The sequence below is a fragment of the Cannabis sativa genome, chromosome 8 (assembly GCF_029168945.1).
Source record: "Cannabis sativa cultivar Pink pepper isolate KNU-18-1 chromosome 8, ASM2916894v1, whole genome shotgun sequence".
Lineage (NCBI taxonomy): Eukaryota > Viridiplantae > Streptophyta > Magnoliopsida > Rosales > Cannabaceae > Cannabis > Cannabis sativa.
In genome coordinates, this window is record NC_083608.1 from 37,782,278 (window position 1) to 37,854,200 (window position 71,923).

The 71,923-nt window shown below is 31.7% G+C and overlaps 7 protein-coding genes and 1 long non-coding RNA gene across 9 annotated transcripts in view; 5 read left to right on the forward strand and 3 right to left on the reverse strand.

Annotated features, from left to right (window-relative positions):
- Positions 1-14,977: 14,977 nt before the first annotated feature.
- On the reverse strand, positions 14,978-15,511 carry LOC133030594 (uncharacterized). The gene has a single exon (XM_061103387.1). The coding sequence runs from the start codon at positions 15,509-15,511 to the stop codon at positions 14,978-14,980; it is 534 nt and encodes a 177-aa protein (XP_060959370.1).
- Positions 15,512-28,200: 12,689 nt separating this feature from the next.
- On the forward strand, positions 28,201-33,612 carry LOC115701041 (phosphoenolpyruvate carboxylase, housekeeping isozyme). Its single transcript, XM_030628724.2, has 10 exons — positions 28,201-28,765; positions 29,246-29,637; positions 29,776-29,860; positions 29,996-30,218; positions 30,382-30,485; positions 30,601-30,688; positions 30,865-31,019; positions 31,396-32,394; positions 32,492-32,878; positions 32,994-33,612. The coding sequence occupies exons 1-10, from the start codon at positions 28,598-28,600 to the stop codon at positions 33,291-33,293; spliced, it is 2,901 nt and encodes a 966-aa protein (XP_030484584.1). The 5' UTR covers positions 28,201-28,597; the 3' UTR covers positions 33,294-33,612.
- Positions 33,613-35,957: 2,345 nt separating this feature from the next.
- Positions 35,958-36,940, forward strand: LOC115701079 (heavy metal-associated isoprenylated plant protein 28). Its single transcript, XM_030628776.2, has 2 exons — positions 35,958-36,226; positions 36,329-36,940. Exons 1-2 carry the CDS (start codon positions 36,221-36,223, stop codon positions 36,764-36,766), a joined length of 444 nt encoding a protein of 147 aa, XP_030484636.1. The 5' UTR covers positions 35,958-36,220; the 3' UTR covers positions 36,767-36,940.
- A 6,925-nt stretch (positions 36,941-43,865) lies between these two features.
- Positions 43,866-48,505, reverse strand: LOC133030595 (uncharacterized). The gene is made up of 9 exons (XM_061103388.1): positions 48,363-48,505; positions 47,379-47,429; positions 47,171-47,244; positions 46,971-47,081; positions 46,663-46,731; positions 44,762-44,931; positions 44,617-44,683; positions 44,432-44,574; positions 43,866-43,952 (listed from the first exon to the last, which is right to left on the reverse strand). Exons 1-9 carry the CDS (start codon positions 48,503-48,505, stop codon positions 43,866-43,868), a joined length of 915 nt encoding a protein of 304 aa, XP_060959371.1.
- Positions 48,506-49,861: 1,356 nt separating this feature from the next.
- LOC115701070 (14-3-3-like protein B) lies at positions 49,862-52,763 on the forward strand. 2 transcript variants are annotated; one of them, XM_030628763.2, is made up of 6 exons: positions 49,862-50,139; positions 50,949-51,255; positions 51,373-51,460; positions 51,753-51,862; positions 51,949-52,097; positions 52,474-52,763. In XM_030628763.2, the coding sequence occupies exons 1-6, from the start codon at positions 50,067-50,069 to the stop codon at positions 52,482-52,484; spliced, it is 738 nt and encodes a 245-aa protein (XP_030484623.2). In that variant the 5' UTR covers positions 49,862-50,066; the 3' UTR covers positions 52,485-52,763. The 2 variants fall into 2 exon arrangements, with proteins under 2 accessions (XP_030484623.2, XP_030484622.2); XM_030628762.2 differs by having other exon boundaries at positions 49,863-50,139; positions 52,477-52,763.
- A 5,674-nt stretch (positions 52,764-58,437) lies between these two features.
- On the forward strand, positions 58,438-60,028 carry LOC133030296 (uncharacterized). The gene is made up of 2 exons (XR_009684146.1): positions 58,438-58,716; positions 59,797-60,028. It is a non-coding gene; the product is annotated as an uncharacterized LOC133030296 (long non-coding RNA).
- Positions 60,029-66,431: 6,403 nt separating this feature from the next.
- Positions 66,432-70,164, forward strand: LOC115701078 (ubiquitin-conjugating enzyme E2 36). Its single transcript, XM_030628775.2, has 8 exons — positions 66,432-66,630; positions 66,766-66,793; positions 67,625-67,711; positions 68,279-68,337; positions 69,080-69,121; positions 69,218-69,291; positions 69,476-69,573; positions 69,931-70,164. Exons 1-8 carry the CDS (start codon positions 66,595-66,597, stop codon positions 69,966-69,968), a joined length of 462 nt encoding a protein of 153 aa, XP_030484635.1. The 5' UTR covers positions 66,432-66,594; the 3' UTR covers positions 69,969-70,164.
- A 562-nt stretch (positions 70,165-70,726) lies between these two features.
- LOC115701075 (uncharacterized) overlaps positions 70,727-71,923 on the reverse strand; it is a 1,255-nt gene continuing 58 nt past the window's right edge. The window contains exons 1-3 of the mRNA XM_030628773.2: positions 71,632-71,923; positions 71,514-71,558; positions 70,727-71,400 (exon numbers count right to left, since the gene is read on the reverse strand). The exon at positions 71,632-71,923 is cut by the window's right edge and continues 58 nt beyond it. Coding sequence (XP_030484633.2) covers positions 70,942-71,400; positions 71,514-71,558; positions 71,632-71,748 — 621 coding nt within the window. The 5' untranslated portion in view covers positions 71,749-71,923 and the 3' untranslated portion in view covers positions 70,727-70,941. The remainder of the gene's footprint in view (positions 71,401-71,513; positions 71,559-71,631) is intronic.

Sequence of the window (71,923 nt, forward strand, 5' to 3'; positions counted from 1 at the left end):
ACTTATATAATAGCCAGTCATCAATTGGAAGCGGGCTTATGTAATTATCACAAAATTTAATTGGCGTTTGAAGAAATTATGTTTTTGTTTTTGGAAAATTTATACAAAATACCTAAAATTGTACGTTTTTTATATTTTCATGGATTCTTTTTACTTTTTTACGGACGTGTGTTTTTCAGAGGGAAAACAATGTTGTTTTCATGTTGCTCTAATATTATATTATATTTTCGCAATATGAAAACGTGTAAACGACGTCTTTTCCAAAACAATCTAAAAATAACGACGTGTAAGAAAAAAAAAATCCGTAAAAAATAGTATTTCTTAAAAACATAAACTTTTTGTTGTTTTTGAGGATTTTTGAAATATTTTTTTAAAATATATATAATTGGATCTTTTTTCTTAAAAAATATTAAATATAGTATAGTAAACAATAAATTTGGCCTTTTCTTTAAGAAAATAATTGTATTTTTTTAATAAATAATAGTAAAAAAATACAAATATAATATTTTTAAAGATCACATTAGGGGAGCTTTTTGGGCTAGGGTCTCGAGCGTGAGCCCTAGCTACCCCAAGGGTTGACCTATTGGAATTTATGCCCTAAAAGCAAGTAATTAATGGACATTATATTATAGAATATATGAAATGTAATTATAAAATTAACGAATACATTGATAATAAAAGTATAATTAATAAATATCTGAAAATCCTTTATTAATGTGGAGATGATATAATCTTGTAAGGTCGTACAAGAGAATTAAGATTATACAATATGAATAAAAAAAACCTGTAGTGTATTAAAGTAAATGGGTCTTTAATATGAAACTACTAATTATGGTTTACTATACACTATACTCTAGTGTGTGTGATTTTGATTCAGATCACATTGTAGATAGACATGTAGTAAATGTGTTGTGTATAATTTGATTATACATGACTGGACTAATATGCAATAACATCTTTCATTAAAATATTGTTTACCATGAAATACTTATTCATATCATAATGATGATCATTGGTAGATCTGTTTGAATCCTGAGTATTCATGAACTCCTGTTTGTGTTCATTAGGTTCTATTTCACTCGTTAAAGTTTCTCAGAGAAGATGATTCTTACAACTTCTATTTTAGGAATCTAGTAACATGAGTGACTAGGAACATGATATACAAAAATGAAAATTCAAGTTTTCCTAATGGAACAAATATTAGTTCCCTTATAGTGTTAATTCTGGGAGTGCTAACAGTTGGATCCATATCTATAATAAGTTATAGATTAACCGTTGCTATTGAATTAATGGTACATAAAGAATTCAAGAGATAATTAGAAGGGTAAAATAATACTTTTGACAAACTCTAATTATGAACTAATAAAGGATAAACTACTTATTTGATTATATCAATGGACTGCTATAAAGAATTCTATAAATATAATTATATATTTTCAAAGAGTACAAATTCATATTTATAGTGGAGTAATAATAAAATTAATAAACCAGATTATTTTATTAATGAGACTCAATAGTAATCAAGTGTTTATTGGAGCTTCAAAATATAGATTCATAGTCCTTAGATCACCTATATACAACACTGTATAGGAAAAGATATACTTTGTAAGATGAATTGAGAAATAATTAATTTCTAAGAGAAATAATTCTTGGGGCAAAATAGTAATTATATATAAATTATTATTTTGTATAATTATGTCAATTATGAATTGAATAATTAAATTGAATTTAACTATTTAGTTTGATAAAATTATATTGATTAGTTAAATATAATATTATTATCAAATAATATTATGATAGAGAACTTTACTATTTTAGTAGAAAATCATAATTATTCAATTCAAGTTAAATAAGAGATTAATGAGAATTAATTAATTATTATTTATTGTAAATAATAAATTTTATCTAAAAGACAAAATTAAGAAATTAATTTTGGACTCTAAAATATGGTTTACATGTGTAGGATGACATATAAGACTCAATGAATTTTGTTTTGATTATTTTATTAATTAAATAAATCAAAATAAAATAAAAATTATCTTTAATTATTTGAATTAAATATTTATTTGATAAGATATTTATAATTGAAGATAATATAAAATAGTAAAGAATTAATTGAATTTAGATATTTAGTTACTGTTATAACATTTGAATTTATTTTTCAAATTAAATACAATATTTTTTTTATTTTATAGGATTAAATATCTAATTATAAAATACTACATATATATAAGATATATTAGTAATACAGAATAACAACTAACTGAACAACAAATTAGAGAAATATAGTTGAGAAAATACAAAGAGTTTGTTTCTCTCTAAATTTTTGAAATCATCTCTCTATAATTTCAAAACTCTCTCTCTCTCTCTCTCTCTCTCTCCCCCCCCCCCTAGGGATAGAGATTTTCATCCTCATCTCATAATCACATTGTCTCATGAGTTGAGTACACACTGTGATACAAATTCTTCTTCTACTCATGTCTACAAGCCCACTCTTATCTTGAGTGTTGAGGCTAGTCTGGAAGACTGTAGTTTGAAGTCTTCATCGCTGTTCATAGCAAAGGATTGGATGATTGGTATTTGTTAAGAGAAGAATCGAGGATCCTCTGACAGGCTACAAGAGGTATTATTTCCTTTTCATGTAGTTTAGATTTAAGCTCTATTAAGCTTAATTGGAAGTTGAATCTTTTTTATTAGCAATAAAGAATCTCCATTGAAGCCCTAAAGTTGGATAAGACAAGGCGTTAAATTGGCCTCAACTAATCCAATTGCTTGGAAAGAGGTTTTGAAAAGAATGTTGGCCAAGCTTCTATTGTCCACTAAGAAACCGGATAGCCTTTTGTTAGACATTTATGCCTCAATCACTAATGGATCATTGTGAGGGAAGTGTACGTACTTTGCTTCTTCTTCCGTGAAAGTGATTGGGAGATTCATCATTCACGGACGCTGGGCATGAGTTTGTACAAGAGCACATATTTCTCCTTCTTGACCCAGCTCATTGAGGTGTATCTCTTTTGAGAATTTCTTGTACTTTCGGAAGTATGTGGGCCTCCATATATGGATGCAACATGACCATTTATCGCTGGTGGAGTAACTCCTGGTGGATACGGATTACCTGGTCTGGGATCCGGAATGGGCTTAGGCACCTCGGCATTTGATACTCCCTAAGGGTTCTACATGCCAAGAGTTTAAGTTCAAGGGGCTTGTATTCCCAGAGCATGAGGATAACCTACTCCCTGAGGAATATTTTATGGTTCCTTACTGTTTGAGAGCAAACAGTTGCCAATGTCCGACTCCCTATCCGGGATAAATGATTTGGATCCGTACCCAATTGGATAAATGACCATTTCTGACCAATCCTTCTATTTTTTCATTCACGTAATCACATTCATTCGTAGTGTGCCCAACATCACCATGGGGTATTCACATCTTTTGTTATGTTCCAGTTTGTGCCTTCCCCTTTTGTACATAGGCGATGGCTTCTTGTAGTGAACCACATTGCAAGTAGCCCTATAAAACATTCTCTCGAGTATCTACCAAATTGGTATACTCAAAATATCTTGGTTCATGTCTTCTCCCTTTCTTTGGAGCTTCACTATGACTTGGATTTTTACCATTCCTTTTATTCTTGGAATGACTCGCATTCGATTCTAGAACTTTTGTTTGCTGACTTATTTTTCTGGGGGTGTCACTACATCCGGTTTGTGCCACTCCAAAGGAAAAAAAAACTGGTCTATGTGGTCGTATGTCCTTAGACAACGGGTTCGTACACTGTTGGAGTTGTGAATAAACTTTCGAGAGGGGTAATAGTTGAAGCAGAGAATTGAGGAGCTTGAGTTGAACTGCTGACAGTTGTTGATGGCTTTAGAAGAACTCTATAAGCATGAACATAAGTTTCCTCTAAGTTTATGAAACCTTGGGTCTTGGATAAGAAATCAGACAATTTGTTGGACCTCTTTCTTTGTAATTCTCCCTACAACAAGGATCTGGTAGATATCCCAGAAGTTAAGGCCATCAACTTCACATCATTATTGACTTTTGTTTTAGCCACTGTGACCATCATCCTGTAAATATACTTCTTGAGACTTTCTCTCCATTGCTGCTTAATATTAGCCAAGGAACTAACTTCCATATCATAATCCTTTGTGGCTACGAACTTCTTTTTGAACATGGTTTGTAGATCTTTTAGTTACGAATAGATCTAGGAGATAATTTTTTTCACCAATCTTTGGTAGACTTTGACAAAGTTAATGAAAAATAGAGTCACTTTACATCATCACTTGCATTCGCCACTTGCATCAATCGAATATATTTAGATAGGTGGGCATGGGGTCCTTCCTACCTTCACACAGTTCCATTTGAGGCATTCGAAAGTGCTCCGACAAGTGTGCCTTTATTATTCTTTTTACATGTGATTCTAGATCTTCTTCTTTCGAATCAAAGGCCCCACTTTGCTTTCGAGCAAGGCGTTCCGTGAAGTTGATCAATTTAGCTATTTGGTCTTCTAGACGCTTAGTGTTGTCATCTTGGAATTCACGCTTACAAACTCTATCATTGATATGATTTTTGAGATTATTTTTGTGAGGCCTTGCTTTCTCCCCTCTATCTTGATCTTTCTTTGCATTTAAGCGTTCCCAAAGGTCCACTATTGACATGTTGTCTTCTAGAATCAAGTGAACTTCATCTACTTCCATTGCTCTGGTTCATAAAATCACTAAGGAATTTTTTCCATCCCTAAATAGTAGGCCTTTGTGTCCGAGCACCAAGCCTATCATCCCACGCAACTCTGCCTCGCGAATCAATCGTGCGGCCTTACTCTGAAGCATGGGGGACCTTCTTTTTCCATGGAGATTGGTTGTGTGTGCTCATGTTGTTCCATGGAGTAGTTGGAGCAGCCTTTTGTCTAGGTCCACCCATGACACCCTTTCCTTTGTCCCTCGCGAGATCAGAAGTTTCAGGATCTATAGGATTTGTTTTCTTGGTAGTATTATTTTCCCAAGGAGCATGCTCATCAAGAATATTTTCATCTGGAGCCACATTCCCTGATTCAATACTGGCCTCTAATCTGGCTAAAGTTTCTTGCATTTGACGCGAGAAGTTTTCCTCTTCAGCCAATTTCTTTTTGGTTTCAGCAAGTTCTTTGGCCATTTGAATAACTTCAGGATCTAGCTCATAGTAATGCCCTTCCTCTTCTTTATTGTCACCATCATCTTCAGAATCATCATCTTGATCTTTTGGGTCGCCTTCTTTGTTGATTGATTCTTATCAACATGTTTCTCATTATGTTGAGTTTCCTTAGTAGGACAGCTAATTATTCTGATGTATCTCCTACAACACCTAATTTTTGCATGTGTAGTAGGAGGGTTCATGTCATCCATGAGAGTGTCCCCATCACGAGCACCAGATTTGTTGACAATGGTTCTTGTGGCTACCATTGTTGTAGTTCACAACTTTGGTATCAACTCTTTTTTTAGCTCTCAAGCACCAAAATATTTACCGAGATTTTTGAAAATCAATTATAATTATATTAAAGCTAAAGAAATAAAGAAATACATATATATATTTATATAAAAAAAAAAAAGAAAGAATGAGATAAGAGTTTTTACGTGGTTCAAGGATTAACGACCTCTAGTCCATGAGTCAATATTATTTGGCTAGAAAAGTTACATAAATATTTGCCAAGTTTATGAACCCTAGAATTTGCCTTAGCTCTCAAGTATTGAGATTCTAATTATTTGCATGAATGTGTTTTCTTATATTTATAGACCTAGAATTCTTATTTGTAAACCTTGCTCACTAATAGTAAATATAAATAACTTATTGAATTCATGTCCATTTGGTGAAGCCCGGCCCATGAGGCATTGATCTTCTGCTGACGTGGATGCCACGTCATGTTGATAGTTGTCAAGACATGTCCTACTTTTATGGACAATAAAGACACATAAATACTTGATTGATAATTACTTCATTTTCTTATTTATAATATCTGATTCTCGGACATGATCTTGGAAATAAAATCCTGATATTGTGCAAGATAATAATAAATGAGTGAGATGCTATGCTCAACATCCGAAGACTCGTTAATTATTTTTTCGAAAGCACTGCCTGATGTTATCCTAAGGCCTGGTGTGCTGGATGTTTATCTCGCCTAGATGAGTCATCTTTCCGTCATCTGGATGACTTGACTTCACTAATGGATCTGATCCATTATCTTGGTTAGGCCTATGTTTGGGTCTGTAGTGGTTGAACTAAACAATCTTGGAATTACACATGTCCTCCTTCCGAAAACACAAATATAGTAACAACTTGCAGTAACAGATTGAAAACTTATTACTGTAGATCACAGACTTGTTGTAATAGAACAAAAATAGAAATAAATTAAGCAGAATTTAAAACTTGACAATAGAGATTATATGTGGTATAAATATTCTTTCAAACACTACAAGTCCACAGGACCACGCTCAGAGAATGAAATCAATTAGTAAAGTCACAAAAAATTACAAATACAATTGACAAGTTTAGACTCCCTCTAAAGCTTTGATGCAATCCTTTGTAATTTTTTTTTATTAATCTGACTGCTGAACACATCAAATAGTGAACTTCGTTGTGAGTGTGCTTACTTCTTCTCTAAGTAAGTCTTTGACAAGTCTTCTCCTGAAGACTTCTTCTCTTATTCAACGAAGACTATTCACCCTATTCTAAGAATAATGAAAGAACAAAAATACAGAGGCTAAAACCTAGTAGAATACTCTACGTTTTCTGGCAAGAAACACTCTTCACATAAATATGAAAATATAAAATAATAAGAATTAAAGAGCTACAAATATTTGGCTGCTCTCTAGGTCCTATTTATAAAATATAGAAATCCTAGAGACAGTAGTCACAATATGTTTTTACAACTGCAAGATACGTTCCTAAAATAAATCTTGATTTGCAACGACAAAATCGTAATCTGCAATGACCGCTCCAACAAAATCAACAAACTCTCCACATATAACCAAAGCTATAATTTTAGCTCCAATACATGCCATAAAAATACCACAAAATTTGATATGTACATAGTAAAGCTGAAGATATCAATCAATTATGCAAAACATACTAAATAAATACAAATTAGACATAATTATAAATTGACACAATAAACATAATATTTAATTTTCTTAAATATACAAATTAAATTAAATAATATTTTGACAACTAATTTGACAAAAAAAAATGACTTAAGATAATCTAATTCAATCCAATCTAATCTCGCGTAACAAACGAGATCTATATAAATATATAAATATATGTATATATTATAAGAAAAAGGAAGCCACAAAGAAAAAGGATTGTTTGTTTGAATGGTTACATAATTAGTAAAAAAAATTACATAGGATTTGGATAATCAAATCTCATAGCTTGATTAACACATGAGGGTATAACCCTAATCCAAATGGAACTAGCTTTAAAAGACAAAGCATAATTGGCTAAATTGTGAGCTACAGTATTAGCCTCCCCATATACAAAGTACAATTCACCCACTTGACTATGATCTAACAACCTTCGAACATGGAGTATCAATCCATCTTCCTCATGGCAAGCTTCCTCCGTTTGCTTTATAAGATTAATGGCTTGCTGGCAATCTGATTCCACAGTGAACTTCAGAAGCCCTCTCTGAATCCCAATCTCTAATCCATATAATTCAGCTGTAAGTGGTCGCAACTCTTGTTATTCGACTGTTGCCGCAGCATAATATCCATGTGCAACCCTCACAGCAACCCCTATACCAAATTGTCCCTTGCCTTTAACAATCCCAGCGTCTACATTAATTTTACATTCATGTTGTCTTGTGCTGCATGGCTCATTAGATTGTTTTCTTCTTCCATTATCCGTTTGAAAGTCGACCAAAAATTTCTCACACCAATCAAGAAGATTCTCAATCCGTGGCCTTTTTCCTCTATACCTTGTGTAATTTCTAATCGACCATAAATGTCATGTAATGATCAGAAAACGTTAATAAAATAAAATAATAAATAATTAAAACCTCTGTAAAAGAAAAAGTGTGATGTTGTGTTGTTGGTCCAATGGGATGTGATAATTTTTTACCATTTTGGGCATATGCGAAGGTTTATTGGGAGTCACATATATGGTCAAGTCAATGCAATGGTGTTATTTACGCTCTCACCGCCCACTTATAAAATAAGTGGTCATCGATCCAACGTATCAGATAAGTACGACTACTCCATTTTTTTTTCCGTATTATTAATTTATTAATCCATTTATATAAGTTTTTCAATATTACTTATTTATTATTTATTTTTAGGGATGGATGATGCTATATTAATGTTGTTCATTTATGCCTTTTAGCGCAGATCAGATACTGTCCAACGATTGTTTGGTTGTATAAATATTTATTTTCTTACTGTATTAATTCGATCGATCGAGCTTTGTCATTGCACGAAATAAAAAGAAAAACTCCATGCATAGGTATAAATAAGGAGAGGCCATTGCTATCTAAGTTATGCTTCTCAAAATATTTATAATTATTATTATGTTAAATTTAATATATATTCTGATATATATTTATATGTGGGTTAATATTATTTTATATTTGTGTTTTGCAAAATTTAATAATTGAACCATGTATTTTGTTAAATGATAAAATATATCATATATTTTCTAAAATAGTATAAAGAAGTCATGAGTTAAATTTTCAACAATTTTTTTTAAATATTACTAACTTGAAAATAATTCATAACAATAACAAATGTAAAAAATGTAACTTGTTTTGTCATAACACTTTTACATCAAGTTATTATTAAGTTTTATTTTGACAAAATAATCAATTCAGAGTACTATTTAGTCTTATTTTAGAAAATATATGGTCCAATTTATCATTTAACAAAATAAAGGCCTAAAAAAGTAACTTTTACAAAATACAAGATCTAAAATAGTATTTACCTATTTATATTGTCCATAAAAGTCAATACCACATATATAATTTCACATAAAATATCATTTAATATAATACTATATAATACAAGATCGACCCTATAGTTGTATTGGGTCATAGAAAAACTAATTTTTTTGGGCCCATATTATAAGAATAGATTGTAATTTTAAAAAATTATTAAAAGAGATATGTGTATTTTTTATAAGAATTTTTTCTTCATTTAGGCCCTTATAGGCTGGGTGGGTCCTAGGCATGGGTCTAGCTCTAGGCTCGATACTAATAATACAATACAGCATAATACGACGTACCAAATGAACTCATATTACACTACTAAAGAGGTGTTTGCTAGAAGCCCAACTTTATTTTCTCAAGAAAAAAGAAATCCCACATTTCTTTTTCTTTTATTTCAAACTAATAAAGAGGTCCCGCATTGCGTGCAATTATTTATAGACATTTTAAATTAAAAAAAAGTGAAGGATTTAGATTTTATATTTTTTAAAAAAAATTCTATAATTGATCCTAATAAATATGACCATTTTCAAAATGGGAAAACAAGAGCTTTGCAAAAAAAAAAAAAAAAAATCACTAACAATATCAAGATTATTAAAATACTTAAAGTTCATATAGTCAATATTTTTATAACTTAATGTTATTTTTTTAGTTTTATGTTGTGTTATTTTTATTTTATTTAATATTAGTATTTTTCTTATTGTTATTTTATACTTTCAAATATGTTAGTGTTATAAATCAGTTATTATTTTTGTGATAAATTTTAATTTGAAAAATAAAATGTAATATTGTTTTTTAAAATAAAATAAAATAAGAATTAAATGTAAAAAAAAAAAAAAAAATCTAGATTCAAAATCTATCACTAGTAATAATATAAAATTTAATGCATACTAATTTAGTCAATAATTTAGTGTGTTATGAAACTGAAATGATATAAAAGTTTCAGGCTAATTATCTATGTGAATGTCATTATCATAAAACAATTTTCCGTTGTGTCGACTATGGACATGTACATCTATCAAACCGAAAAATAAGTAGAGGCCAAAACTTATCTATCTCTATGGAATAATTGAACGATGTCGTGTAGGAGAACTCAGATATGAGATCCCCTTTTAATTGTCATTATAGCTCCATCTAGTTTTTTTCATCAATTTGTCCCTAAGAAAACCAGAAAGCTATATTTATAATTAATACCAAAAATAAATAAAAAAATGAAAATATAAAAACCGTCCTTTGAAATTTCCGAAGGCCAAAAGTTGTACTTTCACAGAAAGTTTCTTTTTTTCTTTATTTTCTTTTCAAAATATGATACAAAAGTTCTTGGTTTATCCTATTTCTTTTGTGAGGCTGGGCTACATCTTTTTTTCTTTATCCAAAAATGAAAATTACTCTTTTCCTGTCCTCACGTTTTTTTGTTGTTGCAAGTATAAACTTTGTTCTACACTAGTGAATATTGCCTACATATTACGTATATCATTTTTTTTAGAGAAATACTTTGTCATCATAAATTAGAATTAAAATCAGTTACAACAATAAAGTATATAGATAGAGGACAATAGATGAAGGGAAATTTACATGGTATATTAACTTTTGTTATTTTTTTATAAAAATACTGCTAGGCGGTATTTTTTACTTTTTACTGTGTTTTTTTATAAGTTTCATACTGCAGTATACTGTGTTAAGTTTTCACTGGTGTTCTACTGTTGTTTTGAGTTGTTCTGCTTTGTGTTTTACTGGTGTTTTATAAAAATACAGTATTTTTGAAAAAATTTCCGTGTGGCAGTATTTTTGTAAAAGTTAACCAAAATTCCAGTATTTTTGTAAATTTCCCTAGATGGTGAATTGGCTGGATTGAGAGTATTTTAATAACCCAACCCAATGATATCGAGCTAGAAATTTTCAGCCAACTTACATTTTAAATTTTTTATAATCCAATCCACTTTTTTTTTTTTTTTTTTTTTGCGAGTTGGTTTGGATTGGGTTGGGTTATAACCCTTATCCCATAATTAAAAAAAAAAAAAAAAAAAAAAAAAAAGAAAAGAAAAAAACAGATTTCAATATTATCAAAATCATATATAAATTAAAAGAAAAAATAAAAGTTCTAACATAAATATATCCATCTAAAATTAAAAATCATTCAAAATCAAATATTACAGTCATCTATCATCTAAAGTCTGAAAACTATTAAGATTATCCAAAACAAACTCAAATAAAATAAAATCAGTTTCGATATCAGCCTCACTCAATAATCTCATCGTCAATTGTCTTTGCTTTTGGTGATGATTTCTTGACCTTATATTTTTTGTTTTGCAATTATAAAAACACAGTTGCTAGATAGTCAAATTATTATAAATAAATAAATAAAAACATAATAATTAAAAAAAAACATATTCAATATTCATATAGGAAAGAAAAAAAATCAGATTATAATAATGATAGTAACTAACAAAAATTTTGTTTGCTATACACTAAAAATCATAGTAAAAAACAATAGTATAAAAAATAACCAAATCTTAGAAATCACAAATAAAAAAATAGTAGAAAAGAAAACATTATAATACATTTATTTGCAACTACCAAAATTTGTATGCTAATTGCTATATGCTCAAAATCATAGCAAAAAGAACCAAATCATAAATATAAAAAAAAAAAAAAATCAGTAGCCAGTAGTAAAATTAAAATAAAAAAATTCATATACACTACCTCTTTGTAAAGCCCGCTTAGTTAATTTGGAAATTAGCAGTTGTTTATGTTAATCATGAAATTATTTATAGCTATTTAAATAATTTATCGCTGTTATTTATGGGATTCAGATATGCATGATTATGTCATCAGTAGTCTTTATATTTCGCATTTCCGGTGTCCGGTATTTTGGAACTCGGCGTTTGGCTCAGTAGAAATCACAACTTAGTATGTTAGTATTTTGGGGACGGGTTTTAGACATTGGGAATGTCGGGAATGGCCGGGAATTTAGAATTTCCCAAAAATACCCCTTTAGTGGTTATTATGTGGTTTAGTATGGAGGGGCAAAATGGTCTTTTTGCCCCAATGATATTTTGTCTTTTAGTGATTATTAATTGGAATAAATGTTTATTTTAATTGTTAATTGTTGGCTGAAATGATTTTGGGTTAAATGGCTTTATTCCTTTTATTTCTTTCATTTTACAACACTTAGAAAAAAATTGGAAATTTTCAAAGAAAACTCTCCATTCTCTCTCTAATTTCGGCTGAGGCTTTTGGGTGCATGAAGCTGATTTTTCTCCTTGATTTCCAAGCATCTCTCATCCATTCAAAGCATTCTTCAAGCTAGGTTAGCTCCTCTTGTTTTTCCTTCTTTGAAATTATGAAAAAAATGATGAAAAAATGGAGAAAATGCATGCTTTTGTGGCTGTTCTTGTTGCTGTGTTTGATTGTTATTTTCTGAGGTTCAAAGCATGATTATTTGATGTTAATTGAGTTGTTTGAAGCATGAGTAGCTAGGTTGTTCAAGCTTTTAGTTTTCATGTGAAAAAGTTGTGAATTTTTGGAAGAAATGGTTCATTTTGTTCTGTGATGTTGCTGGATGTTCTTGTTAGTTTGCAGTGGTGATATTATGCTTAGTTATGTAGAATTAAGTTGGTTTGCATGCTTGTTTAGGTGGTTTGCTCAAGCTTGAGTTTGGAACTCAAAGCTTGAGCTCCAATGGCAAATTTTGTATCTGTGGTTTCTGGGTAGGTTTGATGCCTTGGATATGTTATTTGGGACATTTAGAGGTGTCCGGAAAGTTTGGGACCAATTGGGGTTAAATTGGTCGAGTTATGAAATTTTATGGTTCTTTGCGAGGAACCTAATTCGGTTGTGCATCCGAATTCGGATGGGGGTTCAGTAATTCCCGAACCGAATTCGGTTGGGCAACCTCTCACGGTTGGGGAATTTTTCCGAACCCTAGTTTTCCTCGTTTTTAGGTTTTTAGGGGTATTGCCATGCTTTTTATCGATAGGGAAACTTTTAGTTTCAAGTTTTAGTCCCCGGAAGTGATTTAGCGTGTCACTTATAGCGTTGTGATTTTTATGGTTTAGGAGCCGCAATCCGTCCGTTCGGCTTCGGTTCCGGTCGGGTTGACCGCACACCCGAAATCGAATCCGTGTAAGATTAGTATAACGGTATGCATATGTAGATTACATGTTTAGCGTGCATGTAGGAAGCCTGCTAGATTACATTAGTTATGTATATAGGCTTCGAACCATCCAACCCCGTCACGTCGGTACAGTGGAGTATGACCAAGGCGGCGGAGTATGACCGGTTTGACCGATCAGTCGACACTTGGTTGGCGGTTCCGTGCTATTGACGTATCCCGTCGGTACAGCCGGAGTATGACCAGCGGCGGAGTATGACCGGTTCGACCGATCAGGAGGATATAGTAACACATCGGTACAGGCTGGAGTATGACCAGCAGCCAGAGTATGACCGGTTCGACCGATCAGGTTGTTACGTGTCAATAGTACCGTCCCTATGAACGTTCAAAAACTCAGTACCATGTTGGACATGGCAGTAGTGCTCAGTACCATGTTGGACATGGCAGTAGCGGGACTCAGTATCGTGTTGGACACGGCAGTCAGTTTTATGTATGATATTATTATGCTTTTCTTACTGAGTCTGTCGACTCACAGTTTATGTTCATGTGTAGGTAAAGGCAAGGCTGTAGCTGATGGACCGTGAGCGAGCTTATGAGATTGTACATGTCGGGGCGGTTAGGCCTGGAGCGTACGATCCTCGGGACAGCACGGCTGAGATTTTTGTAACTGTCGTTAGACGACTTTCATTTTGATGTAAAAGTTAATCAGTTAAAACTTTTGTAAATATTTTATAAATCGGGATCCCGAGACTTTTGTAAAATGGTTTATAAGTTTAATGAAAAAGCAAAATTTTAATTAATCACGTTTTTCCATAAACCTCGTTGATTAGCAACGAGCTGCACAGTACGTTTAAAAATCACGTAATACGCCTAAGATAGTTAGGGTGTTACACTCTTAATCACCAAAAAAAAAAAAAAAGAAAAAAAAACAAGCATCACATACCTAACCAAATTTAAATCATAATATTATTTATCAAAAATTAAAAATAAAGTCAAGAAAAAAAAAGATTAAAACCTGAGTTTGTATTAACCTGAGATTAGAAGTGTGGCACTGGGCATGTGACGTGAGGAGGCAATATATGTATATACCATTCACACGTGCTAGAAAAGTTCCTATATCTACTCATCTTGTCTTGTAAAGTTGTAAATAATAATAAATAGCAACTGAATTTGTCAAACGACAACATAAAAATAAAAAGGAAAGAAAGTAAAATGACAATCAAATTGAACTTTTCATCTACAGAATGTAATCGGTGCAACTGAGATGAGGGAAGGGAAGAGGTTGTGTCATACCACAGGTTGAGAACAACGAACTCGGGCACCTGAGAACAATGAACTCCAATGTCTGGCCAATTGCGAAGATTCTTACGAAACAAAAAAAAATGAGCTCCAAATCCTTCAACAAGGAAAAAAAAATAGAAAGAAAAGAAAATGATTAGAAAAGAGAAGACAAAAGAGAACTTACTTGTTGTTATCTCCGACAAGGCAAGAAACGATGTGGTCGTTTGTGTGGGCGAATAAGGCCACTAGAGATGGCGGAGGGGTGGAGGATTGGAGTCGTTTGAGAATGGAATCACATTCACAACTAGTTTTTTTTTTTTTTTTGTAAGAAAGAAGAGGGGGGCGAGCGTGTGCTAGGTTTTTTTTTTTTTTTTTTTTTTTTTATGTATGTATGGCATATGAATATTAGGGAGGGGAGACAAAAGTGTTTATTTAGGGTTTGAACTAATTTTTTTTTTCTATAAACCTTATTGGGCCGGCCCGGGTTGGGTTGGTTGGGTTACAATGTATGCAGCTCGTTACAAACCCAATCAATACGGGTTAAGAAACTTTTGACCCATTTAATTTCAGCCCAAGAAAAACAAGGTTGTTTCGCCCCAGATTCGGGTTGGGTCGACCGATTTGGTCGGCCCAACAGGTTAAATGCTCACCCATAGAGGACAAGTCTCTAGCCAAACACAATCTTCATCCAACTCTAGAGCATACTTGGCCAAACCGTGAGCAGCCATATTGGCACTACGTTTGACATGAGTGACAACAACTCTAGGAAAAAAGGATAAAAGACTAGATATATCTAAAATTAAATCATCAAAAGCAGTGAGAATAGTAGTCGGCGTATGAAGAGCTTTCGAAACCATTAAAGCATCCGTCTCAATGTGATCAATTGACAATTGCATCTGGAGCAGCCAATTCAAACTATGAAATAATGCCTTAGCCTCCATTTCATGAGATGCAAAGTTCCCAATAATAGATTTTGAAAAAGTAGCAACTACACAACTAGCAGCATCTCGTACAATGGCTCCCACACCAATGATATTCTTGTTAGCATTTAAGGTAACATCAATATTTAGTTTGTAAGAACCCAAGTTTGGAGGCTGCCATGGAACAAGAGTAGTGATCAGTGGTGAAAGGTTTAGAGCAGGTGATGTTTGTGTTGGAATATGTTTTACCATGATCTAGATTTACTACCATGTATGTTATTTAACATCCTAAATATGAATTTCTAAAACAATGAAAATAAACACATATAAAGTTTGAGAAATCTTACAGTGGGTGCAACGGAATTATAATGGCTCCTCCCGCTCAGATCTCTAACCCTTGTATCTTATTTGTAGCATAGCACAGTATCACTAAGATCTGAGCCCGAATCTCCTTCTCTTGAATTTGGATTCTTCACAGTCTTACACACTATGATTGAGTACCACTTGATGTGTGTGGGCACTTACTCTATCACTATAGGGTTCGAAATTATGAAGAGATGAAGAGAGAGAGTGGTTCAAATAAGGTAGAATAGATGGCTCAAAACTTTGATTGAAGGCTTGAATGTTCATCATCTTTTGATTTGAGGCCATCACTATATATTTATAAGCAACCACCTAGGTTTAGGTTTGAATTATTTGGCATTAAAAAAAATAAAATAAATGGTAAAATAGAGCAATAGTGGCCGGCCATAGGATGTGGGCCCCCACTTTGTAATTTTGCCATTTTTCTAACTATTTATCTTATTTTCTCAAAAATGCCATTTTTTTTTAATTCAACCACTTAAATGCCAAAACTATTTATTTAATAATTAAAATTAATTATCAAATGAAATTGCCATTTAATATATTTATTAATTAGACTTAATAAAGTCTCTTAATTAACAAATAAAACCTAGAATCTCTTTTCTCAATTAAGCCCTAGCTTAGTGAAAATTCATAAAATAGAAATAGTCTAATTTTAGAATTATAATTGATTAATCAATTAACTGAGTCTTACAAGTAGTATTGTCTCAACTAGTATGGGGACCATGGGCCTATACAACCGAGCTTCCAATAAGCAGATCTAGAATTTACCAAGTAAATTCCCTAACTTATTAATTCCTTATTGCATCCACCATAGAGCTTGGAATTGCACTCTCAGTCATATAGAACGCACTATATGTTCCACGATATAGATACGCTATAAACATTTAACCATTGTTCTAATCCCAATAATCAAAGATCCTCTATAGATGATTTGCACTGAGTAGGGATAAATTTACCGTTTCACCCCTCAATGTATTTTATCCTTAAAACACTTAGCTTCCTATAAATGACATTTCAGTGAGCTAATCTAATCACTGAAACAAGAGCTCTTTCATTTATCTCTATCAAGCCAAGCTCGAAGGAAATCATCGTTTCACTTCTATGTCCAGATAGAAGCTTTAGATTCCATATCTATGTTTAGCGCTCCCACTCAATTGTACTATCATGTTCCCAAAATGTACGTATCACCCTGACCAAAAAGTAGGCTTAACTAACAAATCAAAGAACATAAATAACACTCTTGAGATTGAACCTAAGCATGTCAGGATTAAAATCTTTTGATCTAAGATCAACCAGTGATATTGACTTAGAAAGATACAACAGTAAGATTATAATATCTTTACCAAGATCAATATCGGTCACAGTCCAATGTATACTCCATACATCCGAAACTAGCATACTTTGCTAATGTTCTGGAAAGAACATAACACTTATCCAAGGTGTAAGTATACTTTATCGCTGATTATCACATCAGTGTAAATTCAGTGCACTGATGAGTCAGGGACATTATCTTTTGAAGCATATAACCACAATTACATTCCACTGTGTTGACATCACTGTAATTGTGAATAACTATATGTTCTGGACTTAACAGATTTTGTACACATTAAACCATAAACATGAAAACTACATGTAAACATAAATGATTTCTAATCTTCTATTGATAATAAATTAGATTGTATTGAAATGGGTTTTATTTAGGGCATAAAATCCCAACAGTTTGAGGGTGAGATTTGATCCTTGCCAGCTTGAAATTTTCATAATATGTTGCTGCAAAACCAGCAAGATTAATGGCAGGTTTCGCTCTTCCACCATGGATAACAAGATTTTGCTTTGTCCATATAGACCACAGTCCACCATGGATAACAAGGAACACATATTTAATTACATTTTTTTTTCTTTTATTTTGATTATGTATATATTTTTAGTTGTATATTTAGTTTTTTTTTTTTTATGATTCAATAAATTATATTATTTTTTATTAAAAAAATATTTAATTTTAGTGATATTTATATATATAAAAAATATATAATAATATTATAATTTTAGTTTAACAATAATATTTTTGTTTTATAATACTTTTCATTTCTTTAGAAATATCATATGCTTTTTTTTTATTTATTTTAAATAATAGTGATTTTTTTTTTGTAACTGCAATAAGTAACAATATCAAACTATTGATTCTTTAAGGTCTAGAGAACGGTCTTCTACTGTCTCCTCTCAGTCCTTGTTCTTACCCTTTGGTCTTTAGTTTGTCCCATTCCATTCCTTTCTTTTGGCCCTGTTTCCTTTGTTCTAGTGTGTTGTCTTGTCATGTCCATTTGGATCCGGTCTGTTTGGTGTCTTTGTGTTGGTGACTTCCTTTAGTTTGGTCTTCTCTTCCTCCATTTGTGTCTTCCTTCCTTTTTCTTTGCTTCTTTGTCCCCTTCCTGTTTTCTGTGGCCTCTATCCGGTTTTGTGTTTTCTTGTGGTCTGCTTTGTTTGTGAGTGTGTCTTCCTTGTCTCTTTGTAAGTTTCGTTTTGTCGTGGGGTGGGCTGCAGTTTGTGGTGTTTTCTGTCTTGGTGGGGTTTTATGGAGTTGGTCAATGCCCCCCCCCCCCCTTTGGTAACTAAAAGTAGGTGTGTTTCCTTTAAAGAGGCTACTTTTTCTTTGATTCCTAGTGAATCTTCAGTCCTAGCCTTAACTAAGCTCTGTCTTTATGGCGAAGTGTTGTCACCTAAAACTATAAATAAATATATCATAAAAGAATGTCCATTAAATGCTTGAAAATTTCCCGTAATGGTGACTGAACTTGTCTTTAATGCAAGCAGAAGGAATTTGTTCAAAATGGCTTCGAGCGTGAGGAGGATAGAGAGTGGGCTTTGGACAATGGCCCATGGAGTGTTAGAGGCTTTACTTTCTTACTTTAATCATGGGCTTCAAGTGATGCTTGTCTACTGTCATTCAATTTGATTCGTTTGTGGGTGCAACTTCACCAGTTGCCTCATGAGCTCTGTCTAGGTAATAATGCTGGAAATGTCATTTTGGTTAAGCTAGATGAGGAGAAGCCAACGACTTGGTCAAAATATCTGAGAGTTCAATTTGAGTTTAATGTTTCTTCTCCTTCAAACTCGGGTTGCTTTGTTGAGCAAAATAATGGTATTAAATCTTTGGTGCAATATAAATATGAGAAAATTGGAAAGTTCTGTTATTTTTGTGGCTATTTAGGTCACATTCGTAGCAGCTGTTCACAAGATGCTTCAGATACCATTCTCGATGTTAGTGGTTCTCAGTTTACTCTTTTTGGTCCTTGTCTTAACATGTTCTCATTGTTTAGAGATCGCTTTATTACTAAAAAGTCAGTTGAGCCAACTAAGCTCCCTTCCAAGACTTCTGGGCGGGTTCCAAGAATTGGCATGGTGGGTTACACACTGGTGTGTGAGACCGGTGCTGTAACAACGGTTAAAATCCCTACAATGGAGGTGAAGGTGCAAGGCCCAAGACAGAAAACACCCAGACCAAGCTGTCTCACCAGACCAAGCACTCAATTCCTATTAAGCACCCAGTCTTAATGTTTAAAACCTTGCTTGTCTTATCATTTATGGTACACGCACAATTGAACCTAGTGTCAATCATTGTAACAAGTGTAGTCAATCTACTATTACTACTTTTGATTTGTGATATAACAGGTTAGGCCACCCCTCATATAGAATTGTGCAAAATGTAATGAACTCATGTAATATTCATGTTAAAAGCAATAAAAGTTTTGTCTGCTAAGCTTGTTGTCTTGGCAAAATTCATAAAATGCCATTTCCAAAAAAATCTTATACTATTTATTTAGAAACTCAACAATTAGTTGTCTCTGATCTATGGGGACCCTCCCGTACTAATTCTCATAATGGCTACAAATATTACATGTCTTTTGTAGATGAGCACACTAGGTTCACCTGGATCAATCTTTTGAAAAATAAGTCTGAAGCTCTTAAAACCTTTTAAAACTTTAAGGTTGAAACTGAGCTTCAAATAGGGAAAAAAAATCAAAGTGCTATAACTGATTGGGGGGTGAGTATAGGTCTTTCTCTGAACCTTTGAAACAAGCTGGGGTAGTTCATAGACACCCTTGCCCAACTACTCATGAACAGAATGGGTTAGTGAAAACGAAACACAGATAGATAGTTCAACATGGCCTTAGCTTGCTTGCCCATGCTTCCATGCCATTAAGGTTTTAGGATGAAGCCTTTATATGTGTTGTGTACCTTCACAACATGTTGTCAACTCCTGTTTTAAATCAGGCTTCCCATATTGACATGCTATTTAATATTAAACCTAAGTACTCTAACCTGAAAATTTTTGGGTGTCTTTGCTACCCTAACATAAGACCTTATAACAAACATATAAATTGGAGTTTAGATCTTTTCCCTACACATTCCTTGGTTATAGTTTGAATCACAAAGACTATAAGCATCTTGATCCATCAGGGAGACTATACATCTCAAGAGATGTGATCTTTGATGAAACCAAGTTCCCCTATGCTTGAAAAAGTCGCAGTTCTACTCCTGATCTTAACTCTTCATCAACAACTTTACCATCTACTGTTATTCCCAAAGCATCCCAAATGTACATTGCCGATTTTCTATTTCCAATTTCTCATAATTACTCTCTTGGTCATGGTTCCCGTCCCAATCACAATGTGTCCTCCAGTTCTGAGTGTGTATCCATGTCTACTCCACAATCAGTCTCATCTACTACTCCTTAAACACCTGTCGATGCCCATTTCCATACTGATTTACTTCAGCCTACTCCCACCACAGATCCTATTTCACCTATTAATCATGAGCCTCATATAACATCTGAGAGCCATCAACCACATGATGTCATAACAAACAAACACCCTATGAAAACAAGAGCAAAATCTGGTGTTCACAAACCTAAGGCTTATTTGGATCTTCAAGAACCCACTAGTGTTAAGATGGCTTTACATCAACATGAATGGAATAATTCCATGTCTGGTGAAATGAGAGCACTCAAGAAAAATGTAACCTGGACCTATGTTACTCTACCTCAGGGAAGGACACCTATTGGCTGCAAATGGGTGTCAAAATTAAACTTAATGAAGATGGAACTATAAAAAAATTCAAGGCAAAACTTGTAGCCAAAGGTTTTCATCAACAACCAAGTTTTGACTTCACTAAAACTTTCAGTCCTGTTGTCAAACCTGTTACAATAAGAGTGGTTTTGTCCTTTGGCTCTTGCACAAGGGTGGTGCATCCAACAACTCGATGCGAATAATGAATTTCTCAATGGGGATTTGAAAGAGAAAGTTTACATGACTCAACCTCCTAGTTTTGAGCTATCAGATGGCCCTCATTTAGTATGAACTGAACAAAGCTCTGTATGGTCTCAAACAGGCACCAAGGGCCTGGTTTGAAAAACTGCAGAACTGCTTAATAGAGAATTTTGGCTTTATATCTTCTAAGTCTGACCACAGCCTATTCATTCAACATACGTGTAGCTCCATGATTCTTATACTTGTGTATGTTCATGATATATAATCATCACTGGTAGTGACCCTGAAAAGATTGCAACTTTGATCAAAGCCTTGGATTTAAAATTTGCTGTCAAATATCTTGGCAATCTTCACTATTTTCTTGGCATTGAAGTTCATCCTACCAAAGAAGGTTTGCATCTGTCTCAAGCTAAGTATGTTAGAGATTTGTTGTGCAGGGCTCAAATGCAAGATGCAAAACCTGCTCCTACTCCCATGACAAGTGGTCTAAGTTGTCTGCTTTTGATGGGGATCCTGTGGACAATTCTCAGCTGTATAGATCAATAGTTGGTGCACTTCAGTACTTAAGAATAACCAGAACTGAAATTTCTTTCAGTGTCAATAAGGTCTGTCAATTCATGGCCAATCGTTTACATACTCATTGGAATGCAATTAAAAGAATATTGAGATATCTTATTGGTACAATTTCACATGGCCTGAATTTCAAGTGTCCCAAAGATTATGATGTTACTGCCTTTTGTGATGCTAATTGGGTAAGTGATCCAGACGATCGAAGATGAACATCAGGCTTCATCATTTTTCTTGGTTCTAACCTGGTTTCTTGGCAATGCAAGAAACAACATACTGTTTCTCAATCAAGCACTAAAGCTGAATATAAAAGTCTAGCTCAAGTGGTATTAGAGATAACTTGGTTGCATTCATTGTATTCTAAACTCCATGTTCAATTACCTCAATCACCTACCATTTGGTGTGACAATATGAGTACAATTCTACTCACTGCCAATCTTGTTTTACACGCTCGCATTAAACATATTGAATTTAATCTATATTTTGTTTGAGAGAAACTCCAACAAAAGTTGGTTCAAGTTCATCATGTTCCTGTTGCAGCTCAAATCGCTGATGGCCTTACAAAGGCCATTTCAAGTTCAAGGTTCACTCAATTCAGCACCAAACTTGGCATTGTTGGTAGTACCAATTCCAAGTTTGAGGGGGAGTGTCAAGACAGTGAACTAATTAACTAACTGTTTTTCTGTTATAAATGTTTGTTGTGTTGTATGGTTGTTAGGAGTTAGTTGGATTGGTTGTTAGCTTCTTTGCTCAATTGAGCTTATATATAAACTTGTCATTGTGCTTATTACTGAATAAAATTCATTCTTCTTGTCTTTCTCTTTCTCTCTCTTTTTTCTCTCTTTGCTTTTTACTCTGTTTCTCTTCTTCTTCCTTTCTCTGTTTCTGTTGAGCTCGACATCAATGGTGAAAGGGAATTAGAACTTTAACACCTAGCAGGAGTGGCAGTACAATAAACTAAAATTGTTAATAAAGATTAAAAAAAAAAACATAATTAAATAAATAATTTGTATCAACGGTATGTTTCATTGTGGGACAAAAACCCAAACTATACATAGTAATGGCATAACAACAATAATAAAAAATGTGGTAGCATTTATATATGTTTATAAGTTACCAATAAATATATCATAATTAATATTCCATTCAAAAGAAAAAACAAATATATATATATGATAATTATATGATATATCGATATCTATAATATATATATATATATATATATATATATGGGAAAAAAATGTAGAAGCTTCCCACTCAAACCTGTATGGATTTCTTTAATAATACTTGATATTATTCTATAAAACATTCATGATCATGATTATTTTAATTATGTTGTATTGTATTCATGATGTCTCATCATTCTAATACCAAACATGCATGTAGGGAACCGTTAATACATGCTTCTTTTTAGAAAAAACCTACAAAAACCTACGTAACAATTAAAGAAGAAATGATAAAAAGTCAAAAAAAGAGACATGGAAAGTTCTTTTTAGATTGAAGGTTGTCATTTAATTATTTGAATGACTTATTTGTGAAGTTGATCTCTAAACTAGTCAACGGGAAAATATTAGATTAGATTGTATGACTTTGATTGAATTATGTTGAAGGTAATTTTATGTTTGACTTATAGATGGAACTATTTTATTTATTTTTTAAAAAAGTTAGAATTTTAATTAAAATAAAAATTTATAATAATATTTAATAAATAATAAAAAATAAATTAAAAAATAAAAAACAATAATATCATTTTTTTTAAAAAAAAAGCTAGCCCCAAAATGGAGAATCGACATGTATACAATATTTTTTTTTATATATATATTTTTTATTTTTATACAAATTATTTTTCTTTTGAGATTATGCTGTTTCTATTTCGAAGTTATGTTGTTTTCATTTTAAGGTTATATTATTTCTAATTTTATAAGAGTTTAAATAAAAAAGCTCTAAAAAATTTTATATTTTTATAAGTAATATATCATATATAATAAAATATATATGATAAATATATATGATAAATATAACTAAATTTTTAATAAAATAATTCTTTTTTTTAAAAGAATTCCTTCATTCAATCAAAAATCATTATAAAGAAATGGCAAATCATGTATCACTACATAACGAACATAAAGAGGATCAACTCCAATCCACGTAGCGTTAGTATTTTTAGCCAAAGCATAATTAGCTAAAAAATGTGCCACCTGATTCACTCTTCTACGTACAAACATCAAACCAATGACACCATGACATTGTGAAAACTATCACACCTCATGACCAACCCATATGTATCTTGGCACCTTTCATCCACATTGTGAATTAACTTGAGTGCCTTTAAGCAACTGGTTTCAACCTTAAATCTACTTAGTTGCCGCTGAATGCCCACCAGTAATCCATCCTGAATCGTTTCAAGTTTACCAACAAGAGGTGATGGTGCACTAACTCTAACCTTAGCATTCGCAAAGACCATCATACCACCATGATTCTGTACCATAATACCCCAGCAAAATGTTGCTTACTCACATGATTCTTTTGGCTGCTACCACTTACCTTCCTCATGAGACATATTGCCACATTTTCTCTTAACTTGACTATCTTGAAACACTTGAAGAAATTTTCCACACCATTCTAATATGTCCCCTGCATTTGGTTTACATTCTCCATGATTCAAACTATTTCTCACATACCATACTAAGACACCACTTCTTTTCTGAATTCAATACTACCTTGGTAACCCCCACTATAATAATTTTAGTTTTTAGGGGCGACCATTTTAGAAGTGATATATTGTCGCCTATAAAGAGGACTTCATGTCTCCACTAAAGAAAATGATTACTTTTTTTTAGCTTTGTAAATTTTTAGGAGCAACATTTATCGCTCTTAAAAATATTGAAATCTGCTAGTTACGAAAAAAGGCAGATTTTTTCTGCCCATAGTATTAGGGGCGATTATTAAGGGAGATTTTTGTCGCCCCTTAAAGTCTTATTAAATTTTAAGTCCCGAATCCCCTTCTTCTTCATTTATCCTCTCTATTCTTTTTCTTTTTTCTGAAAAAAAAAACTAGCACCCACCAATTGCCCCCGATTGAACCTATCCCAACCGGACCCCATCTCAACCAGACCCCTGTCACGACCGTCTCCCCCACCAACCGCCTATATCTCTTTTTTTATTGGGTCTGCTAAATTTACTCCGACCGATCATCTATATTTATTTGACTTTTTTGTTGGTAAATTTTGTTTTTCTTCTTAGATTTTTAGAAAAATTTGTGTATTTGCGTATTTTTTTTCTTTAAAAATTTGATTTTTTTTTATTATTATTTTTTTTTTTATGTTTTTGAAAAATTTGATTTGTGTGTGTTTTTTTAATGCAGGGATCATAATCATAGATTAATTAAAAATTTGAAAAACGATAAGGTAATTTTTATATTTTCATATTTTTATATTTTTTATTATTATTATGTGTTATATTGAAATGAAATCTAATTATGTAAATGTATGCATAGTATTTTCTGTATGAATTTGTAAAAAAAAAAGGTTAATAATTTTATTTTTCGATAAAAAAAAATTGATCTATTGCTATGAAAAAATGTGGAAAATATGATTTTTTTTATTGTTATTGTCTATATGTGTATGAGTGTGTACTTATATATGTATATATAGTTGTGTAGTTTTTTAATAATGATATACATGTATATTGTGTGTATGATTCGATATGTAAATGTATGGAATACTTTTTAATGGGTTATTATTCATTAATAGGTAATAAACAAATTTAATTATAAATATTAATTTTAAAAATATTAAATCATTAGATTTTGGTCCGATAGCGAATAATAAAAGAGAAATTTGAATATTTATTCTTAATTTAGCTACTTAATTAAAAAAAAAATATATCAAAAAATACCCCTTTTTACACTATATCAAAAATATGTTTATATGAAAATATATTTTTGTCAAATTCAATTTTTTTTTAACACTTTTTTGTCGAATTTTTTTTATTATTTTTTTTTTCAGCTGATGGACTACTTCCAGCCCATATAATGTAAAAATAAGAAAATTTTCTAATTAAATAGAAAAATTAATCATAAAAACTCAAAATTTTCTAATATTACCTATTCATAGGTAATATCCATTAAAAGTGCACCCGTAGTATATGTATATGTATATGTATCGGATACTTCTCAATGGGTATTACTATAGTTATTAAATAAATTTAACTATAAATATTAATATATATTAAACCATCAAATTTTGATCTAATGAAGAATAATAACAGACAAATTTAAATTTTTATGCTTAGTTTAACTACTTATTTAAAAAAAATATCTATTTTTACACTATATTAAAAATATATTCACATAAAAATATTTAATTTAAACTTAATTTTTATTTATTTATTTTTTTTGTTAATTTTTTTTTAAACTGATAAAACAATCTCAGTCCATAATGTAAAAATGAGAGATTTTTTTAATTAGATAGAAAAATTAAATATAAAAACTCATTTTTTTTCCTTCTAATTTTACTTATTTAAGAGAAATACTAATTAGGGCATTTTACAATTTTGTATACATTATTTTAATTAATTACAAAATATGTGCAAAAAAACTTATTATCATTTTCTCATACATTTTTATATATAATTAAATTTTTTTTTTCAATTTCTTTTATAATATATATATGGTAATAATTATTGATTATTATATATATGGTAATATTGGCTATGTTTATTTTTATGTTTACAATTATAATAAAAAACATACCAATAATATAAAATATTTTATATATGTGTTTATTTTATTTTCTATTAATTAAACATACTAATTTAATAAACAAAATAATAATATTCATATAAGTTTATTATATCACTCTACGTGTATTATGTTTATTTTTTAGTAATTTTTTAGAAAATAAATAATATATATAAAAAACTTGTTTATCTTTATCTTTTTCTTTGTTTATTGTGTCATGTTTATTTTTTCTAATTGAATAATTTTTGGAGTTTATAAAGTTATGTTTGTTTATTTATTTTTTTGATGTAAGAATTATACTTCAATAGAAAATTCGTTCACTAATTCATTAAAAAATAATCAATATATAGAAACAACAGAAAAAAATATACTTATTTTAGTATAGTATAAATTGTCAATATCTGGTTTTATGTTTACAATTATAATAAACATACTAATAATATAAAATACTTTGTATATATATGTTTATTTTTTTTCTATTTATTAAACATACTAATTTAATAAACAAAATAATAATATTCAGATATGTTTATTATATCACTTTATGTGTCATGTTTATTTTAGTAATTTTAAGTATTGATTTATATTTATATACATTAATGTTTATAATTTTGATATTGTATTTTATTAAAAAAAATCTTATTAAATTATAATAATTCATACTAAAATAGATTATAAACATTTATCTTTTAATGAAAAAAAATTAACTTGTTTATTTTTATAAAACTGTTTAATTAATTTTACGAAATTGTTTATTTTGAGTTTTAATAAACATTGTTTATTATTTAATGATTAAAATGTATGGTTTGATGTAACAAGTTTTCAAAATATATAAGTTTTTAAAATAATTTTTTTTGCACATTTTTTGTAATTATATTATTTTTGTTGTACATTTATGAAAAAAACCCTACTAATTAAGAGTCCACCGACTAATCCTTCCAAGGAAATGCAAGACTATCAAAGTGTTACTCTAATATTCCAAATTTCTAATTACCTTTTTAAGTACCTTAAAAATTACATATGAGATAAAGAAGAACTTCTCCTTTTCTCCAGTGAAAAGTTCTTCATGAATTATATCAAGGCACGTTAAGTAGATAGTGGGAAAAATATACCAAGAGATCGAATTTTTTTTTTGAATGGAGAGATCGAATATTATTAAATCTTATTAATATGACAAAGTAAAATGTAGAGGAATAACTTAGCAAATTTTATATTGATCAAGATAAGAAAAAAAAATAAAAGTCTATATACATTATAAAAATCTTAATCAAAAATTAAATAATTTAAGTTTGCAGCTATTTACACATCAATACAAATTACTCCATTTTCAAATAATACATTGTACAAACAACTAGCTTAAAATAATTACAAATAAATTAAGTGAAAGTCATATGATTTATAATAATATTTTTTTTTTCTTTAAAAAAAATATCTCATATTGAAGATGACTTCATTATAATAACTTTAAATCTTATCATTTTTTAAAAATAAACTTTAAATCTTATCATATTTAACAAATTAAGAAATTTGAATTCATTGTTCCAAAAAAAAAATGAAGTCAATTTATCATAGTTTGATAGGTTATCGAATCCTCTTATCTAAAAGTAAACTTTATTTTAAGTTTTAAGTTTTCAATAAACATTTTACAATTCCTTACACGAAAAAAAAAAAAGATAAAATTTATCAATAATAAATAAAAATAAAAAGTTTAAATATAATATTTAAATTTAAAGTAATATATATACTATTATATATCTTTAAATCAATTTAAAATATCGAGAATAAGGTTTTCTAATTTTTTTTTCCTAAGGGGAATATTTATTTTCTTAGGTTACATTAAAAGATTCTTAGTTAATAAACGCATATTCTCTGAACTATTTACTTTGAGAACCCAAAAAAACAAAAATTATTAAGGGTAAACTTGGAAAGGCATAAAGGGTCCCACCTCTATTAGACATTATTTATTTATTTATTTATTTATTTTAAGTAAAAGATAGAGAGAGACTGAGGGAGTGGTGGAAAAAAATCAGCTAAAAAAATATCGAAAGAAAGCATGTTGTTATAGGATTAGGATTATGTTATATGTTTATAAATAAGAGCGAAAACAGAGAGAGTGAGAGTCATACAAATTAAAAGCTTTGACAGAATAGTCTCGTTCAGTCGTTCTGTTCTGTTCTCTTTCTTAGTGATTATTACTCCGTGATATACAGTAATTGCCTCCTTTGGACTCTTTACTTTCTCGTGGACCGATCATAAGCAACCCACTTCCCCACAACCTACGCCATTTGTTTCTTTTACTATTTTTCTCATCTGGGTTTCACAGGAATCTTTTGTTTTGTGCTCTTTTTTCTTTCTTTTTTATCAAAACCTTGAATTTGGCTGTGAGTAGAGAGAAAAATGAGTAATCGAAGCTTGGAGAAGATGACTTCCATTGATGCCCAGCTGAGACTGTTGGCTCCTGGCAAGGTTTCTGAAGATGACAAGCTAATTGAGTATGATGCTCTCTTGTGTGATCGCTTCCTTGATATTCTCCAGGATTTGCATGGCGAAGATCTCAGGGAAACGGTAATCATTTTTTTTCTTCTCATTTTTCTTAACTGTTAGTCTTCTGATAATCAAGTGGAAAGGAAAACCTCTGCTTTTATGTTATATTATTATTTTCTTTTGAAAAGGAAAAAAAGAAAAATTGGGTGATGTTTTGTAAAATATGCCCTTTATCTTAATTAAGTATTCTGTTATAATTGTGTTTGTTTTCTCTTTCTAAATTACAAATTTTTAGCTCGTGGGAGAGGAGAGTTTTTAAAAGAGATATAATGTTGTATAGCACAAAATAATTTAATATTTGTTATTATTATCACTTCTTTATGTTGCATCATTAGATAAGAGAAATTAGAGCTGAATCATTGTGTTCTTATGAAATTTCTATGAAAAAAGGTAGTGCATTGTGAATGTGTTGCGGTAAATATGAAGTGGGCATTTATTGCATAGGATTGAATAAATGGTTAGTAGAAGTTTGTTGACATTTTAATGTTGTACATTCACCAGGTTCAAGACTGTTATGAGCTTTCTGCTGAGTATGAAGGGAATCAAGACCCCAAGAAGCTAGAGGAACTTGGGAATGTGCTAACTAGTTTGGACCCTGGGGACTCTATTGTGGTTGCTAAATCATTCTCCCACATGCTTAACTTGGCCAACTTGGCCGAGGAAGTTCAGATTGCTTATCGAAGAAGGATAAAGCTTAAGAAGGGAGACTTTGCTGATGAGAATTCGGCTACTACTGAGTCGGACATTGAAGAGACTATCAAGAGACTTGTGGGGCAAATGAAGAAGTCCCCACAAGAAGTTTTTGATGCCCTGAAGAACCAGACTGTGGACTTGGTTTTAACTGCTCATCCTACTCAGTCTGTCCGTAGATCTTTGCTTCAGAAGCATGGAAGGTATACTTTTTCGCTTGTTTTTAGTTCTCTTTCTGAATGAAGAAAAGGAAAAGAGTATTTTGAGTCTAATCTTAAATTTACATCATTGATGATTATGGATTTTTGTGTTAATGCTGTGCTCTATTCTTCATCTTTCAGGATAAGGAACTGTTTGACTCAGTTGTATGCTAAAGATATAACTCCTGATGATAAGCAGGAACTCGATGAAGCTTTACAAAGGGAGGTATGTAGATACAACCAAATTCAAAAGCTCAATTGTTTTCCCTTTGCCAATATGAAAAGGCATAATAATTTGATGACTATTTGTAGTTGTAATGTAAGTAAGATCATGTAACATGGAATTTTCTTAATCTATTAGATTCAAGCTGCATTTCGTACTGATGAAATTCGAAGGACTGCCCCAACTCCACAAGATGAGATGCGAGCTGGAATGAGCTACTTTCATGAGACCATTTGGAAAGGTGTACCAAAATTCTTGCGCCGAGTGGACACTGCTTTGAAAAACATAGGAATTGATGAACGTGTTCCTTATAATGCTCCTCTTATCCAATTTTCTTCGTGGATGGGTGGTGATCGTGATGGTATGTTTGTTTTTCCAACTTTTTTACAATCTTATAATGTGTAATATAAACTCATATGCTTGTATGCATAAGTAAGTCATCACATAATCAAATCATAAAAAAGTGTCTTTTGGCTGATTATGATATTTTTGCTAATTAATGATCTTCCTGATGTGGACTCCAGGAAATCCTAGGGTAACTCCAGAAGTTACAAGGGATGTTTGCTTGCTGGCAAGAATGATGGCTGCTAACTTGTACTTTTCCCAGATTGAGGACCTTATGTTTGAGGTATCACTATCATAAAAATATAACCTTCTTTTTTCCCCACTTTTTGAGGGGTCATGCTTTTTCACTTTCATTTTCATTGATGATTCCTTTTTCTTTTCCTTATTTCCAACTACAGTTATCTATGTGGCGCTGCAATGATGAGCTGCGTGCTCGTGCTGCTGAACATCACAGGTCCTCAAAGAAGGATGCAAAACATTATATAGGTAATCAATTTTAATAAATGTTTGTAGTTCTATATTTTCCTGTCTGTGAAACCTAAAGTATAGTTTTTATATAAATATATATATATATATATGTATGTATGTATGTATTTATTGAAAATAGATCTTATTGCTGTTTTAACTTTGTCAAATGTTAAACACTTCTTTCTGCATTACAGAGTTCTGGAAACAGATTCCTCCAAATGAGCCCTATCGTGTTATCCTAGGTGGTGTAAGGGACAAACTTTATTACACTCGTGAACGTGCTCGTCACTTACTAACCAATGGAGTCTCTGACATTCCTGAGGACACAACCTTTACAAATGTTGAGCAGGTATGTCTGTGCTCTTGAGCTCATTAATTTAGAGTGGGTCCACAAAGTATAGGCCTGGTATGTAGAACATAATCAAACCGAAACTTTATACCAGAATGGTTATTTTCTTCCCGAAAGATAAATTAAGTAATTGAATTCTTTGTACTAGTCTGAGAATCACAATAGTTAATTAAAGACTATGTTGAGAAGATTATATCATATAAAAGACTGATCATGCATTGTAATCCTTTTAGCTCAGTTGGCTAGGTTTGTGCTTTGAGTAAGAGGTCTGGGGCTCAAATCCCCGCTGGGTTAGTTTAACAAAATGGGTATTAATTGATTCCTTTTGTTTTTGGAGCTATTATATTAATTTTGTTTTTTTATTTCTGCAATACAGTTCTTGGAACCTCTTGAACTATGCTACAGATCACTCTGCTCTTGTGGTGATCGTCCTATAGCCGATGGAAGTCTTCTGGATTTCATGAGACAGGTTTCTACATTCGGGCTTTCGCTTGTCAGACTTGACATCAGGCAAGAATCTGATAGGCACACCGATGTCATGGATGCGATCACGAAGCACCTTGACATTGGATCTTACCGTGACTGGCCTGAGGAACAAAGACAAGAATGGCTATTGTCTGAACTAAGTGGAAAGCGCCCACTTTTCGGCCCAGACCTTCCTAAAACTGAAGAAATTGCCGATGTCTTGGACACATTCAATGTCATTTCCGAGCTTCCCTCCGACAGCTTTGGTGCCTATATCATTTCTATGGCAACTTCCCCCTCTGATGTGCTTGCTGTCGAGCTTTTGCAGCGTGAATGCCATGTCAAGGAGCCGCTGAGGGTTGTCCCACTGTTTGAAAAGCTTGCTGATCTTGAGGCTGCTCCAGCCGCTGTTGCTCGTCTCTTCTCAATTGATTGGTACAGAGATCGGATCAATGGAAAGCAAGAAGTCATGATAGGCTACTCAGATTCGGGTAAGGATGCAGGACGTCTCTCTGCAGCTTGGCAGCTATACAAGGCTCAAGAAGAGCTCATCAAGGTGGCCAAACAATTTGGGGTTAAGCTTACAATGTTCCATGGGAGAGGTGGTACTGTTGGAAGAGGAGGTGGACCAACTCACCTTGCTATATTGTCTCAACCACCTGACACTATCCATGGTTCCCTTCGTGTGACTGTTCAAGGTGAAGTTATCGAACAATCTTTCGGGGAGGAGCATTTGTGCTTTAGAACCCTCCAGCGTTTCACAGCAGCCACACTCGAGCATGGAATGCATCCTCCTATATCACCGAAGCCAGAGTGGCGGGCTCTCATGGATGAGATGGCAGTTATAGCCACAGAAGAGTACCGCTCTATAGTCTTCAAGGAACCTCGGTTTGTTGAGTACTTCCGCCTGGTAAGTTCGACATTCTATCTTTCATAGTGATGTTTTTGTGCTAAAAGAAGTTTCATACTTTCAAATTTGATGCTATAAACCTGATAATTCTCTGCAGGCAACTCCAGAGTTGGAGTATGGTCGAATGAACATCGGCAGTCGTCCATCAAAGCGAAAGCCTAGCGGAGGCATTGAATCACTTCGTGCAATTCCATGGATTTTCGCATGGACACAGACGAGGTTTCACTTGCCAGTGTGGCTTGGCTTTGGGGCAGCATTTAGGCACGTAATTGCAAAGGATGTGAAGAACCTTCACATGCTTCAGGAGATGTATAACCAGTGGCCATTCTTCAGGGTCACCATTGATTTAGTTGAGATGGTTTTCGCCAAAGGAGACCCCGGAATCGCTGCTCTGTATGATAAGCTCCTTGTCTCAGACGATCTTTGGTCATTTGGAGAAAAATTGAGGGCCATGTATAATGAAACCAAACAGCTTCTCCTCAAGGTATAACTTAAGCTACGAACTCTTTAGTACCATTATATCAGCAAGACAGCAACCTTTGCTGTATCTAATGATTGTGAAAACTGATACTGTAACATTGTTTGTATTTTCTTGGTAGGTTGCTGGGCACAAAGAACTTCTTGAAGGAGACCCCTACTTGAGACAGAGACTTTGTCTTCGTGATTCGTACACAACAACTCTGAATGTGTGCCAAGTTTATACACTCAAGAGAATTCGTGACCCGACTTATCATGTGAAAATAAGGCCACATTTGTCCAAAGAAAGCATGGAGTCGACCAACAAACCAGCTGCTGAGCTTGTGAAGCTCAACCCCACCAGTGAGTATCCGCCGGGGCTCGAAGATACTCTTATTTTGACCATGAAGGGTATTGCCGCCGGTATGCAAAACACTGGTTAGAGAAGACACGGCTTTGTTTTATATCTATACGTATATGTCATTGAAGTGAGATATTTTCCTTGTTTCTACTTACGTCTTTCCAAACGCTCGTTTAAGTTGGTATATGATATTAGTAATAATAATAATAATGTAAGACAATAATTTCCATATTGTCTGTTTTTTTTTTTTCCTTTCCATTATATCTTGAACGATAATAAAGTGTTCAAGAATTATTATTTAATTAGGAAACAAATCACCTTTAGCGAGTGGTTGTATTTTGTTTAGTGATAATTAAATTATAGAACTATATGAAATTTCAAAGTTTGATATTTTGATATAATTTTTTTTTATTAATACGAGTAATTATTTTATTATTTTTTTTTTACTCATGTTAAAAAATTAATATCTTCACACACAGTAATAAAATATTAAAGATTGAAGAGCCATCACAAAATAAAAATTTAAAGAAATAATTACATAAAACACTATTTTTTATAAAATATTTACATTTTTTAAGTTCAAAGAATATTTTTTTTTATATATTTTTACGATTTTTTAAAAAATAACACGAAAACAACATAAAATCAACAAGAAAATTACATAAAAATAACATGAAAATAACAACAACAAATAACATACAGATAACAAAAAATCAACAATAAATTAACAAGATTACAATATAAAAAGATCATATTTTCTGTAAATAAAATTAAAAAAAAAATTGTAAAAAATGTTTAAAATTCCATGAAACTATATTTTTGTAATTTTTTTGTTGCTGTTTTTATATTTTCGTGAAATAATCCCAAATTTAAAACAAACAAAAAATTATAAATATGTTAATAAAACTTTATATGATTTCAATACTATGACGTTTATTTAAAAATAAAAATTAAGAATATGATTTATATATAATTAATAAAGTCTTAAGTTTATTATTTATTTAAATTTAGGAATATTTCATGTGAAAAACAAGAAGAATAATAATAATTAGATTTTGTCAAAAAAAAAAAAATAATAATTATATATTTTCTTTTTAAAATTTAATATTAATAAATTTTATTTTTATATTTAGATTATTTAATATTTAATTTAAAAAAAAAAAAAAAAAAGAATAGAGTAAAATAAAACTATTTTAGAGCGTCATGTTACCGGCTTATATTTCTCATTTATATATAGATAGATTTTGATTTACTATTATCAATTATGAAGTAAATTAATATTATATATATATGAGTGACTATTCAATAGTTACATTTTTTAGTCACAAAATAATCGTATTTTTTGTGATTAAATGTGACTTTTAGTTATGATAAAAAGTTATTTGCCACTAAAACATAGTATTTAGATACAAATTATTAAGTCACACACATTTTAATCACAATATAGGAATAATAATTTATAATTAGTTACATTTTTTTTTCTTTAAGTCACAAATTTTGTTAAGACTATAATTAAGATTTTTGTAGTGACTTAAAGATTAAATGGTTGATTGGTATCTATTTTTGCTCAAGTTTTGAGTGATAAATTTTGTAATCTATAAATCTATTGGGTGATTATTCTTGCTCTCCTATTTTTGGGGTTTTTGTTGCTGAGTCTATTCTTAGAGGGGGTTATACTCTTTCCACAAATATTGTTCTATATTTGCAATTGGATTGATTTACCGTATGTTTGTCATCTTCTTTGTTAGATTTGTGCAACTAATAACCTTTGAACTTTGAATGAAAATTCCTCTTAAAAAGAAAGACAGAAAGAAGAACAATACAGTTTGTGGTACGTAGTACTACTATTTCCTAATTATATAACTCTTAATTATTAGTAAATTAATATATAAACATGTGCACTACGTTCAATAGTTGGTTTTCTTCCCACTTAATGAGGCTAATTCCATTGAGTAATGAGTAGTTGGATAGACTAAACAAGCACCGAAAGCATTAAACATGATCCGTTAAGGTCGCTTTCATGTGCATTACTACGTTTCTTAAGTTATATCCCAACGGTCAACTCAACCCTAAACTCTCATCCATATGTCAATCATATACCATTCTTAATTACATTATATGAGAAATAGCCATACATATACAACAATACAGTACACATCTCCGTTTCAATGAATATGAATAGTAATATATCTGTACACATAAATTATATCTACACTACATAGATGTGAAGGATTTTTTATATTATGTATTAAAATAAAATATGTAATATATCCATATTGAATTGTACCGATATCACATTTTAATATTTTTTTTAAAAATAAATAATTCCTTAAAACTATGACGTCACATATAAATATGTATCAATTTTATATTTAATTTGTGTCTGCATATAAAAGAAAATTAAAAAGTCAATGATGAATTGTATTGAAAGCCTTAGTAAGGTAGGCTGGTATGGCTGCCCATGAAGGGAACATCAACGAGTAAATTTTTTCTTTTATTATCGCGTGTGGAGGTTTCTAATTCTATTCAAGTAGTTAGTATTGCTATACATTAGATAGTAACGGTGTCTGTTACAATGTAACAGCTTTAGTTATCGTGGTATTATATAGTAATTATTAAATTTTACAAGCTACTAGTGCTCATTAGCGTTTCTCATTAAAAAATAATTAAAAACATCATATGTACCCATATTCTACAATTAAACCCACCATAATATTCAGTACATAATAAAATAAAATAAGATGGGTTTGCTTCGTGGATCCATTTGTGTCACCTGCAAGGCAGTATGTAATTATTAGAAGCAATAGTCGGTGCATAAAATTCATAAATTATGTAAAGACGAAGAAATATTAAATGGATATAACTGAAAGAGAAAAAAAATGTCTATATATACTGAAAGTAACAAAGACTTTATCTTTAAATATATCTATCATTCACAATATTCATATATACACATATTCTTATATATAGTAACAGCAAATACTTTCCGAACTTGTAAATTTCAGCAATATGACGGTAAGCACATATGTTGATCTTACATATTTTCAACGAGTTTGATTTATTATTTATAGTTATTTACACAGATTGATTATGATGTCGTGATTTGATGATGATCAGATCATAGAGATGAGAGTTCACATAGATTGTGCCGGATGCGAAAGCAAAGTGAAAAGCACCCTTGAAAAAGTGAAAGGCGTGGATGAGGTGGATATAGACATGAACTTGCAGAAGGTGACGGTGACTGGTTACGCCGATCAGAAGAAGATTCTAAAGGCGGTGAGGAAGACGGGAAAGCGAGCCGAGCTGTGGCAGCTGCCGTACCACCCTGATGATTACAGTATTATCAATCAACACCAAATCACTGGCCCAGTCCCACACTACGCACCACAGCCTTCTTCTTCTTACAACTACTACAAACATGGCTACGATAATCATCATGACCGCACTCACTACTATAATCCTGCCCGCGGATCTGCCTCCACTACTGCTATCTTTGGCCACCAAACTGGTGCGGCTTTTAGTGATGAAAACCCTCATGGTTGTTCTATCATGTAGTCATATGCATATATCATAATAATTGAAGCATTAAATTATTAATTACCTTTTGCTTGATTATTATGTCATGAATTAGCTATCTTAATTTGTGTGATGGTATTGGATGTGTTTTTGTTTTCTGTTATTTTTGTTGTTGTAAAATTAAGCTTTATCAATGCCAATTTTTTGGATTAATATGTTGTTATAACTTATTACAAGCACAACTCTTTCCCACATGCCCATTTTTTCATGCTTTATAATATCAAAGATGAAGCATTAATACATATAGGAAGGCTTTTTTTTTTTTTTAAGAATAAAATTTGTTATAATTTAGTACATCATTTACAACAAAAAAGTTTATAGGGGGAGGAATACAATCCGATCAAAATCAAGTTTCATCCACCCCTAATTAAAGAAAATTTTACCAACTCATGAGCAGCTATATTAGTTGTACGTTTGACATGAGTAACATTCACATTAGGCAAAAGGATAGAAGACTAACGACAATTAAATCTTGGATAAAGCAGATGAAGGTTTGCATAAAGCATTGGAGACTCGAAGAGGATCCGTTTCCACTTGAGCAATTGGCAAATGGAGTTGAAGTGCCCAATTTAAGCTATGAAACATCGCCAAGGCCTCCATTTCGTGAGCTGCGCCTTTACGTTGCCGAAGGACTCACGAATAACAGCCCCCACGCCAAATACTTTTTTTTGTTGAATCGACTGCTGCATCAGCATTTAACTTGAGGTTTCCAAGCATTGGAGGTGACCACGGGACTGGTTTAGCAGCTGAAGAGAGTGGCTGGGTTGGAGCGTTGGTTTTAGAGTTGTATTTTGCTTGTGCTGATCGAAAATTATGCAAGTAGTTTTCTGCAAATATGGCCAAGTCCTTGGCAGGTTTAGCTTTCTATCCACGTATCACTCGGTTTCTCCCCGTCCAGATCGACCAAAGGGTGCAAGAGATTTGTTCTATTTTAACACGTGTGTACATTGTAGACAAATGAACTAGATAGCTTGCGCATCGTGAACAAATTGGACCAGTCAAGAACTCGATTCGAGTGTCGCCAAACTGTTCTTGCATATTTGCAACCGAAAAGAGCATGGCCAATAGATTCCCATGCTTGGTTGCAGATAGGGTTGAGCAAAAAATCTAAGAAACTGACCAAACCGAGTACACAGACCGTTCGAACACTAAAAAAACCAATACCAAAAAAACTGCAAAATCGAAAAAACCGGCCGTCTCCGATTAAAACTGCCTTTGCACGGTCGGTTTTAGTGTCAATAGCAAATCGACCAATTAAATTGAGAACCGAATGAATATATATATTATACACTATACATATGTAACATAATTATTTTTGTACATATTTAATATACAATTTTATTAAACTAGTTTTACTTCTTATTGTTTTCATTTAAAGTCTCAATTCTCCATTGCTTTATGTTATTATAATTTGATGTATTTATATATTATAAACACACATTCATAAAGTAATACAATTTTTTTAATATAATTCATTACCATACTAGTAGTACAAATAATTTGAGCAAATTCAAAAAAATTTATTTTACATTATTTATTTGACTAAGAAAGTTTTATTCTTAAATTATATGATACTTGATACAATACTCTAATTTTTTTAGTTTTTAAATAATTATAGCAAATTTAAAGGCTTATTTAAAAAAAAAAAAAAAAAAGATGAAGCTCGGTTTGGTCAATTTAAGCTGACCAAATCGTGGATTAAAATGGTCGGTTTTTATTACATTTATATAATAGTCGGTCAGTTTTCAAATTATAACCATGAAAATCGAAAACTAAATTCTTGATGTTTTGTGTGTAAAAACCCGACCAAACCGACTGTTGCTCAGCCCTAGTTGCAAATAGAACAAGTAGCATCTGTAATGATTTTTCTTCTGACCAAAATAGTAGCAACAGGGAGCGCATCATTGTAAGTACGCCAGGCAAAATTTTTGATTTTTTGTGGTAACTGGAGTGACCAAAAGAACTTCCACACTGATCTGCCAAAGATGAGCTTGAGCTGTTGTCAATATCTTCAAGAGACGCTGCATAATGATAACTCATTTGAACCGAGTAGACACCAGATGAGTGGTGATGTCGGATAACTATATCATTGTACCTAAAGAAAACTAGAGGTATTGTCAAAATACGATCAACATCTAGCGAAGAGAACTATTGGTTGAGGAGCGCCACATCCCATTGTCTATCATCAGTTATAAGGTTTGAAACAACTCCATCCAAAGAACCTGAATAGAAGACTGGTTGAAAAGTGGAGTGTCTTGAAATCCAAGGTCAACACCACATTTAACTCGGCAACCTTCGCCAATTTTCCATCGCAAACCTAATGAGAGCAATTCTTTACCCCATGTATCCCTTGCCATGTTAAGAAAGGGGAGTGTCCAAGATTAGTCTCAAGGAAAGAGCTATGGGGAAAGTATCGATATTTCAGCAGCTTGGCAAGAAGAGAGTCAATTTGAGTAATAAGTCTCCAAGATTGTTTTGCGAGCAACGCCAGATTAAAATGTACAAACGAGTGAAACCCCATACCTTTTCTATCATTTCTTTTGCACAGTAGGTTCCATGAACGCCAATATATTTTAGAGTCCTTTTCATTTAGACCCCACCAGAAGTTAACTATCATGGATTCAAGTTGATTAGAGAAGTAACTTGGCAAGCGGACTCATAGCGTAGGTAGCAATTGATTGGACAACAACTTTGAGAAGAACTTCGTGTCCACCGGCTGAGAAGATTTTTTCACTCCAACTGTACATAAGTCTCCATATTTTCTCCTTAATGTCACTGAAAAGTTTCTTTTTATCTCTCCCAGAGTATGAAGGTAGACCAAGGTACTTCTCATGGCACTCACAAATGGGCACTGTTAACTGTCTGTGGAAGAAAACTTGGGGCGCAGCTAGCGTTGTGTTTTGTGAAAATGACATAACAGACTTGTCAAAGTTGAGGACTAGACTCGATGCCCAGTGACAAATATCCAAGACTCTCTTTATTGCTAGACAAGAATTCTCATTCGCTTGACAGAAAAGGAGACTGTCATCAACAAAAAGTAAATGAGAAATTGGTGGAGCATGTCTAGTGAGTTTGAACCCGCTAAGTTGACCAATGTTTTGTTCATGCTACAACAGCCTTGATAATCTTTCAGAGTAAAGAAGAAATAAGTTAGGTGATAACGGGCAACTTTGTCGAAGAGCTAGACCTCTTGTACTGGAGTAAGCGAACCTGCGACTTCCCCCATTCAAGAGAAAAGTAAAACTATCTGTAGTCAAACAGCCCATAATAAAAAATATCTACTTATGTTTAAACCTCATTTTTTGCATAACTTTTTCTATGAAATGCCATTTCGACTTGCTGTTTTGTTTTTGATTGGTCCTACATGTCATCCCTTTTTTTTTTTTTAATTAAGATTGGTCTTACATGTCATCTGCTTATTTGTATTTTAATTTAGGTGTGTCTGCTGATCGGATGATTTCTATCGCTTTTGACATTCTAATTCGTCTTTCTTTTTTTTTAAAAAAAAAAAATACTTTGGATAACGAAGAAGTGGTGGTAGGCGAGGTCTTTGCCAACAAACTGCAGAAGGTCTTTGATCTTGACGCTAAATTTATTGTGTTACACAAGTCTGTGAAAGTTTTGTATATATTTTTTTATTATAGACTATGATCTTGTGGAAGTTACATTCACAAATAAAGACACTTTTGCAAGCGAATGAAACGATGCTAGGTGTGTGAAAGTACTTATTAGTGAAAGAGAAATTTGTATATATTTGTATGAACTCATATATAGAAGTGTATAGTGCTCCATTAACAACCGCAAATAAAATTGGACTAATTCACGAAGATATATCTATTTCTCATTAGATGAGAGAAAGAAAATTAATGTAATATATAATACATTAGTGTCTAAATTAATCTTCCCATTAGGGTAAAAAAAACAAGGAGAGATGCACTTAACTTTGATTAGCTAGTGCTTTTCATGATTAAAATATTAATAAATCAATAAAAGTGTATTGATATATAAAAAAAATTCTAGAACTAACTAGTTACACAATATCTTAAGAGGAAAGTAATATTTAAAAAAGTTTCCCTTATAAAATTTACTAGAATAAAACTATATATCATATCCTGAAGCTAAGATATACAATTCAAATAGCTTAGTTAATTAATAATAAATACACATACTTAAAAAAAAAGTGATAAAAGAGTGAAACAAGATTTCTGTTATTCCCGTATTTCGAGCAATCGGGTCACCACTTGACACATATATTAAATATTTAGCAATATAATTTAACTCGTATATCAAATGACCCGATATTTAACATGAATACCTCAGGAAGAGAAGGAGTTATACCTTCCAACAATACAATAGTAAGTAAGATGAAGGAAAGAGTAATGACTCGATAAATCAACAACAAATAATATGTCATTAGAAATTATATGACATGGATATATTAAGAACGAGAAGAGGAAAAGTCAAGCTAGTTGTGAGATCGAATGTCTTCTGCATTCATAAAGCACAAGAGATACAATGTAAGATTGTGCAAAAATTATCCAAAACCTCATTACAAGGTTAGAGGTAATTTGTCCTACGCCCCAAGCCATCTTTCATACTATGAGTCAAATCCATCCTTCATTGAAAGCTGCAAATAAAGTACAATCTGAGGAGTAACAAATGTTATCTGAAGTTCAGGCTCGAATAAAACGTCTGCTGAATAAGATCGATCATACTTAATCGTAATTTCCTTGTAATTCAAATAAAAAATAGTTAATTGTGTATCTTTCCGCTTATATTAAAGGAAAATAAAACGTGAGGATTGTTCACGATTCATGAATTATTGTAAAGATAAGATTAAGTAATTGCTATTTTAAGCCTATAAATATGGGAAAAAGATAATGAAAAAAGGGATGGCTATTTTTTCCCTTCAAAAGAAAAGACTACCAATCTTGTATACTGTTCCTAGAATTTCTTTAATATTCGCAGAAATAAGACAGACTAGTGTAGTATGTAGATTTAAACCACGTTAAAATTTAACTATCTTACATTTGTTACTTATATTAATTATTGAATTCAGAGTATTAATTGCTTAAGCCTCATTTAATGTTAACAAATTTCTGAGTTAACAGTTTGGTGCTTTCCTTGAGAGCTTTCGATAATTAAACTCTGAACAAAAAAACACATCTCCCATATTTAAATATTCATCATACCATGGAAAATACTACTCTAGCTGATCACGTTGAACAAACCGTTACTGTGCATCGCCATGGAAAGGAGCCTTAAGGGACTCACCCCACAAATGGTCAAAACACAGGAAGGGGTTTAAACATGTGGGATTTGGAGAGAAATGATAATGAAGAAGATATTCCAGAAAGAAGAAACTAGGGGACGCATGATCCCAGCAGGTACTTCGTGATTGTAGAATTGGAAAATCGTCAACTTTGGGAAAGGCTTCCTGTGTCAAATCGAAGAAATGCAGAGTTGGAAGCGAGGTTGCTACAGAAAAAGCATCCCAGAATGTTGCATCTCCAACATAGGCGTCCATGAGGAAGGCCTCTCGGATCAAGAATAAAAAGGACACAAAATGTTTCTGTCGAAGAGAACAATACAGATAACCCATCACGTCTCAGGAACCACAACTAGGGAGGACTAGGGAAGTTCATGTTGACAAGGAAAATCCACAAAATCCAAACAGTGCAAATGCAAGGCAAAGGCGACCCGATGCCTTAGAGCCTTCTCATATAAATACGAGACCTCCACCAGAGCAACCTACTATTAGACCCTTGAAACATTCTCGGCCACCACGAGACCCACAAAGAGCTGGAGGAAGTTATATGACACATCTGTTTGTGCGACGTCAACTAGTGCGAAAACTGCTTCTCAAAGGATCGAGTCAAACACTATGATGAGTGAGTTAAGGAGGAGTCGAGAACACAACCAACCATCAATGTCACAAACAAGGGGAATTTCTTGTCAAAGCTAGGGAAGGTAACACATGTCGTAATTCTCATAATGAACAAGTTAGTGTGAGTAATTTGCAAAGTTACCAATCAGAGAGTGTCTCACCAACAAGGTCCATTAGTAACTAGAATGCGAGATAAGAGCGACATTGTGGGTATTAGAATGATCCTGGCCTTAGAGATCAACTAATTAAATTGGAGACAACTTGATCTGCACTAACAGATGAACTGTAAAGTGTCAGATCTATGTGAACAGTTGAATAAAAATGTGTCAGAATAGTTAAACAGTTGACTAGCGAATGACCCAATCCAATTGAGGGTCATACAACTTGAAGAGTAATTTTAGAAATATCGAGATGGAGAACATGGGAAATTTCCTGGATACAATTCAGACAAAGAGTTTGAACCGTTCCATCCTGATATAACCAACTCGCACTTCCCGAAAGGATTCAAAAATTCTCATGTCGCTCCATACGATGCAACAACTGACCCAGTAGGACATTCGAGTAATTTCATGCTATTGTGTGAGCAAGTAATGTCGATTTGAACTATATTATTCCCGACTTTTGTCACAGTGACATCAAAAAGTTGGGTTGATAAGTTTCCTCGACATTTTATATCCTCATGGGAGCAATTGTCTCGAGATTTCAAAAACAATTTCAGGCATTAAGGAACGATAGGCCTAAAGCCTCCTCGTTAACTAATGTGAAGCAATAACCTGACAGTTTTAAGGCCTGCTCCTAGCACCTGGGGCGCAGGAGTAGTCCCAGTTCCAACTCCATCAACTGGCGTGCTCCTAGTTGATTGGCCAGTTTTTAGGATTCCTCTGTCAACACTTGTAGAACATGTTGTAACCATCTTGTTAGTAGCTTTTCTTAAGTTGTGACTCTCAATGAAAATACTAAAATATTGACTCAAAAATCTAGACTAGACTTCTAAGCCACACCCACTCGCTAAATTGGTGAGAATGAAATAGTTATTAAGTAATTATAAGAGAGATACAACAAATTTATACTAGTTCACTCCCTGTATCGCGACAGTAATGGAGCTATGTCTACTTCATATTTTTATTTTTCACGAGATGGTATTACAGAAATAGACTAAGTGTCAGGAGCTCCAATTTCTAGATAGAGAAACTAAAGAGAGAAGCTCTGACCTTGTGAGTAGTTTTCTGAAAGTAAAAATTGAGCTAAGGGAGCTCTCCTTTTATAGGTGCATGAGGCCTGCAAAAATAGGAAAAAAATACAAATTAGATGTTTTTGACCGTAGATGATTATTTAACGGTGAAAATTAACTCTTGATGGTGATGGCCATTTGAGTGACTCCGTCATTGACATCAAAAAAAAATCTTGATGTTAAAAAAATATAAAAAAAGGATAAAAAAGTTGTAATTTTTTTGAAAGATTAAAAAAACTTAAAAATAACTCTAAATAAACTAAAAATAACAAAAACAAATAGTAAGAAAAAAAACATAGAACATGGTTTAATATAATCACCATAATCAAAATATAACCATTCTAAAAACATAAGAAGTACATAAAAAGAGTCTGTATATTAGTAGCAAATTAATAAAGAAAAAGACTTCAAAATATAAAACAACATAACAACAACATAAAAAATTAATCCATAAACTAAATGGAATTACAACAAAATAAAACATACAAAGTAATTAAGAACCTAGTTACATTGTTTAATTATCTACCTTTTTCTCACTATCATCGCATTCATCATCACTGCCCTTATCATCTTTTCCTTTGGACTCGGAATCTTCATTATCATCCTCATCTTTTTGCTCTCCGTCACTACCCTCCTCTTCATCACCACTACCTTCATCCAAATCTTCATCTTCAGCATCTTCCTCTTCATTATCATCTGCTTCTTAATTGCCCTCTGAATCAATATCTTCTTCATTATCACTACCACCGTCATTATTGGAAGAGTCACTGGCTTTGTCCTGTAAAAAAATTGTAAACAAAAGCATATATAAGCAACTAAATAAAATTTGAAAAACAACCATAAAAAACTATCATACCTTAGCAATGGAATCAGCAAACACAGATGAAAATTGTGTCTGCATTGTAGCCATTTGGGCAGCAAAAGAAACAAACTGTGCACAAACAAACTCTTTCAACTCAACCAAATCAGATGAAATCTTCTGCTGGGAAGTATGCAGCAAATCAATCTTAAGCTTCAAACCATCCACTTTTTCAGAAAAACCATTAAGTTTGACATATATGTCACTCTCAACCACAAAAGGTTATTCCTGAACAAGCAAACTCTTGTAAGAATTGTAATCAATGTCAAACTTAAAACTGCTCAATTTTAAGGATTTGAACTCAGTAGAAGTGGGTTTCATATTAGATAGCTATAATTGTTAGGCTATTTTTAGCCTATGTTTTGGGTCACAAATAGAGTCGTTTTTCGATGTTTTAGAACAGAATTACGCTTGTTTTCTATGTTTTCAGGTTCCCTATAGCTGTGGATGTCGGGGTTTCATAAGTATGATAAAAGACAAAGTCGAGCCAAGAAAAATTAGAAAATCATGATTTGGTTTACTTTTAGCCGCAACAGATTTATTAACTGTCGCGGCCAAGATTTGGCAGAAAGGAGCTTTCGAGACTGGCCCAGTAGTCGCGGCGAGATACTCCACCGTCGCGGCCAAAGCAACACTCGCCGCGGCGAGGTAATCCATGGCCGCGGCAAGGTTCCGTACAGCTGGAGGCCAATTTCGTCTTTTGAAATTTGGGACGAAAAATATAAAGGAAACTGGGAGAAAGAGAAGGGGGAAGCAAATTTTAGACCTAAAAAAAAAGCATTCAAGAACGGGAGAAGGAGCAGAGTGGCGGCCCGGATTCATTCCACCAACAGTTTCTTTCTTCTTCTCCTTTTATTTCTTTTATGTTAAATTCTGCTTTAGTATTGATATGGATTTGAACATGAACTAAATTCCTAATTTAGGGATATGATGATTGTTAGATGACTTTTCTCTAATTCAATTAATATTATTATTATTTTTCCTCCCTGATTGTGTGATTTGTTCTTATTTGCTTTAATTACATATTTTAGATTGGTCATCTTAAATGTGACTTATGATCCTAATATGAAATCTAAGAAGTGAATATCAGGAATGCTCTATTAGAACAAACATAAGTTGATGTAAGACGAGAGTATTTACATAGCTCATGTGATTTGTAGATTCTGTTCTTAATGCAAGTTGTATGTTATTCTATTGCAGAGATGCGAGTAGATGATATGTGATTTAGGATCTTAATGATCTGAGAAGAGTTAGGGTTAAATTGATAATCTATCATCACCAGTAGGGAGAGAATTATAATTAACATTAGCAATTGAGAAACTGAACTAACATGTCCTAATTACTTATCCATAAATAATCACTCTTAGTTATTATTTTCTTGTTAGATTTTATTTTTATCACAATCATAAAATTGTCGACTTGCCAAATAGAATCATAGATTTAATCTAGTGGTATTCAGTCCAATTCCATGTAGTTCGACCTCACCTGTGTGAGTTACTACTTGATTACGTATATTGCGTACTGTTTATAATTTTCGTAACAGCAATTGAAAAAACATAAAAGGAAAAACATCAATAAGATTTTCACTTAAAATATTAAACAACAACAAAACAATTAAGAATAAAAGAAAAAAACATAAACTGAAGTACCTTGTCTTTGGAGACATAAAAAATCAGTCTTTAAAATTTTGAAAGTGGGCTGGCTACTACAAGTCCACTGAATAATCCTTATAATACCAAAAATTTCTTTTTGGCAGTACTTACCATTCATGTATTTACAACACTCATAAAACCAAACTTGAAATACATGAGGACAACCGATCAAAGTATATAATACACTCGGCCTCTTTCCTAAACTCTTCGTCTTTCTAACACTTTCAACACAACTGTAAAGCTTACCCTTCAACGACGAAATAGTCAATTCAAAAGAACTCTGTCCCCAAGCAAATTCATCATACCTACCAGTGTCTACAACATTATGCTTAGTACCACTAAGCAAAAATCATTCAATAAAATAAAGAACTGCCAACTTAATAACATCCTCATTAGAATTACCCTACCTCTTTGTAGTAAAACATTCCCTAATAGATTCTTTAGTTATAGAGGTGGAGGTCAGCCAATATTTCAAACAAAAACTGTTAACATCTTGCTTAAAATCCAACACACTAAAGTCACATTCACATTCTAAATCGGCTATCAATGCAAACTCTTCAATGCTAAATCTAAGCCTATAACACCACGAATCATAACCCGCAATTCAACATCTTTAGGCTGTTGAACCTCCCTCAACAACAATCCATGAAAAACTTGATGTTGCACTTTAAAATCAAGAAGCTTAATGAAATGCCCAAACACGTTTTTGAAAATATTTCAAGCTGCTTAGAAGAAACACATGACTTAATATTACATAAGCTTGTAGGAAGCAGTGGAGACAACTTTTGCAAGAAACTGATTTTTTTGGTCATATATATAATCTCATTCCTGTAACAGTTAAAACAAAAACATCATAAACATAATAAACAAACTATAAAGTAACTATACAATAAAAAATAAAAAACTACACCAGTAACAAAAAAAAAAAGGTACTAGCAAAAAAATAGAAACAAAATACACACCTCAAGAGAATTTTTTTTGGAATATCAAAATCTTCAAACTTGTCTGAACTCCTAAAAGGAACATTTAAAAATGTATAACATAAAAACTCAAAAATAAATTAAACCAACTAAATATTTAATTTTAAAAAAATATTTATCTGAGCATCAGAAAAAAAAAAAACCAAAAAATAACTACAAAAAATATGTTATAACAATACAATTAAAAACAACCAAAACAAAAATAGCATAAAAATTTGAACAAAAAAAAAACATAAAAACAACTATTTAAAAATATGAAAACACTTGAAAAAATGTTAACTATAAAATAAACTTAAATAACACTAAAACAACTGGAAAAATACATAAAAATAACTGATTAAAATAAAAACCAATAAAACACTAAAACAGAAATCTAAAAACGATTTACAAAAAAAAAAAAAAATCATAAGAACCACAAAACCTTCCTACTCCCAAAAATGAAAACAATAACAACAAAAGCTCTGAAAAAATATATTTGAAATTAAGAAACAACTAATCAAAAAAAATTAAAATAAAAAACAGTAATAATTAATTATTTGGTTCAATAAGGCAAAAACAAGCAAATAACAAAAACAGAACAAAAAAAAAAACTTAAAAACAAAATAAAAATAATTTAAAGTGAAATACCTAAACAAATACACACAAAAATTTGAAAATACTTAACACCATGAATACAAACAGAAAAAACATAAAAAAAAAATAGAGGATCAAAAATTACAACTTTAAAAAAGCAAAAAATTGGAAAGAATTAATATACAAACATTGGATTTCACTTTAGGCTTCAAATCCAAATCAGGAACTTCATCCTCGAAATCAAAATCGGACACAACCTAAAACGGAGAAATATATTTAAAACACAAAACAGAAAATTAAAAAAAAAAAAAAAAAAAAAAAAAAAAAAGAAACAACAACAAAAAAACTATTAATTTTTTTTTTTTTAAAAAAAAACAACAATAGAAAACTTACATCCTTAACCGACTCAAAGATTTGATTCTCTTTGCCTTACGAGCTTCAACCTTAGATGGAAGATGTCTTTTCTTAGAACCAGAAGCCTCTACAACATCAGCCACATTATACATTCTCTTCTTGGCAATGCCTTTCAAATCCATTTTAGGATCACCTTTAGAGGACTTCGAACGAGGATTCTTTGAAATTTTTTTAGCAAGGGAAGCGGACATGGAACCCAACCTAGTGGTAGCCATTTATACACAACGAAAAAAAATGAGAAGGGAATGAGGTTATGGAAGAGAAGAGATCGTGACTGAAATGGGAGGTTGGAAAAATAGTGGGTTAGGGCAGAAGTTAGGGACGGTTTACAATGGCCAAATCGTGGGTTATGCATAAAAAAACAAAAATCAACAGGAAAGAGAAAAAAAAAAAAAAACTAAAAGAAGAACAAGAGAACAATAACATAGGAGAAAAGGATGATATTAGCATACATAGGTAAAATTATAAACAACACACTTTTTGAAATTTAAAATTGAAAAACATATTTTTTAAAAAAAAAAGTTTAAAAAACCGTGTAGTAACAAAAATGTAAAAAAAAATGTCAAATTTGACATCTAGTGTAAAAATCCCTTAATAATTTGATGGGATGCAAATAAATCTCTTATTTTTTAAATAAGAAATTTTATTTACACCCTAAAAATTTCTTAAGACACCTCATTTTAATAATTTTTTATTTTATATAAAATTTATATATTTAATTGTACTAAATTTTTTAACTTTTTTTTTTCCAATTCATATTCTTAAAAAATATACTTATCAAACAAAATTAAATTATATTTTAAATATTATAGCAAAAAAATTAAAATAAAAAATTATATGAAATTTTCTAAGAAAAAAAAATATATATACATGAATTAGAAAAAATTATGAAAATAAAATCAAAATAAGTATTGAAATTAACATAAAATAATGTGAAGAATTTTTTTTAAAAAAAAAATATTAAGAATGATTTTATTTAAAAATTATTTAAGTTTATATATTTTTTTAAATAATGGAGTGTATATATAATTTTATGCAGTACAAATAAAACTTGGGAAATTTTATTTACACTCCAAAAATTTCTAAAGACACCATATTTATTTAATTTTATTTTATATAAATTTTATATCTTAATAGTATTAAGTTTTTTTAACTTTTTTCTTCCAATTCATATTCTTTAAAAAATATTCTTATCAAACAAAAATAAGTTATATTTTAAATATTATGACAAAAAAAATTAAAATAAAAATTATATGAAATTTTTTTAGAAGAAAATATATACATGAGTTGTAAAAATTATGAAAATAAAATTAAAATAAGTATTGAAATTAAAATAAAATAATGTGAGGATTTTTTTTTAAAAAAAAAAAATTATTAAGAGTAATTTTTAAAAATTATTTAATTTTATATATTTTTTGTTTTTAATGATGAGGTGAATTTATAATTGTAGGGGTGTAAAATGCAAATAGAACTACCCATAAAACTTGCCTTTTAAATTAATGAAATTACATTTTGCTCCTTTTCATCTGCGAACTGTTTAGAGGCCAGAAAGCTTAGGAGAAAGAAAAGACACTGCATACCCACAAACACAAACACTACCAAATTCTCTCTCCGTGGGTGTTTTTTTTTTTTTTGGGCAATCAAAATTTTCGAAACCCTAAATCACTCTCGCTGAGATCAGCCATGGCTTCCTCTAAAGAACGGGATAACTTTGTCTACCTTGCTAAGCTCGCTGAGCAGGCCGAGCGCTACGATGGTTATTCTTTTATGCTTTCTATTTTTTTAAGGCACATGCATACAACCTTTTAGCATAGTCTCTTTTTCGAATTTCAAGCTTTTATGTGGTTTGCTTTTGCTGTTGATTTTGACAGTCAATCTCTGTTATGATTGATTGGAATCGTCTTATTTGTTTATTTATTTATTTGATATCTTGCTTTGAATCTGAAGTTATTTTAGTGAACTGTTGATTTTTGGTGAAGGAAAGGAAGCAACCAGAAACTTATATATGAATAGTGCATTGAATTGAAATAATTAATCTACTTTATATGTAGAGAAGTGTGACTCAGAATAGTTGTGTACACCTTACACTTAGCACAGTCATATGATTTGTTCTGGATTTTGCTTTTCCACTTGTATAAATAAAAATTTCATGTGTTGTGTTTATAGTTTATTTCATTATATATTTTTATTCTTTTTCCACTGATAAATATGATTTGATGATGCTTCTGCTTGAATCCTTGTATTGACTAATTTTACTGAAAGAAAACTAATCAATCTTCTTATAGTGTTCCTTTACATGGCTTTACTTATTTCTTATTCTAACAGATGCTTTTTTTGGTGCCAATTCATTTTAGGAATGTACTCGTATAGATGGTTACATGTATATTTATTTCCCATAAATTTGTCAATGTATAGACAGAAAGATTTAAATGGGTTATATTGATTGAAAATCTGTGTCAAGGGTCTTCGTACACCCTGATATTCTTTATATGAATGACTTCAACTCTAAAATCTGACTCTTACTTGTTCTTTCCTAGTTTTCTTTCTTACTCTTTAATTTGACAGAGATGGTGGAGGCAATGAAGAATGTTGCAAAACTTGATCTTGAATTGACTGTTGAAGAACGGAACCTGCTTTCCGTTGGTTACAAGAATGTTGTTGGTTCTAGGAGAGCCTCATGGAGGATCCTGTCATCAATAGAACAGAAGGAAGAAGCTAAAGGAAATGAGGTTCATGCTAAGCAAATTAAGGAGTACCGCCATAAGGTTGAATCAGAGCTCTCGACCATTTGTAGTGATATCATGACCGTCATTGATGAACATCTTATTCCATCAGCTACTGCTGGTGAATCAACTGTGTTCTACTATAAAATGTAAGGAGCTATTGTGAGTGAATACGATATATTTTGTACATAAACTTTTGTTTGAGGTTTGACATGATTATCTATGTTGTTGAGTTTTGGTTGCTTGTAAACTATTATTGGGTACAGGAAAGGAGACTACTATCGTTATCTTGCAGAGTTCAAGTTTGGTGATGAGAAAATAGAGGCTGCAGAGCAATCAAAGAAAGCATATGAGGTTGTTCTTTGTCTCACTTAAGTAATGTTTCATTAAAGTTCATTCTTTTCTGTTTGTGCCTTTACTAAATTTTTTCTTGTTTAAAAGTAAAAGAGTTAAACAAAAATGGCTCTTAAGCAAGTATTAACCTTCCTTTTTTCTTTTTAATAATAAGATAAAATAAAAAAAATGATCTTTTATGTGCAAACTGCCTCCTTTTTTTACTTTCGAATTATTTCTTAAATATTCTGCTAAATATCCTGCATAATGCTTTCTCTCGCTCTCAATTTTGTTTGGTATTATGTGTGTGCAGGCTGCTACAACTGCTGCTGAAGCTGAATTGGCTCCTACACATCCAATCCGGTTAGGATTGGCTTTGAACTTTTCTGTCTTCTTCTATGAGATCATGAATTCACCTGAAAGGTTTGTAGAATATATTGAAGTTGGTTGCGATTTGGTGTTTTGCTATTGATATAGTATCTTGATTGATGTGGAGGTAATTTCAACAGGGCTTGCCACCTTGCCAAACAAGCTTTTGATGAAGCTATTTCAGAGCTTGATACTCTGAACGAGGAATCCTACAAGGACAGTACACTAATCATGCAACTTCTTAGGGACAACCTTACTTTGTGGACTTCTGATATCCCAGAGGATGCAGGTAAATTTTTTTATTAACTGGTAATTAATATTTCTTTCTAGGAAATAAACAATTTTATTGTCAGTTGCCCTTGTCCTGAAATTTCCGAACTATTCTAAGTTATTTGAAGCAGGACCAAATATTAATATATTTCCAATAATAGGTTGACATAACTATTAGTCTATTAGGCATTAACATTTTATTTTGCATATATTCAGTAGCTTCCTTGCCATGCTAAAATAATGGATTAACTTCAATTCTGCTGTATAAAGTATTTACTTTAAATATGTTGAATGATTTGTAACTTTGACCTCTAGTGTATTTAATTTATGAGTACCCTCTTTTGTGCTTCATTTCTTACGAATTATTTCTTATTCAATTCCCCATTTTGCTCCAGAAGATTCCTAGAAGATCAATGGCACTGCCAAGGCTAGCGGGGAAGGATGCAGAAGTGTTGGATTTTATGGTCTAAATCTAAGTAGAAAGCGAGAGCAGTTTATGAAAAATATTTTTAGATTCACATAATCTGAATCATAATCCCCAAGAACACAATATATTTACATACATTAAATCTACACTATGAGATGAGATCATTATACCTGTTGATGCACTATCAGGATATCTTTGATTTTTTTTTTTTGTATTATCAAACGATTATCCAATCCACCCTAGTTGATTTGGCAAGAATTTACATTACAGATTTTTCAAATCAGTCTCAACACTCTAGATGAGTGTGGAGTCGTAGGATTAATTTCAGGATGACGATTTTTATCACGATGTGTACTCAACTTATGCTATACTGTGAGAATGAGAGAAATAGAGGAAGCTCTAACGCAAAGCACAGTGATAGAGTGTATAATTAGCTAGGGTTTTTTGGTAAATCTATAATTATATATATAGTTTTTATTTAATTCCAATAAAATAAATATGAATAAAAAATTTATTTAAATTTAAATAAATAATTGAACAACAATTTATATTATGTATTTAATTAAATAGTTATTTATTTAAAATTATTTATATAATAAAATAATTAAAACAAATCCTATAGGCACAAGCACACACTTGATCATGTAGTCATAAGCGTGTGACAATATAATATTAAAAATATTAGATTTTGGAGTAAAGTTTACATTTTTAATGTCACATGATAAAATTTGAAAGATATTGTCTTTTTTTTTTTTTTTTTTTATATTGTACACAATGTTAATCACATATGAGGTTTCAATCTTTCACACTCACGAACAGTTACACAACAGCAACATTAGAACAACGGGAAAACAACTATTAATTCTGACGAGATGAAGAAGAAACATTAAAATCACATCAAATGAACACCCAACAATTTCAAGACCAGAAATCAATGAATCAAACATGTTAAACACTTAAACTTACCCAAATTTTTTTTAATACGAAATTAAAAAATAATGCTCAAATATAGATCTCGAAATTCTTTTAACTTGTTGTTTGAGCACTTTAAATTCTTAAACATAACAATACTGTACTGGGGTTATCATGATTTTTCTAATGTTGTTTTTGAGATGTTTCACTGTTGTTCGTATAATTAACAAATGTTGATTTCAAATTGGACATGTTAAATCAACCATTGAATATTTGTTTCAGGTAATCAATATCAAAGAATCATGGAAATTAGACCCCAAAGAGAGAACATATACATGCAACAGATTACTACACAAGCTCTGTTCAGAATACTACACTACAAAAAATTGGCTAGCAACTTATGAATGAACAATGTACACAATGGGACACTAAAGTGAGTGGGATGTACCAAAAAATGTGAAAGACGTATTACCTCCCATTGAAATGGTGAAATTTGGAAGACCAAAAAAAAAAAAAGAGGATAGGAGCTGGCTAGAAAAAGAAACAACTTAACAAATGCAGCAAATGTGAGGAGCAGGGGTACAACAAGAGAACATGCAAGAGAAAACATCAACAATGAAAAGAACCAGAATAACTAAAAAATTGTAGTAGAACAACGGAGGAAAATTGAACATGTATTGGAGCATAAGATACTAAAGAAAAGAACTTACATACAAATTTTATTATTTTTCTATTACTATTAAAAATTAATGTTAATAATGTGTTTACATACTTTATATGACTTTTAGACTAATTAGATACGACATTGAATTCAAATATTAATGATTGGATTAATAGAGATTTGTTTTTTATTAAATAATACACACATTTTTTAAAATATAGCAGAACTAGAATATTTGAAAAACATAAAAAAGAAATGTAAGAGAACAACTTTAAAGCAATTATAAAATAATAAAAAACATAAAAAAGTAACAAAAATATATATATATACTCAATCCTAAATAATCAAACACATAAAAAAAAAATAAGACACTAAACATTGAACAATAGGAAAACACAAACATAGATATCTACAAATAAAATAAAGGAAATAAAAACCCTGAAAAAAACACAAAAACAACCAAATTACCTTATGAACTTTGGGCATCTCTAAATATTCATTCTCATGGTCATAGTCTGAGTCAGAATCTTTCACTAGAGGTCGAGGACGTTTGGATTTCCTCTTCTTCGTTGATTCACCAACTGATTTCCATTTAGTAGAAAAAAGTGAGCTAGGGCTAGGAGGGTTGTCTTTGAAATTTCTCTTTCCCATGGCTAATTGAGGTAATATTTTTTAAGATTTTTGTGGGTTTTTTTGTTAGCTGGGGAAGAAGAATTTGAACGGGTATCAGCCAAGGTGAAGGAAGAAGAAATGAATTTATACGACAAAAACAACAACAAATTGGGGGAAGGGGGGGAATGAAAAGGGTAAATAGAGTTTGAAAAAAAAAATTGAACAAAACTGGAGAATAACCAACTAAGACACCCTCCCTAACCAAAAATAAACACTACAAACATGTGTGAATTTTTAAACGCCAAACTATAAGAAAATAAAGAAGAAAAAATGAAGACGAAGATGAACAGGGGAGAGAGAATGAGAATTAGAATGAAAAATAAAGAAAGAAATCTAATATAACAATACATAAATAAAAGTAGAGTTTTTGGTGACTAAAACCTCTCAACTATCGTTTCACTTGCACTTAATCCTCCAAGCTCAAATTTTGACGGAAAAACCTTCCAAACTACTGAACTGTGTTAACAAATTTAAGATTTTATCTAGTTAATTGCTACCATAAACTACTTATGTGTACACTCTTGTACATGACACATCTAATATTATTATTTTAAAATTAAATAAAATTATATAAATAAAAAATAAAATATTAAAAAAGTAAAAAATATTATAAATTTTGAAGTAATTTTTAAATAATAATATTAGGTGTAGCAATATAAATGTGCCATGTGTACAAAAGTGTACACATAAGCAGTCCATGTTGGTAGGTAAATGTGAAAAATAGATGACACCTTAAATTTGCTAACAATTCAGTAACTTAAAGGGTTTTACCACTAAAATTTAAACTTGAAGGGTTAAATGCAAGTAGAATAATAGTTGAGAGGGTTTAACCACAAAAAAACTCATAAAAGTAAACGTGTAAAAGAGAGTTTTTTCAAATTTAATCATCATTTTTTAAAAAAAAAAAAAAAAAAAGCATAGAAGTGACATAATCAATCATATCATAACTTTTACACTCAATAAAATAATAAAAATGAATACAAATAATCCATGGGTAACATGTATCATTTAAAATGGAACAACATAATTTTTTAGTAAAAAGTGAGTACACAGTACAAAATATAGGCAACAAAAATGTAATAAATAGCGTTCAATTGTAAAAATAAAATAAAAATGTGAAACACATACTTGACGTAAATTTCCCATGTTATATTGTCCCAAAATTAATTTCTCAATTTTATTTTAAATAAGATTTACTATTTATTCTCAAATAAGTACTAATTGATTAAATTTACTCATTATCTTATTTTTTGATAAAATAATATCATCTCTCATAATATTATTTAATTCATAATTCATAATTAAGCAAATCTATTCAAAATAGTAATTTATTTAAAATTACTATTATTTTCTCAAGAATAATTTTTTTAAAAAATTAATTCTTCCCTTTGGAAGTAACTGTGTAATTACAAGGTAGGGTAATTACTAGGGTGGTAATTACACAGTGTAGTAATTATACTATATTTTGAAATGCAAGGTACGTTTGGATATGAGGTGGTAATTACATATGAATTCCTAATATCTTGTTTGACAAAATAGTTAGTAATTACATGGGAAAATAATATTTTTTAGTAGCTAATGTTTAATATGGAAAGTTTTTAGTAATTACACAGTGTAATTACATTCAATTCTCATGGGGGGCCATGAGAATTAGAGAGTGTAATTAGAACCCCTCAATTACTTCCAATTACACAGTTACAGTGTAATTACATGGTCAGACAAACATGACAAATTGTGTAATTACCTCCAATTACACACAAATCCAATTACATTGTGGCTTTCCAAACGTACCCAAATAATTATTTCTCATATTGACCATACCCTGTAAACATAGATTTCTAAGTTCCAATAAACTTGATATTACTATTCATCTCATCAATAAAATAATTTTATTTATTAATATTATTATTACTCCATTATAAATATAGAATTACACTTTTAGACAATATAAAATTATATTTCCAGGATTTTTTCTTATAGTCCATATTAATATAATTGAAATAAAAGCGTATATATATTAGAAGGAGACAAATAGTCAGACCTCACGGTCATTACAGATAAAATTACTCGGAATAGTAGAGACTTCTACCATACCAGATATATTGTTGGCAAACGCCCACTTGGCCACATTATGGGCCGCAAAATTACAGTTTCTAGAAATATAAGAAAAATTACAGCAAGTGAAAAAAGTAGAGAGATGCTTGCATTGTCTTGCGTAGTTCTCAAGCTGCCAAAAGGAATCGATACCCTTTAGGTTCTTGATTACTATCTTAGAATCACTCTCCACCATAACAAAAGGGTGATGCATTGTGGCCGCCGTCTCCAAAGCTAACAAACAAGCCGCTGCTTCCCCGATAAGAGAGTCAGTGAATTGAAGCTTGTTAGTCGCCACCCACAAAATTGATTCCGTATGATCTCTGGAAATTGCCACCACACACATGGATTTCAGCCCGACTCTGACATCGCAGTTGATCTTGACCCAATCTTCAGGCGGGGGGACCAACCCAGAGTATCAGTGTAATACCCGGAATTAAGAAAAAGGATTAGCAAAGCCCTAACTAGATAATTATGAGTAATTGATGGAATTATATTATTATATAGTTCAATATATGTGAAATTATATGAATTTTAATATGTTAAGACCCTGTTGGTGAGCCAGGGGCATTTTAGTAATTTTGACCCGAGAAGGGTAAAACGATGAAATTAATTTAATTACGTGCTTAATAGAACTATATTATTATATAGTATGCCTGTGTTGTCTTTTCAGGTGTGTTCTGACAAGTTGTCGCGGTATAGTCACAACCGGGTATTCGGGCCGAACGGGGTTCGGGCCCGAAATGCAATATGAATTGAATTATTTGGCATTTTATTTGATAATATGAAATCTGAAATTATTTGGAAATAAATGAGTGTGAAATGACAAGATTACCCTTGTGAGGGTGTATGTGTGTATTTAAGCCCTAGGGGCAAAATGGTCATTTGACCATATTTGATTTACATGGAATTAAATGGATTTTTGAGGAAAAGAAAATGGAATTTTCTGGTGTTATCCCCTTACTCACCCGACCCCTCTCTCTGTCTCTCATTCAAACCCTCTTTGCATCCAATCTTGATTTTTTTAAAGGAAAAGGTTGATCTTGGCTTGCTTTTGAATTGGGAATTTGAGGTAACTTTCTTTGATTTAAGCTTTGAATCCTTGCTGAATTTTATGGTTGTAAAAGCATGGAAAAGTGGTTTTGATCTTGTAAATGCATGTTTGTGTTCTTGAGTGATTTGAGCATGTTATTGTACAATCTTTGTTTGTATGATGTTTGGAATGTTAATTAAGTTTGAGTTGGGATTGTGGAAGTGATTTTTTAGCTTGAGTCAATGTGTTGTTAAGGTTGTTGCTGCTGGAATTGTTGAATTGAGTGAGTTGAAGCTCAAGTTCATGAGCTTGAAGATTGCTTAGTTAAAACATGATTTTGTGATATATATGCAATCTGGTTTTGGGGGTTTTATGTTGGAATTGATGCATGAAATATGTTATTTTGACCCCTTAATAATTGCTAGCAACCCTATTTGTTGATTTGAGAGTTTGGTTGTGAATTGGGGTGATTTGGATGAGTTTTGGGCATGAAAATCGTTGCTGGTTTTTGAGTTTTCTGGGTTTTGAACCCAGGTGTCGCGGCATGGTATTTAGCATGCCGCGGCGCGCCCATTTCTTTCTGGGCAGACCCTTTTTGCAAACTTTAAATGGCCATAACTTTGTGATCCGGACTCCGATTTGGGAGTTCTATATACCGTTGGAAAGCTCTTTCCGAGCTCTATTTGAATATCTGAATTTTAAATGCCATGTGAATATTTTATGAAAATGAAATCAGGGGTTAACCCTATTTGTGAAATCCCGAATTGTGTGACTAGGATTATCGGCACCTGATCAGGAGCACCCGGGAATTTGGAATCTCTATCATTGCAGGAGATCAGGTAAGACAGTGATTAGCACGTAGAGTATGCGCAGTGGCGCTTATATTGTGAATGATATGCATGAAAGTTTAGTAACCGGGATTAGGGTTATTACCCTAACATGAGCGGTTTAATAGCCTAGGGTTATTACCCTAGTGATATATGTTGTATAAATACTATGCCATGTTGGATAAATGTATATATTGAGATTATGCATTATGCGCTTAAGGCATAATTAAGCTAGACTCGGTAAGTTGGTACCTTGAGTTAATTTTAATGCGGTCTAGGGTTATTACCCTAGAATATTAAGAATCCAGTGAAAGCATGAGTTAGGGTTAACATTCTTAGTAAATGTTATCTGAGTATATAGAAGTGTATTATATGAGTGATTACTTGTTTATAAGTTAGGGTTATTACCCTAAGATTATATATGTTGTAGTAAATGTTGAATACACGCATGTATGTTATAAGTTATGTGAATGAGACATAACTAGGTTAGACCTGGTATGTATCACCAGGATAAACCATTGAAAGAACGTAATGTATGGATTACGTATATATATAAGAATAGGGTTATGCGAGCAAGGCATAACCAGGTTAGGCTCGGTAAGCAAAACCGAGGTAAACCCTACTAAGGCCTTATCGTATATAGACGTGTGAGAGCAACACGTAGGTCTACGCCACGTAGACATAAATAGGCATGTGAGCGTAACATGTAGGTCTACAGTAGATAGACCAATGGTGCAGTGGCACCATCAGTTATGTGTTATACATATTAAGATTAAGGGTTATGCGTTCAAGGCATAATCAAGTTGGACTCGGTAATCAGAACCGAGATGAAGTATTCTAGGGCCTTATTGTAACTAGACGTGTGAGAGCAACACGTAGGTCTACGCCACGTAGATATAAAGAGATGTGTGAGCGCAACACATAGGTCTACGCCACGTAGACATAAATAGGCATGTGAGTGTGACATGCAGGTCTGTGACACACAGACATATATAAATGGCATCATTGTTTAAACAGTATGATGAGCATATTATTATTGTTATGTTATATACTGTCTTGCTGGGCTTGGCTCACAGGTGCTCTACTGTGCAGGAAAGGGTAAGACATTAGCTGATCAACCATGAGTTTCAGGAGCAGGGCGAGGAATGTACATGTTCATGCCACTTCAGACCAAGCGGGTTATGGGTCTAACAGTGTTGACTTTTGTATTCTATTTTGCCGCTTAGGTCGGCTAGAAAGAAATGACTTGTAATAAGTTTGTAAATATTTTTGGGATCCCAACGGTTTTAAAGTTTAAAAGTATTACAAGTTTTATTTTCATTCCGATTAATTTAAAAGTTTAAATTCTGCGCTATTTTGATTAGTAATCCCGAATTAGGGGATTAGGATTCCATAAGCATTTTAGGTAGCGTGTCTAATTATTTAGGGCGTTACAATCAGCAACCTGTCGAGACTTGAGCAAACTGGATCCATAATCAGCGTAACAATAATTTATAGAATCAATGTAATGTTTCAAGCTACCCATATTGTTATTATGAACCTTGTCGTTTCGAGCCCTCCAAATCGTGTCAACCACGATAGAAGCATAAAGGAATAACCCATCCGTATCCACTCCTCTGGTCCTAAGGTTCCAAAGAAAACTAACCCAGTCCCACATAGGGGCCCCAGATTCTACAACAGGCATAACTCCCCAGGGGGAAGATCTCCAAAGGTGGGACGCCAGATCGCAATAGAGAAATAAATGCTCCATAGTTTCATCACCATTACCACAAAAGGGGCAGGTGATTTCATCAATAACCATTCTCTTAGAAAGGATAGCCCTAACAGGTAGCGTATTCGAGAGGATACTCCATCAAAGGACTTTGTGACGCTCCAGAACTGTTGAACTCCACAGCTTGTTCCACAGATTCAAAGCTACATTACACAACGGAGCCCGTTTCATAGCTTGGATATGATAGGCTGATTTGGTAGAGAATCGACCATTAGAGTTCTTAGTCCAGATCCATCTATCCCTACCCTGACCACTCGGTTTACCGCCCCTCAGGATACTATTAACTGTATCCCTGTGAAAGAGATCATTAAGCTTCCGGATGTCCCAATTCCCGTCAGGCAAAAGCAGATCCGACACAAATTCAGGTGTTCCCTGGTAGTTGTGCTTGGGCTTAGGGTAAAAATCCCTGCCATGTATAACCCATGGGTCATTCCAAATGCTTGTATCACTCCCATTAGCTATTAGTCTGCAAGCCCCTTCCTTTAGAATCTCTTAAATTTCTTAAGTATCATTAATTCATAATGAATAGTTAATCTATAATTTAATTATAGATTTGAGCTCAATAACTGAATTCACTCACAAAATTAAACACTTTCAAGAGAATTAATATTTGATCATTTTGGAAAGATTGGATTTCGCTTATTGTATAACATGTTTTTAGTCATCCATGTTATTTGTTGACCTCGTTTTTAGTCAATGACACGTAAATGAAACGACAATGACAAGTGTTTGAATATGAAGAATGACAAGAACTATAAACGACACACTAAGATTATAGAGGTTCAACCCTTGAATTGATAATGATCTACTCCCATTTTAGTTGTATATCTTTGGGAAATAATAAGATCACATGAACCTGGTCAAGTGAGTTTTTTACTAATTCCTCTAAATATTATAGATAATTTGGCACCGTAATACCTCTCTTTTTGAATACTAAATTTCGTCCCTGAATAGTGAACATGCAAGAGAAGGCATCAATAATAAAAAAAACCAGAATAACTAAAAAATAACATTAGAACAACGGAGGAAAATTGAACATGTATTGGAGCATAGGATACTAAAGAAAAGAACTTACATACAAATTTTATTATTTTTCTATTACTATTAAAAATTAATGTTAATGATGTGTTTACATACTTTATATGACTTTTCGACTAATTAGATACTACATTGAATTCAAATATTAATGATTGGATTAATAGAGATTGATTTTTTATTAAATAATACAAACATTTTTTAAAATAAAGCAGAACTAGAATATTTGAAAAACATGATAAAAAAATGTAAGAAAACAAACTTAAAACAATCATAAAATAATAAAAAAACATAAACAAGTAACAATAAAATATATATATTCAATCCTAAATAGTCAAACACATATAAAAAAATAAGACACTAAACATTGAACAATTGGAAAACCCAAACATAGATATCTATAAATAAAAATAAAGGAAATAAAAACCTTGAAAAAACACAAAAACAACTAAATTATCTTATGAACTTTGGGCATCTCTAAATATTCATTCTCTTGGTCATAGTTTGAGTCAAAATCTTACACTAGAGGTCGAGGACGTTTGGATTTCCTCTTCTTTTTGTTGATTCACCAACTGATTTCCATTTGGTAGCAAAAAGTGAGGTAGGGCTAGGAGGGTTGTCTTTGAAATTCTTCTTTCCCATGGCTGATTGAGGTAATGTTTTGTAAGATTTTTTGTTGGTTTTTATTGACAACTGAGGAAGAAGAATTTGAACGGGTATCAGCCATAGAGAAGGAAGAAGAAATAAATTTATAGGATAAAAACAACAACAAATGTTGAGGGGGGGGGGGGGAGATGTAAAGGGTAAATAGAGTTTGAAAAAAAAAAACTGAACAAAACTGGAGAATAACCAAGTAGGAAATCCTCCCTACCCAAAAACAAACACTATAAACATGTGTGAATTTTTAAATGCAAAAACATAAGATAATAAAGAAGAAAAAATAAAGATGAAGATGAACATGGGAAAGAGAATGAGAATTAGAATGAAAAATAAAGAAAGAAATCTAATATAACAATACATAAATAAAAGTAGAGTTTTTGGTGACTAAACCCTGTCAACTATCGTTTCACTTGCACTTAATTCTCCAAGCTCAAATTTCAGAAGAAAAACCTTCCAAACTACTGAACTGTTAACAAATTTAAGATTTTATCTGATTAATTGCTACCATAAACTACTTATGTGTACACTCTTTTACACATGACACATATAATATTATTATTTTAAAATTAAATAAAATTACATAAATAAAAAATATTATAAATTTTGAAGTAATTTTTACATAATAATATTAGGTATAACAATATAAATGTGTCATGTGTACAAAAGTGTACACATAAGCAGTTCATGTTGACAGATAATTGTGAAAAATAAATGACGCCTTAAATTTGCTAACAATTCAGTAATTTGGAGTGTTTTACCACCAAAATTTAAACTCGAAGGGTTAAGTGCAAGTGGAATGATAGTGGAGAGGGTTTAGGCACAAAAACTCATAAAAGTAAACGTGTAAAAGAGTATTTGTTTAGATTTAATCATCATTTTTTTTTAAAAAAAAAAAAAGCAAAAAAAAAAAAAGGTAAATACCATTTTGGATCCTGTGTTTTGCAAAAGTTATAGATTGGACCCTGTGTTTTGTTAAATGACAAAATGGACCCTGTATTTTCTAAAATAGTAAAAATAGGACCCTGAGCTTAATTTTTGACAACTCTTTTTTTTTTAATACAACTAACTTGAAGACAATGCTTAATACGAACATATACAAAAAATGTAAACAGTTTTGTCATAGCACTTTTAGATCGGATTATAATTAAATTTTATTTTGACAAAAAATCAATTCAGGGTCCTATTTGTACTATTTTAGAAAATACAGGGTCCATTTTATCATTTAACAAAACACAGGGTCCAATTGATAACTTTTGCAAAACAGAAGGTCCAAAATGGTATTTACCAAAAAAAAAAAGGGCACAAATGACATAATCAATCATATCATAACGTTACACTTAGTAAAATAATAAAAAATGAATACAAATAATCCATGAGGTAACATGTAATCAATTAAAATGGAACAACAAATTTTTTTAGTAAAAAGTCAGTACACAATATAAAATATAGGAAAATTCTATAATCCACCCCCTTAAAATAGGTATATTGATACATCCCTATCTGTTTTAGCATCCGAAATAATTTTTTGGTCAAATTTTTTCTCATAGTCATGTACGTTATAGTTATTTAAGATATCCTGCAAAATTTTAAGAAATTCGGAAAAGTTTAACATGCCGAAAACTGCGTTCAAAGAGTGTGTTGCACTCGTGACTATTTTATTTTATACGCGTGTAAAATAGACTGTTTGAACATTATTTTCTATATTGTAAATTATTCTGAATTTCTCAAAATTTTGTAGGATATCTTAAATAGATATAACTTACATGAATATGAAAAAAAATTAGACTAAAAAAATTTTCTGGATGCCGAAACAAATTAAGGGTGTATCAGTACATCCCTTTTATAGGAGTGCATTGTAGAATCATCCTAAAATATAGGCAACAAAAATATAATAAATAGCGTTCAACTATAGAAATAAAATAAAAGTGTGAAACACAGTACTTGACGTAAATTTTCCATATTATATTGTTGTGAAATTGATTTCTTAATTTTATCTTAAATTAATTTACTATTTATTCTCAAATAAGTACTAATTGATTAAATTTACTCATTATCTTATTTTTTGATAAATTAATATCATCTCTCATAATATTATTTAATTCATAATTCATAATTAAGTAAATCTATTCAAAATAGTTTTTTCTCAAGAATAATTTTTGAAAAAATTAATTCTTTCCCTAAATAATTATTTCTCATATTAACCTTATCCTGTACAAACCATGAACATAGATTTCTAAGTTCTAATAAACTCGATATTACTACTCATCTCATCAATAAAATAATTTGATTTATTAATATTATTATTACTCTATTATAATTATGGAATCACACTTTTAGATGATATAAAATTATATTTACACAATTTTTTCTTGTAGTCCAAATTAATATAATTGATATAAGTAGTTCACATTCTAATTTTTTTAGTTCATAATTAGAGTTGGTCAAACTTATTATTTTACACTTCTAATCACTTGAATTCTTTAAGTATCATTAATTCATAATAAATAGTTAATATGTAATTCAATTATAGATTTGAGCTCAATAACTGAATTCACTCACAAAATTAACACTTTCAAGAGAATTAATATTTGATCATTTTGGAAAGATTGGATTTCGCTTATTGTATAACATGTTTTCAGTCATCCATGTTATTTGTTGAGCTCGTTTTTAGTCAATGACACGTAGTTAAATAAAACGACAATTACAAGTGTTTGAAGACACTAGTGTGAGTCTAAATTGCATATTCTTCATCAATTGGATTAAGGGATACAACTTACGAGAAGTGTCGAGAATACCTTGATAGGCTTCAAGAAGTATACTCTAAACTTATTATTTTTATTATTTTGATTTAATGTACACACATCTGGAGATTCTAGGGGCTATGCTACAATAATAATCAGATAATACGAAACTCTTCCGCCGTGTACCTAATTTAGTACCATAAAACCAACAAAAAGGCACCATTGAAACCATGAATTCCAGGTGCTTTGCAATTGGGCAATTAGAAGGCAGCCTTTTGAATCTCACTCGCAGTATACAAAGCTTGAAGGCTAGCAGTTTCAACCTCTGTAATATGCTCAGTGATCTCGACTAAAACTCTATCAATAATGTCATTGCCAGGATTCTGACTGGTAAACAACTGAGCAAAGTAGTATTCAATGGTAGACAAGATCGAAGCAGAATCAATGGCTAGAGAGCCATCTGAATGCATAAGAGATCGAATTTGGTCGGTAGCAGGCTGGGAGGAGGCTATGTGATGAAGATAACGAGTTTTCTTGTCCCCAAGCTTAAGCCAGTTGATACGAGAACGCTGCTGCCAATATTCTTCCTCTTTGTAGAGAGGTCTATCCAACTCACTTTCGAGAGATTGGCATAAGGCCAGTTGAGAGTTTGAAGGTTGGGGGATATTCTACACACTTTGAAGTTGGGATTAGATGTTCTTGATTTGATGAGAAAGTGAGGGGTAGGGATCTTTTTCACTATGTGAGATGTGTAGAACAGTGTTGGAGTTTGCTAGTAATATTGGATATTGGATCAGGAACACTAGTAATCGTCCCAGAAGTGATAGAGATGCCCCAATCAACATATGCTTGAGTATGAGTAAGTTGCTGCTGTTTATTTTATATTATTCATAATAATTTGGCTAATTAGTAATTTTTCCCCCCGAACTTTGACATGTACCAAATTATGCCCCCTGAATTTTTTTGGTCGTTAAAAATTCCCCTCGAACTATTGAAATTGTTAAATTTAAGGACTTTTGTCTAATTTTAGTAAAAGAAACTGACATGGATGAAAGTTCAGGGGCATGATTTAGTACATATCAAAGTTTGAGGGAAATGATTTGGTAGATATCAAAGTCTAGGGAGCATGGTTTAGTACTTAAACAATCACTGAAACAGTAAAATTAAGTGAAATTAGACAAAAGTCCTTAAATTTAACAATCTCAATAGTTCGGAGGGAATTTTTAACGGCCAAAAAAGTTTAGGGGGCACGATTTGGTACATGTCAAAATTCAAGGGGAAAAATTACTAATTACTCTAATAATTTTATAAGAAAATATAATTTTTTTTTTTCTCTAAGAGGAGAAGTATTGTTCCAAGTACGGGAATCTGATAAAGAAAAGTATGGGAATCTGACTTTTATAGAAAAAAAATTCTAAAATTAAATTATTAATTATTCTTTACAAAAAAATATAAAAAATAAATAAATTATTAATGATTATTTATGTTAATATTTTTTTCTAAAAAAAATAAAATATAAAAAAAGGGGTAGTAAAATTATGTATATAACATACATATTACAGAGTTGAAATTACCATTCGATTTCAGCTGCTGTGAGCCTGTGAATTCTGTCCTCTCTCTATAGCTCCCTCTCTCTCTAAAATTCTCTGCGGTTCTCTCTGAGCTCTTTTGGGAAGACAATCAATGGCGAATAGTAATCTTCCTCGAAGAATTATCAAGGTTATTCTTCCTATACCTTCCGATCTTTTGATTTTTCAATACCACAAAATTATTTTTCTGTATGCTTTGCATGTAGTGACGTATATGTCGATTTCTCATTTTTTTTTTCTTGTGTGTTTCCGTAATTGCGTATAGGAGACGCAGAGGCTTCTCAGTGAACCAGGTCTACTTTTCTTTCTCTTTTATTATAGTTTATGGAAAATTCTCCGTATTCTGGCACTTTTTTTGATGGTTATAATTGGTTTACTCTTGTTATTGTGAGAAAAATCACGAGTGATTTATTATGTTAATCAAGCTTTTCTTGATCAAGGATTAGTCATTTGTTTATCTCTTCTTTCATTCATTTCTTGAAATTCGTAATTCGACACTTTAAAGATTAATTCTATACTGTCTTTGAACAAAATATAGTAGCCTAACCTCAAGTCATCAAGATTTTGTGGGATTGAATTTCGAAATGGATATATATATATATATATATCTGATGGAGTTAGTATTTTTATTTTTTATCACGGGATCGTTTACTGTTTGATCAGAAATGGGTACTGTAGTAGGAAAAGATTAGAGAATGGATGAGAAGTATAAACGGGGAGAGTTATCTCTTTCCAATTTCATTTCATTAATTATTTCATGGTTTCGCCCAAACTTGTTTCCTAAATGTAATAAGAAAAACTTTTCTTATTTTCACTTATCATAGCAGCTCATTACAAGAATTAGCAAACTTAATTTTTGGGAAGCCCAGAGATAATTCAAAACCTTTTGTGCTCTTGATGAAATAATAATTCTATTCTAACCAAGAACCATACTTTCTGTTTTTTGTTTTTGTTACATTAACGAATTTGGTATTATTAAAAAAGTCACTACTTACATACATACATTTATAACTTTTTAATTAAGTTGCAATTTATATGACTTATTTTATACATTTTATAACTTTTAAATTAAGTTGCAATTTATATGACTAATTTTTATAAGTTACTTTATCTTTTGTTAACAGCTCCTGGAATTAGTGCTTCCCCATCCGAGGAAAATATGCGGTATTTTAATGTGATGATTCTTGGTCCATCTCAGTCTCCTTATGAAGGTGATCAGTCTGCTAGATGGCTTTTTTACACAGTGATTAGTTGAAAGATATATGTTAACATCTTCCCTGCTTACTTCTCACTAGTGATTACTCGTCAGTGTTCTGGAAGATTACACTTTTCTAACTCTACATCATATCATTCATTTTTTTTCTGAAAGGACTTTCATGGAAATAAGAGCAAGCATATGATTAAAACTCTGGCAGGCTTATTTATTTAGTTATTTATCATTGTGTAACTAAAACTAAAAGAGTTGTTATCTTTTGTGAGTTCTTATAATAATGTGGATCATTTATGAATTTGACAATACAAAGTAAAAGGGAAATCAAGCTTCTTTTTTATATGCAATATTTTTCATAAAATTTACACAGCAAAGTTGTGCGCTCCATGCATTCATCCTTTGGTAGATGCTTTCCAGGTCATCTTTCATAACCACATTGAAAGAGAATTTTTGGTATCTTATTTTCTGTCCTCAGCAAAATGTTGTGGTAAAATAAAATGTACATAAACGTTTATTTTTCTATTTTATTTGCCTCATGTTTATATGCCATCTGATGTGTTCTTCTTAGGTGGGGTTTTTAAGTTGGAGTTGTTTCTACCTGAAGAATATCCGATGGCACCTCCCAAGGTAAAGATTTGTTTTATTCTGTAGCAACAACCTGTTTGTGTGGCAGAAATGAATGCTAGCTTTTAGTTGATTGTTACCCCTGTATCTTAATTACATAAAGCTGGTTTTTGTTTCATAACTTTTGTTTTCGGTCTATTTATGTTGTCCAGGTGCATTTTCTTGTGATTGCTAGATGTCCCGGAGTTCAATTGATTTTTTATTTTAACTTTTTGGGCTAGAAGTGGTAGGGACATATAGTAGAAGTTAGGATCTTAAGTATTTTCCAAATAGTGGTTCAAACCATTATGATTAGCTGAAGTGTTTAAAAGGTTAAGAAGCTAGGATCCAAGAAATGAGGATAACGTGTGACAAGGCAAAATCTGAAATGTCCATAAGTAGTCAATATTTATTGCAACATGCCATCATCTGTGTAGGGTATGCTATGGTTATTCATTTTTGCTTAGGGTTGGGAGAATGATCAAAATTGTTGATGGGGTAGAAAACACTCATTACTAATTACTCAGGAGTTGTGTTTGGTTCTTAACCTTTTTTGAATGAGTCTGTATGCTTTTTAATAGGATAAATGAACTAATATTGATATATTTATATTTTTTTATATGTATACAATATAAGAGAAACAATAGTAAATGAGAACACATGTTTTTGAAAATATGCCTTTAAAATGTATGCTATAACAGATTTCATTGTGCAATTAGAACAGCTGTAGTCTCACAATCCATACATAACTATTTTTGATTTACAGGTTCGCTTTCTCACAAAAATATATCATCCTAACATTGACAAGGCAAGTAATCTTCTTCGTTTCATTTCCTTTAGTTGTTCCTCTTTAAGTGTTTTGAAATTTCCGAATATAAAGGAAAAGAAAAATCTTCTTTTGTAGCTTGGACGGATTTGCCTTGACATCTTGAAAGATAAGTGGAGTCCAGCCCTACAAATTCGAACTGTATTGCTCAGGTAATGTAGTGTGGCTATATCTTTGTCTAATGAAATTTGGTTCCCCACTCTTCATCGTGAACGTATATGTGGTACAGGCTGTTGTAAAAGCTAAAGCTAAATTATAAAATGTAATGGATATATTTTACTTTACATCTGTATTAAGATATGGATTATGAATGATTTTGTGGTTTACTGGAAACAGTATTCAAGCTCTCTTGAGTGCTCCAAACCCGGATGATCCGCTTTCTGAGAACATCGCAAAGCACTGGAAGACTAATGAAACCGAAGCTGTTGAGACAGGTATTTTTCTTTGGGTAAACTATCTTTTCTGGCACAATTAGTTCTTCAACCCATAGTTTGATTTAACATTTAAGATGAATCTACTATAAGTTGTTGATGTTGGACTAATGTCTAGTTAAGATTTATACTATGTTAAGCCTTGAGCAGGCACTAGGCTAGAGCTGAATCATGGTCATATTCCTTGGTGGTTTCCTATTCCTTTATTTTCTTAACAGCTTCTAAATCTAAAGATTAGCTAAAAAGTAATCTGACAGAAAGAAACCAATTCAATAGTCTTCAAAATATTAATTTCCTTTAAAATTAAAGTTACTCGTGTGTTCTGTACTAACTGTTTTCTTAAAATGTAACCGTTTGCAGCAAAAGAGTGGACCCGATTGTATGCTAGTGGCGAATGAATATGAGATGCTTCTCAAAACTTATGATGGTTCTTGATGTTAAATTTCAGTCTTTTAGTCTTAAAACATGTTTTTTTAGACTTAAATAGACATATGGTGTGACCGGTTGAAATTCGTAGTGTTTATTCTCAAATGGGTAGTGTAAAAGGTGATTTTATTGTATGATGTTATGATAATGTAGGAGTTGGTTCTCAAATTTGTATTCTCTGTTTGAGCTCAGTTTTCATTTTATTTCTCAATTGTGGATCATATGATAATTTTCTTTGGGGCCGCTCTACGGTTAGACTAATGGGAAGCAACTGTAGCACTCTTAATATTGATAAATTAATAATAATAATAATAATAATAATAATAATAATAATAATAATAATAATAATAATAATATGACATCACTCGATAAAGGATTAGGCCAACTCCATAAAGAAAAAACATTTATGGTGTATTTGACACAAAACTGCTCCAATAGAACAGTTAAATAGGTAAGTAATTAAATTATAAATATTTTTTTAACTTTTAATGTTGTGGTTAGAAGTTAAAACGAAAAAATAAAAAACAACATTTCAGTTCTAAATTTCAACATTGTACTCAAACATTTTATATACATTTCACTACATTTTACCGTATACTACTTAATTTCTAACTATTATTTTCAAAGAAAGAGACGTACATTCCTTAATTCTTCTGACAAGTTTTTTTTTCTGACAATTTCACATGATCTTTCAAAAGTGATCCTTCAAATTAAAATAAAGAATAAAAAATAGGGAGTAATTTGCTTTTATAATCCATAGTCAATCCATCCAACAATATTACAGACAAAAAAAAAAAAAAAAAGAAAGAAAAACGAATTTATGACAAATTCGAATGACAGAAAAGTCCTTCACAAACTATTACTACTACATTAGCAAATGAGCATTGGTACTTAAGCTGAGAAGCAAGGTCTGAACGTTACCATATTATGGAGGTACTCATCTCATCAACGCGATCCGATTGAGAATAAATCCAAAGCTAGACATTCTCCACACTCATGAGAAGCACCATAAATTTTGGCGATTGCTTTCCTCTTCATCAGCGCCTTCTTCTGTCGCCTCACCCTCTTGTGACCACCATTGGATTTCGGATCCCTTGCCACAGCTTTCTGCCGCTTTTTTCCGTTGGAGCAATTCGTGTGATGTTGATTCGAATCTGAAAAAGGATGATGAGGATGAGGATGAGGAGAAGGAGGAGAAGCGGGAGAGGAGGTGACGATGCCGTGGCCGAGGGAGCTCATGGTCTGAACAGAGGTGGTGGAACACTCTTCCCAATTTAGATCGTTGAGGTCGGTGATAACATCGTCCAGCGTAATGGTTACCATCGGTGAGGAACTGATGTCGTTGAGAGTAGAGCGAGGTGGACTAACTAAAGTGAGTGTGCTCACTGCATCTATTAGGACCGACTGTGAGAATTTGTAAACCCAAAACGGCAAGTGAATATCAGATCGTCAATCCAAGATTGGTTGATGAAAAAGAAACCATAAACAGAAAATGAGTAAAGCATTTTAACAAATACCTTAGGAACCTTGTGCAATTTCTTGTAACCGTGCATGCTAATGATCTGCACACCACAAAAAGTTAAGATGAGATGAAAATTGAGAGTTAAGGAATGATGAGAGAAGAGATGTAGCGACCTGATTTAGATGTTGAACAGGAATATTGAAGTAATTGCGGGAATGGAAGAATTGGATGTACTCTTCAAGTGACATTTTGGCTCTGCTCCTCGGCTTGCAACATCGCTCTTTCCCCATTACTATTCTGTTCTGCTGAATTCTCTCTTTCTCTGCTTCCCTCTAATTTTTGGTCTCTTATATATGTAGTTATTTTTTTTGGCTGAAAGATGAGGGCTCGAGGATTATTTTCCTTTCAGCGAGAAAAGGGGATATTAGTTTGTTATTCATTTGAGCAGAGTTGACAGTTGAGTAA

Excerpts from the sequence above, each read along its gene's own strand:
- LOC115701078 (XM_030628775.2), top strand. The coding sequence starts at position 66,595 with ATGGCGAATAGTAATCTTCCTCGAAGAATTATCAAG. Across the intron at positions 66,631-66,765 it reads TTCCTCGAAGAATTATCAAG|GAGACGCAGAGGCTTCTCAG; the intron begins GTTATTCTTCCT and ends AATTGCGTATAG. Across the intron at positions 67,712-68,278 it reads ATCTCAGTCTCCTTATGAAG|GTGGGGTTTTTAAGTTGGAG; the intron begins GTGATCAGTCTG and ends TGTTCTTCTTAG.
- LOC115701070 (XM_030628763.2), top strand. The coding sequence starts at position 50,067 with ATGGCTTCCTCTAAAGAACGGGATAACTTTGTCTACCTTGCTAAGCTC. Across the intron at positions 50,140-50,948 it reads GCAGGCCGAGCGCTACGATG|AGATGGTGGAGGCAATGAAG; the intron begins GTTATTCTTTTA and ends TTAATTTGACAG. Across the intron at positions 51,863-51,948 it reads ATCATGAATTCACCTGAAAG|GGCTTGCCACCTTGCCAAAC; the intron begins GTTTGTAGAATA and ends TAATTTCAACAG.
- LOC133030594 (XM_061103387.1), bottom strand. The coding sequence starts at position 15,511 with ATGGTAAAACATATTCCAACACAAACATCACCTGCTCTAAACCTTTCA.
- LOC115701041 (XM_030628724.2), top strand. The coding sequence starts at position 28,598 with ATGAGTAATCGAAGCTTGGAGAAGATGACTTCCATTGATGCCCAGCTG. Across the intron at positions 30,486-30,600 it reads TTGAGGACCTTATGTTTGAG|TTATCTATGTGGCGCTGCAA; the intron begins GTATCACTATCA and ends TTCCAACTACAG. Across the intron at positions 30,689-30,864 it reads GGATGCAAAACATTATATAG|AGTTCTGGAAACAGATTCCT; the intron begins GTAATCAATTTT and ends TCTGCATTACAG.
- LOC133030595 (XM_061103388.1), bottom strand. The coding sequence starts at position 48,505 with ATGGATTTGAAAGGCATTGCCAAGAAGAGAATGTATAATGTGGCTGAT. Across the intron at positions 47,430-48,362 it reads TCTTTGAGTCGGTTAAGGAT|GAGTTCAGACAAGTTTGAAG; the intron begins GTAAGTTTTCTA and ends TGTTCCTTTTAG. Across the intron at positions 46,732-46,970 it reads CTTAGATTTAGCATTGAAGA|ACACTGGTAGGTATGATGAA; the intron begins GTTTGCATTGAT and ends ATAATGTTGTAG.